The sequence below is a fragment of the Physella acuta genome, unplaced genomic scaffold, assembly GCF_028476545.2.
Source record: "Physella acuta isolate Inbredline_101_S28 unplaced genomic scaffold, ASM2847654v3 ptg000392l, whole genome shotgun sequence".
NCBI classification, from domain to species: domain Eukaryota; kingdom Metazoa; phylum Mollusca; class Gastropoda; family Physidae; genus Physella; species Physella acuta.
In genome coordinates, this window is record NW_026731911.1 from 87318 (window position 1) to 159406 (window position 72089).

Genomic DNA, 72089 nt, shown 5'->3' on the forward strand with positions numbered 1-72089 from the left:
TGTACAGGACCTGTGTCTTATAAAGTAAAAACAAATGATGGACTTATTGTCCGTAGACATGCAGACCAGTTAAAAATAACTTGTGCAGATAATAAGTGTGAATCTATCAATCCCACCAAATCTGAACAGTTCACACTAACTCAGTTTGTTCCACAACCAAGTTCTGTTGATATGAGTGAACCAAGTTGTCTGGAGTCAGAAAATGTAAATTCTGGAGTTAATGATTTAAATCCTAGACCTCCTGAGATAGAGAATCCAGATGGTCAGAATCTTGAGTCACCAAATCAGAAGCCACTGAGAAGGTCAAGCAGGACAATCAAAGTCCCAAATAAGTTAGACCTATGATTCTAAAGGTCAAAAGGACTTTGACATTATTGTTTTGTATTTTGATTATGTTGTGGCATATTGTGCATTGTTTGTAAGGATGTAATCTACCATAGTGTTCATGTTACAATATAATTGGTGATTTTAGGATACTATCAATTGTTCTATTGAGAGATGTGTTATTGTGTTCTAAGGGTAAAGGGATGTAATAGATTGAAATAATTGTGAGGTCAGGGGAACTCACTCTTCTGTATTAGTTATATTTATAATATTGTTATCTTGAGTGATGTCCCTTGTGTACTTCCTCTCTCTTTGCAACATGGCGTCTGTACATAATAAAGACTGTTATATACAACCACAGGCTTCTGTCGTCAATCTATTATATTAACGAAGAACTAACTTATAGCAAAAAGAAAAGAAGCACTTATTGGAAGCTTAATAACTCTCTACTGTTAGATGAAAGATACATTAGAACAATTAAAAATCTAATTCAGTTTTATACACAGTCTGCACCTAACGCTTACAAAATAGAGCATTGGAATAATCTAAAAGAGGATATTAAACAAACATCAATCCAAATTGCAAGCAGTATTAATAGCGCCAGGACACATATAGAATCTATCATCCAAAGAAAACTTAGCTTATTACGGGGAAATGACAACAATAAAGAACTAATAGACACATTAGAGCGGGAACTTACAGAAATACAAGAACACAAATTCAAAGGAGCACAAATTAGGAGTAGGATAGAAAAAATAGGCTCCGAAGATCCCACGCATCACACTCTAATTTTAGAACAAAGCGTTCAAAAGTCAAGACAAATCACACACCTTATAGACCACAACGACCTGGTAACGACTGACCCCGAAAAAATACAAGCAATGTTTACGGATTACTACACAAGACTTTACCAACTGGAAACGACAGACAACGACAAACAGGACAAATACTTAAAATTCACTAAACCTCTAAATGATGACGACAAAAATCGCATCAACACCCCCCTCCAGAAAGAGGATATTACTAAAGCCATTCTAAAATTAAATATAAATAAGTCGCCAGGACCGGACGGGCTAACTAGCGAATTTTTCAAAACCTTCTCATCCGACTTAACTCCCCTTCTCCTAGACACCTACAGAGAAATGTTTTTGTTAGAACAATGCCATGAAAATTTTAACAGATCTTACATAACGCTAATACGCAAACCTAAAACCGACCCCAAACAAACCCAAAACTATAGGCCGATCTCTCTTTTAAACACAGACTACAAAATCCTAACAAAAATTTTAGTATCTAAATTAGAACCACATCTCCACAAGCTCATTCATCTAGATCAACAGTGTAACATTGCCGGTAGGAACATTCAAAACCACAATCACCTAATTAGAGATATCATTCAATACACACAGGAAAAAAATATACAAGCAGCCATACTTAGCCTTGACCAAGAAAAGGCTTTCGACAGAGTAGCACATACATACCTTTTCAAAATTCTAGAAGCAAACAATTTAGGAACCAATTTTTATAAATGGATCAAAATAATCTATCATAACGCTCAAAGTCAACTTTTAATTAATAACAACATCACCAAACCTTTTCCTATCAATAGATCTGTCAGACAAGGGTGTCCTTTATCTCCTATCTTATACATATTAACGCTAGAACCGCTTCTAGAATGCATCCGGCTCACAAGAGAAATCCGAGGCATAGACTTACCAAACCTGACAAATAAAAAAATCTTAGCATATGCTGACGACACAGCTTTCACCATACAATCGGAAAAATCCATTACACAAATAATCGACCTTTTCCTCGATTTCGGACCTGCTAGTGGGACAAAAATTAACATTGCGAAAACTAAAATTTTGGGGTTAGGACGCTGGACGAACAAAGGAAACTACCCACAAAACCTGACGGGGACTAACAAATTGAAACTTTACGGAATAACCCACCATAATAACCCGCAAGACACAAATGAAGAAGAATGGAAAGAAATGACCAAAAAAATCAAAAACACCTTAGCACTTTACAAATTTAGTACAACAACAATATTTGCTAGGTCAGCTATTATCAACCGGTACATCATCCCCAAAATTATTTATATAGCCACAGCAAAAACAATCTCCAAAAAAATAATCAAAACCATTAACATACTCATTAGAGAGTACATATTCCAAGGCACTATTAGAAACATTAGTCATAATACGCTGGTTCAAAACAAACATAAAGGGGGAATCAACCTACACGACATTCAAACAAAAATTAACACATTTAGAATAACACATATCGGAAGAATAATTGCACAACCACACTTTCACCCACTAGCACACTACTACATAGGCATTCAGCTCAATAAACTCACAAAAAAAAAACTCGTGAGGTGGGGGACCTTCACTGCTAATCTGAACGTTGTCAGGTGGTCCTAAAAAGGACCTTGGTTGAGGACAGGGGGTGGTGGTTTGGGCTTAAATGAAACCTCTTAAGCACGCTCACCACGGATACGTCTGGCTAGCTGGATGTCCTTGGGCATGATGGTGACACGCTTGGCGTGGATGGCGCACAGGTTGGTGTCTTCAAACAGACTTTAGGGCCGTCTCCACCTATTGTCAAAGCTTGCTGTCCAAATACATATTACTTGGTCCAGCTCACTTTTGGTATGTCGAAGTGTTCAGTCAAGTTATCCAACTGCTGGTTGAACTCCATAATTCTCTCTTTGTGGAATGCCCGCTGAAGGATTTTTTTCTTTTTAGCCCTCTCAAAAGCTAATTCTGCTTTTGTCTTGGATGGTCTTGATGCATTGTGTTCTTCCAATTTCTTTTTTTCCTTGTCCTTCTTCTTTTTCTTTTTTCCTCCTTGTTCTTTAACTTTCAGTTTTAGACCTCCTTTCTGGACGGCTGCGTATTCGTCGTCCATTTTACAACCGGAAGAGAAGAGTATAGCGACACAACGATTGCGGCTGCAGGCTATGAATGAAGACTTAAGGGCGAGATCGGCCCTTTTATACGAAACGGCGAGGAAATCCGTTCGTCACCAAGCGAGCGTTCTGATTGGCTGCGCAGCGGCTTGGCGTTCGTACTCGTACTCGTACTCTCCAAATTTCCTCGCTGTTTCATAAAAAAAAAAAAAAAAAAAAGTCTGCGATATAAACGTATGTTTGAAAGCGGACTTTAAACCACAAAACAACAACAACAACGGTTCGCCTCATTTCTGTTCAAGCCATTGAAAAGAAAACAACATGCCACCTAAAGTTTCTTCCAAGGGAGCCAAGAAGGCCGGTAAGGCTAAAGCCGTACGCACCGGTGACAAGAAAAAGAAGAGGAGGAGAAAGGAAAGCTACAGCATCTACATTTACAAAGTCTTGAAGCAGGTGCACCCTGACACTGGCATTTCCTCCAAGGCCATGTCCATCATGAACTCCTTCGTCAACGACATCTTTGAGCGCATTTCAGCTGAAGCCAGCCGTCTTGCCCACTACAACAAGCGCAGCACCATCACCTCCAGGGAGATCCAGACCGCTGTCCGTCTCCTCCTGCCCGGTGAGCTGGCCAAACACGCCGTCAGTGAAGGCACCAAGGCTGTCACCAAGTACACCACCAGCAAATAAACACAACAGCAAACAACCACCTGGCTTGCTTGTTGTGGCTCTACTACTCGGCCCTTTTCAGGGCCTCCACCCATTCCCAATTAGCTCGGTTTGGTTTACATTGAACGAGTTTTCCCTCCCTCATCCACCCACCCACCCACTCTGTGTAGCTGCCATGTTACAGTTGTTTTTTTGTTTAGTCATTCTTTTTCTTTAATAAGTAGAGATAGATATACATACATACATAGGCCTACATAGTAATATGCCTATCCCAACAACTGCACACACTATTCTCTTAACACATTTCATGCTAATTCTATCCTTTAAACTAGACATAAAAAGGCCACATACTTATTACTGGGTGGCTCCTTTTTTTTAAAAACACTATTTCATTCTGCATCTCACACAGGGCATCAGCACACCTCTATGCATATCATTTATTGTGTGTTGTTTGGCATAGATCCAAGGGATGAATGGGATTTAATAGTTTTAATTCAGATTATAAGGCTGGCTGTTGTAATAGGAATTATTAGCCAACACTTTGATTCTTATCACCAGTGCTAACTGCCATTTTCATTACAATACATCCATTCTGGTGGGTTGGTTTTTTTCTGTCTTCATTATATATGTTGAACATAACTGTGTGAGTGTGGCTTTTGGTGTTTTTATTATTTTTGTTTTTCTTTCATTAAAGCTACCATGTCAGATTGCTAAGGCATGCATCTGCCACCATTTGTTCACTGATATACTTTTTTCCTACTACCATCATATCATATGATTCTTTTGGTTTTGTCTTTTGCTAGTCCTGGCTTGAAAATGAGTTGGTTACACTTCTGCACAACATACATTCTCTTTAACAAGACAAAACAACAATTAAATACTCTGAACTTTTTTTTTTTATTATCATATATATACTTTTTTTTTTTCAAAATACAGAAAATAAAAAATAACATGAGCTCAAGTACACAGCTTTCAAGAAGTTCATGGTTTTCTTTGCCAGCCTGCACAATGATTTCAGCACAGATTAAATTTAAACAATCAAAAGGAGGTTGATCTCTTACCGGCTGACGAGAAAGTTTGCGCAGAAGCATCATTTCTTAAGCCCCTGGTCAGTTGGAGTTGTAAAATGATGAGGTTTTCTTAACATTTGCCCTGGGGCATACATTTATGGTCCTGGTACTAGTTCTATACTGACAAGGATTCTTTCAAAGCAACTTGAGCCCAAAGGGAAGTATTTATATGCCTGCAACATAGCTGTGATTAATAAAGAATGAATTTCAATGCAAAAAATAATAATTTGAATCCCTGCAAGCTCCTTTCACATAAACCAGAGAGAAAAAAATGTATGCCAGTCTATAACATATACAATATAAATAAATTAGATTGAATATAAAGATTTTTTTTATTCCTCTCATTAGTTCAACCCTTCTCTTTTTATATAAACACCCAAGGCAGACGCTTGAGTAAATTAATATCCTTCCATATATTATAGAAGCATAAATAAATATGTGTAAAAAGTATTTCATATATGTATATATTTTTTTAAATATATATATATATATATATATATATATATATATATATATATATATATATATATATATATATATATATATATATATATATATATATATATTTATTTATATATATTTATATATATTTATATATAATGTAAAAATATTGAATATATATACATAGACGAATATTGTATATATGTCTATATATACGTATGTATATATATGCATGTTTTGTATATATATATATATATATATATATATATATATATATATATTTACATGTGTGTCTAAATGTATATTCATTGAATATATATTTGAATGTATATTCAAATATATATATTTGAGTGTAGACGAAAGACGCTCAAGTAAAATAATATCCTTCAGAATATTATAATTATAAGTTTTTTTCTTCTACCCCAGCAAACAGAAGGATATATATATACACACATATATATAATTTATATTTACAAATATATATTATATAAGAATTAATATATATATTCATAATATATAAGGATATAATACATATATATATATATATATATATATATATATATATATATATATGTATAAATAAATAAATTATATATATAGATATATTCATATATAATGTATTTATTATGTAAATATATGTATATGTATATATCAGTGTGCGTATATAAAGGTATGTATATATGTTCAAATATATTTATTTGTTTGTTCGGATACATATATATCTGTTGTGTGTATTAAATTGCGCTCTTCTGTCAGTTTTTTCATTTGACGACAGTCGGTTAAGGTACTGGCCCCAGCCTAAAGATATTAGTAGAGTCTTCATAATGTGATGCCATGGGCTAGCAAAAAATAAATGAAGAAAAATCACATAGCAGGACAAATTGACATTTTACATGCTTTCAAACTTAAACTGAAATCAGAAAATGATGTGAAATTCATCTTGTGTATATAGAAAAATAAGCATTGTGCCAAAATCCTAATCATTGGTATTAAAAATGACATCAGCTTAATTTAAAAACTGGAAATTGTTTTGCCCTGCCGGATGAGATACCGGTAGCAGACACAGGGTTCCAGGCTGATGAAAGAAAGCGGTATACTTAAAGACAAAAGAATACCCTGTGTTAAAGCGGAACCAGCTAAGATTAAAGCTTAAAGTAAAGGCCTGCCCTGTCGCAGAATGTTAAAGTGGCCGGTGAAAGATCCCCGCGCCAGGCTAAAAGCAAGCTGTACACTTATTACTTAACGAGGGCTTCTTCAGGTCTTGTCTGTAGGACAATTCAGTCACAATAACAGGCAGACCAGGCCAGCCCTGGATATAAGCTAATTCATTTTATGCGCTGCTTCGACAGTCAATGAATATGGAGCTGCGGTCAGACTTTCAAACAAACCGCCTGAGTATTTAAAATGGGAAACAATATTTATTAATATTATCACCAACTAGATCTAGATTATATAGGCTACAAGGAAACCCAGAACCAGACTGGAAAGAAGTAAATTTACTCCCACTAATGATGACTTATCACTAATACTAATAATTAAAAAAATGTTTAAAAAAATTAATTGCTCAAACCTAATAATCATTACAATCAAGCATCAAGTCTGACAGCCAACATTGGACCTAAAATCTAGATCTATTAGTTTTTACTGAACTAAATCTTATGTTAGCTACTAATAATTACTAATGCATTAATACCTAGGCTACTCATTCCTACAGAATCTAGAAATTCTAGATCTAGACTCTAGAGAAATACTGGCGTCCCAGGCCAACCTAACCTTTTAAGCAACATCCTTAAATTAGCATTTAATTAACCATGGATCGCCTGCCTTTTTTTTTTCACCGTGAAATTATTATTGTAATTTTTGAAACAGTATTTTGAATAGATCTACCCTCCTGTTTATATTATTTTAGTTAAGCTAGAGCGTTTTAAAATGAAGCCAGAATATTATGGCAGACATGGGCAGGGGGTGTAGTGGGTGGGTGGGTGGGTGGAAACTCGTGAGGTGGGGGACCTTCACTGCTAATCTGAACGTTGTCAGGTGGTCCTAAAAAGGACCTTGGTTGAGGACAGGGGGTGGTGGTTTGGGCTTAAATGAAACCTCTAAAGCACGCTCACCACGGATACGTCTGGCTAGCTGGATGTCCTTGAGCATGATGGTGACACGCTTGGCGTGGATGGCGCACAGGTTGGTGTCTTCAAACAGACTTTAGGGCCGTCTCCACCTATTGTCAAAGCTTGCTGTCCAAATACATATTACTTGGTCCAGCTCACTTTTGGTATGTCGAAGTGTTCAGTCAAGTTATCCAACTGCTGGTTGAACTCCATAATTCTCTCTTTGTGGAATGCCCGCTGAAGGATTTTTTTCTTTTTAGCCCTCTCAAAAGCTAATTCTGCTTTTGTCTTGGATGGTCTTGATGCATTGTGTTCTTCCAATTTCTTTTTTTCCTTGTCCTTCTTCTTTTTCTTTTTTCCTCCTTGTTCTTTAACTTTCAGTTTTAGACCTCCTTTCTGGACGGCTGCGTATTCGTCGTCCATTTTACAACCGGAAGAGAAGAGTATAGCGACACAACGATTGCGGCTGCAGGCTATGAATGAAGACTTAAGGGCGAGATCGGCCCTTTTATACGAAACGGCGAGGAAATCCGTTCGTCACCAAGCGAGCGTTCTGATTGGCTGCGCAGCGGCTTGGCGTTCGTACTCGTACTCGTACTCTCCAAATTTCCTCGCTGTTTCATAAAAAAAAAAAAAAAAAAAGTCTGCGATATAAACGTATGTTTGAAAGCGGACTTTAAACCACAAAACAACAACAACAACGGTTCGCCTCATTTCTGTTCAAGCCATTGAAAAGAAAACAACATGCCACCTAAAGTTTCTTCCAAGGGAGCCAAGAAGGCCGGTAAGGCTAAAGCCGTACGCACCGGTGACAAGAAAAAGAAGAGGAGGAGAAAGGAAAGCTACAGCATCTACATTTACAAAGTCTTGAAGCAGGTGCACCCTGACACTGGCATTTCCTCCAAGGCCATGTCCATCATGAACTCCTTCGTCAACGACATCTTTGAGCGCATTTCAGCTGAAGCCAGCCGTCTTGCCCACTACAACAAGCGCAGCACCATCACCTCCAGGGAGATCCAGACCGCTGTCCGTCTCCTCCTGCCCGGTGAGCTGGCCAAACACGCCGTCAGTGAAGGCACCAAGGCTGTCACCAAGTACACCACCAGCAAATAAACACAACAGCAAACAACCACCTGGCTTGCTTGTTGTGGCTCTACTACTCGGCCCTTTTCAGGGCCTCCACCCATTCCCAATTAGCTCGGTTTGGTTTACATTGAACGAGTTTTCCCTCCCTCATCCACCCACCCACCCACTCTGTGTAGCTGCCATGTTACAGTTGTTTTTTTGTTTAGTCATTCTTTTTCTTTAATAAGTAGAGATAGATATACATACATACATAGGCCTACATAGTAATATGCCTATCCCAACAACTGCACACACTATTCTCTTAACACATTTCATGCTAATTCTATCCTTTAAACTAGACATAAAAAGGCCACATACTTATTACTGGGTGGCTCCTTTTTTTTAAAAACACTATTTCATTCTGCATCTCACACAGGGCATCAGCACACCTCTATGCATATCATTTATTGTGTGTTGTTTGGCATAGATCCAAGGGATGAATGGGATTTAATAGTTTTAATTCAGATTATAAGGCTGGCTGTTGTAATAGGAATTATTAGCCAACACTTTGATTCTTATCACCAGTGCTAACTGCCATTTTCATTACAATACATCCATTCTGGTGGGTTGGTTTTTTTCTGTCTTCATTATATATGTTGAACATAACTGTGTGAGTGTGGCTTTTGGTGTTTTTATTATTTTTGTTTTTCTTTCATTAAAGCTACCATGTCAGATTGCTAAGGCATGCATCTGCCACCATTTGTTCACTGATATACTTTTTTCCTACTACCATCATATCATATGATTCTTTTGGTTTTGTCTTTTGCTAGTCCTGGCTTGAAAATGAGTTGGTTACACTTCTGCACAACATACATTCTCTTTAACAAGACAAAACAACAATTAAATACTCTGAACTTTTTTTTTTTATTATCATATATATACTTTTTTTTTTTTCAAAATACAGAAAATAAAAAATAACATGAGCTCAAGTACACAGCTTTCAAGAAGTTCATGGTTTTCTTTGCCAGCCTGCACAATGATTTCAGCACAGATTAAATTTAAACAATCAAAAGGAGGTTGATCTCTTACCGGCTGACGAGAAAGTTTGCGCAGAAGCATCATTTCTTAAGCCCCTGGTCAGTTGGAGTTGTAAAATGATGAGGTTTTCTTAACATTTGCCCTGGGGCATACATTTATGGTCCTGGTACTAGTTCTATACTGACAAGGATTCTTTCAAAGCAACTTGAGCCCAAAGGGAAGTATTTATATGCCTGCAACATAGCTGTGATTAATAAAGAATGAATTTCAATGCAAAAAATAATAATTTGAATCCCTGCAAGCTCCTTTCACATAAACCAGAGAGAAAAAAATGTATGCCAGTCTATAACATATACAATATAAATAAATTAGATTGAATATAAAGATTTTTTTTATTCCTCTCATTAGTTCAACCCTTCTCTTTTTATATAAACACCCAAGGCAGATGCTTGAGTAAATTAATATCCTTCCATATATTATAGAAGCATAAATAAATATGTGTAAAAAGTATTTCATATATGTATATATTTTTTTAAATATATATATATATATATATATATATATATATATATATATATATATATATATATTTATTTATATATATTTATATATATTTATATATAATGTAAAAATATTGAATATATATACATAGACGAATATTGTATATATGTCTATATATACGTATGTATATATATGCATGTTTTGTATATATATATATATATATATATATATATATATATATATTTACATGTGTGTCTAAATGTATATTCATTGAATATATATTTGAATGTATATTCAAATATATATATTTGAGTGTAGACGAAAGACGCTCAAGTAAAATAATATCCTTCAGAATATTATAATTATAAGTTTTTTTCTTCTACCCCAGCAAACAGAAGGATATATATATACACACATATATATAATTTATATTTACAAATATATATTATATAAGAATTAATATATATATTCATAATATATAAGGATATAATACATATATATATATATATATATATATATATATATATATATATATATATATATGTATAAATAAATAAATTATATATATAGATATATTCATATATAATGTATTTATTATGTAAATATATGTATATGTATATATCAGTGTGCGTATATAAAGGTATGTATATATGTTCAAATATATTTATTTGTTTGTTCGGATACATATATATCTGTTGTGTGTATTAAATTGCGCTCTTCTGTCAGTTTTTTCATTTGACGACAGTCGGTTAAGGTACTGGCCCCAGCCTAAAGATATTAGTAGAGTCTTCATAATGTGATGCCATGGGCTAGCAAAAAATAAATGAAGAAAAATCACATAGCAGGACAAATTGACATTTTACATGCTTTCAAACTTAAACTGAAATCAGAAAATGATGTGAAATTCATCTTGTGTATATAGAAAAATAAGCATTGTGCCAAAATCCTAATCATTGGTATTAAAAATGACATCAGCTTAATTTAAAAACTGGAAATTGTTTTGCCCTGCCGGATGAGATACCGGTAGCAGACACAGGGTTCCAGGCTGATGAAAGAAAACGGTATACTTAAAGACAAAAGAATACCCTGTGTTAAAGCGGAACCAGCTAAGATTAAAGCTTAAAGTAAAGGCCTGCCCTGTCGCAGAATGTTAAAGTGGCCGGTGAAAGATCCCCGCGCCAGGCTAAAAGCAAGCTGTACACTTATTACTTAACGAGGGCTTCTTCAGGTCTTGTCTGTAGGACAATTCAGTCACAATAACAGGCAGACCAGGCCAGCCCTGGATATAAGCTAATTCATTTTATGCGCTGCTTCGACAGTCAATGAATATGGAGCTGCGGTCAGACTTTCAAACAAACCGCCTGAGTATTTAAAATGGGAAACAATATTTATTAATATTATCACCAACTAGATCTAGATTATATAGGCTACAAGGAAACCCAGAACCAGACTGGAAAGAAGTAAATTTACTCCCACTAATGATGACTTATCACTAATACTAATAATTAAAAAAATGTTTAAAAAAATTAATTGCTCAAACCTAATAATCATTACAATCAAGCATCAAGTCTGACAGCCAACATTGGACCTAAAATCTAGATCTATTAGTTTTTACTGAACTAAATCTTATGTTAGCTACTAATAATTACTAATGCATTTAATTATTAATACCTAGGCTACTCATTCCTACAGAATCTAGAAATTCTAGATCTAGACTCTAGAGAAATACTGGCGTCCCAGGCCAACCTAACCTTTTAAGCAACATCCTTAAATTAGCATTTAATTAACCATGGATCGCCTGCCTTTTTTTTTTCACCGTGAAATTATTATTGTAATTTTTGAAACAGTATTTTGAATAGATCTACCCTCCTGTTTATATTATTTTAGTTAAGCTAGAGCGTTTTAAAATGAAGCCAGAATATTATGGCAGACATGGGCAGGGGGTGTAGTGGGTGGGTGGGTGGGTGGAAACTCGTGAGGTGGGGGACCTTCACTGCTAATCTGAACGTTGTCAGGTGGTCCTAAAAAGGACCTTGGTTGAGGACAGGGGGTGGTGGTTTGGGCTTAAAAGAAACCTCTTAAGCACGCTCACCACGGATACGTCTGGCTAGCTGGATGTCCTTGGGCATGATGGTGACACGCTTGGCGTGGATGGCGCACAGGTTGGTGTCTTCAAACAGACTTTAGGGCCGTCTCCACCTATTGTCAAAGCTTGCTGTCCAAATACATATTACTTGGTCCAGCTCACTTTTGGTATGTCGAAGTGTTCAGTCAAGTTATCCAACTGCTGGTTGAACTCCATAATTCTCTCTTTGTGGAATGCCCGCTGAAGGATTTTTTTCTTTTTAGCCCTCTCAAAAGCTAATTCTGCTTTTGTCTTGGATGGTCTGGATGCATTGTGTTCTTCCAATTTCTTTTTTTCCTTGTCCTTCTTCTTTTTCTTTTTTCCTCCTTGTTCTTTAACTTTCAGTTTTAGACCTCCTTTCTGGACGGCTGCGTATTCGTCGTCCATTTTACAACCGGAAGAGAAGAGTATAGCGACACAACGATTGCGGCTGCAGGCTATGAATGAAGACTTAAGGGCGAGATCGGCCCTTTTATACGAAACGGCGAGGAAATCCGTTCGTCACCAAGCGAGCGTTCTGATTGGCTGCGCAGCGGCTTGGCGTTCGTACTCGTACTCGTACTCTCCAAATTTCCTCGCTGTTTCATAAAAAAAAAAAAAAAAAAAAGTCTGCGATATAAACGTATGTTTGAAAGCGGACTTTAAACCACAAAACAACAACAACAACGGTTCGCCTCATTTCTGTTCAAGCCATTGAAAAGAAAACAACATGCCACCTAAAGTTTCTTCCAAGGGAGCCAAGAAGGCCGGTAAGGCTAAAGCCGTACGCACCGGTGACAAGAAAAAGAAGAGGAGGAGAAAGGAAAGCTACAGCATCTACATTTACAAAGTCTTGAAGCAGGTGCACCCTGACACTGGCATTTCCTCCAAGGCCATGTCCATCATGAACTCCTTCGTCAACGACATCTTTGAGCGCATTTCAGCTGAAGCCAGCCGTCTTGCCCACTACAACAAGCGCAGCACCATCACCTCCAGGGAGATCCAGACCGCTGTCCGTCTCCTCCTGCCCGGTGAGCTGGCCAAACACGCCGTCAGTGAAGGCACCAAGGCTGTCACCAAGTACACCACCAGCAAATAAACACAACAGCAAACAACCACCTGGCTTGCTTGTTGTGGCTCTACTACTCGGCCCTTTTCAGGGCCTCCACCCATTCCCAATTAGCTCGGTTTGGTTTACATTGAACGAGTTTTCCCTCCCTCATCCACCCACCCACCCACTCTGTGTAGCTGCCATGTTACAGTTGTTTTTTTGTTTAGTCATTCTTTTTCTTTAATAAGTAGAGATAGATATACATACATACATAGGCCTACATAGTAATATGCCTATCCCAACAACTGCACACACTATTCTCTTAACACATTTCATGCTAATTCTATCCTTTAAACTAGACATAAAAAGGCCACATACTTATTACTGGGTGGCTCCTTTTTTTTAAAAACACTATTTCATTCTGCATCTCACACAGGGCATCAGCACACCTCTATGCATATCATTTATTGTGTGTTGTTTGGCATAGATCCAAGGGATGAATGGGATTTAATAGTTTTAATTCAGATTATAAGGCTGGCTGTTGTAATAGGAATTATTAGCCAACACTTTGATTCTTATCACCAGTGCTAACTGCCATTTTCATTACAATACATCCATTCTGGTGGGTTGGTTTTTTTCTGTCTTCATTATATATGTTGAACATAACTGTGTGAGTGTGGCTTTTGGTGTTTTTATTATTTTTGTTTTTCTTTCATTAAAGCTACCATGTCAGATTGCTAAGGCATGCATCTGCCACCATTTGTTCACTGATATACTTTTTTCCTACTACCATCATATCATATGATTCTTTTGGTTTTGTCTTTTGCTAGTCCTGGCTTGAAAATGAGTTGGTTACACTTCTGCACAACATACATTCTCTTTAACAAGACAAAACAACAATTAAATACTCTGAACTTTTTTTTTTTATTATCATATATATACTTTTTTTTTTTTCAAAATACAGAAAATAAAAAATAACATGAGCTCAAGTACACAGCTTTCAAGAAGTTCATGGTTTTCTTTGCCAGCCTGCACAATGATTTCAGCACAGATTAAATTTAAACAATCAAAAGGAGGTTGATCTCTTACCGGCTGACGAGAAAGTTTGCGCAGAAGCATCATTTCTTAAGCCCCTGGTCAGTTGGAGTTGTAAAATGATGAGGTTTTCTTAACATTTGCCCTGGGGCATACATTTATGGTCCTGGTACTAGTTCTATACTGACAAGGATTCTTTCAAAGCAACTTGAGCCCAAAGGGAAGTATTTATATGCCTGCAACATAGCTGTGATTAATAAAGAATGAATTTCAATGCAAAAAATAATAATTTGAATCCCTGCAAGCTCCTTTCACATAAACCAGAGAGAAAAAAATGTATGCCAGTCTATAACATATACAATATAAATAAATTAGATTGAATATAAAGATTTTTTTTATTCCTCTCATTAGTTCAACCCTTCTCTTTTTATATAAACACCCAAGGCAGATGCTTGAGTAAATTAATATCCTTCCATATATTATAGAAGCATAAATAAATATGTGTAAAAAGTATTTCATATATGTATATATTTTTTTAAATATATATATATATATATATATATATATATATATATATATATATATATATTTATTTATATATATTTATATATATTTATATATAATGTAAAAATATTGAATATATATACATAGACGAATATTGTATATATGTCTATATATACGTATGTATATATATGCATGTTTTGTATATATATATATATATATATATATATATATATATATTTACATGTGTGTCTAAATGTATATTCATTGAATATATATTTGAATGTATATTCAAATATATATATTTGAGTGTAGACGAAAGACGCTCAAGTAAAATAATATCCTTCAGAATATTATAATTATAAGTTTTTTTCTTCTACCCCAGCAAACAGAAGGATATATATATACACACATATATATAATTTATATTTACAAATATATATTATATAAGAATTAATATATATATTCATAATATATAAGGATATAATACATATATATATATATATATATATATATATATATATATATATATATATATATATATATATATGTATAAATAAATAAATTATATATATAGATATATTCATATATAATGTATTTATTATGTAAATATATGTATATGTATATATCAGTGTGCGTATATAAAGGTATGTATATATGTTCAAATATATTTATTTGTTTGTTCGGATACATATATATCTGTTGTGTGTATTAAATTGCGCTCTTCTGTCAGTTTTTTCATTTGACGACAGTCGGTTAAGGTACTGGCCCCAGCCTAAAGATATTAGTAGAGTCTTCATAATGTGATGCCATGGGCTAGCAAAAAATAAATGAAGAAAAATCACATAGCAGGACAAATTGACATTTTACATGCTTTCAAACTTAAACTGAAATCAGAAAATGATGTGAAATTCATCTTGTGTATATAGAAAAATAAGCATTGTGCCAAAATCCTAATCATTGGTATTAAAAATGACATCAGCTTAATTTAAAAACTGGAAATTGTTTTGCCCTGCCGGATGAGATACCGGTAGCAGACACAGGGTTCCAGGCTGATGAAAGAAAACGGTATACTTAAAGACAAAAGAATACCCTGTGTTAAAGCGGAACCAGCTAAGATTAAAGCTTAAAGTAAAGGCCTGCCCTGTCGCAGAATGTTAAAGTGGCCGGTGAAAGATCCCCGCGCCAGGCTAAAAGCAAGCTGTACACTTATTACTTAACGAGGGCTTCTTCAGGTCTTGTCTGTAGGACAATTCAGTCACAATAACAGGCAGACCAGGCCAGCCCTGGATATAAGCTAATTCATTTTATGCGCTGCTTCGACAGTCAATGAATATGGAGCTGCGGTCAGACTTTCAAACAAACCGCCTGAGTATTTAAAATGGGAAACAATATTTATTAATATTATCACCAACTAGATCTAGATTATATAGGCTACAAGGAAACCCAGAACCAGACTGGAAAGAAGTAAATTTACTCCCACTAATGATGACTTATCACTAATACTAATAATTAAAAAAATGTTTAAAAAAATTAATTGCTCAAACCTAATAATCATTACAATCAAGCATCAAGTCTGACAGCCAACATTGGACCTAAAATCTAGATCTATTAGTTTTTACTGAACTAAATCTTATGTTAGCTACTAATAATTACTAATGCATTTAATTATTAATACCTAGGCTACTCATTCCTACAGAATCTAGAAATTCTAGATCTAGACTCTAGAGAAATACTGGCGTCCCAGGCCAACCTAACCTTTTAAGCAACATCCTTAAATTAGCATTTAATTAACCATGGATCGCCTGCCTTTTGTTTTTCACCGTGAAATTATTATTGTAATTTTTGAAACAGTATTTTGAATAGATCTACCCTCCTGTTTATATTATTTTAGTTAAGCTAGAGCGTTTTAAAATGAAGCCAGAATATTATGGCAGACATGGGCAGGGGGTGTAGTGGGTGGGTGGGTGGGTGGAAACTCGTGAGGTGGGGGACCTTCACTGCTAATCTGAACGTTGTCAGGTGGTCCTAAAAAGGACCTTGGTTGAGGACAGGGGGTGGTGGTTTGGGCTTAAAAGAAACCTCTTAAGCACGCTCACCACGGATACGTCTGGCTAGCTGGATGTCCTTGGGCATGATGGTGACACGCTTGGCGTGGATGGCGCACAGGTTGGTGTCTTCAAACAGACTTTAGGGCCGTCTCCACCTATTGTCAAAGCTTGCTGTCCAAATACATATTACTTGGTCCAGCTCACTTTTGGTATGTCGAAGTGTTCAGTCAAGTTATCCAACTGCTGGTTGAACTCCATAATTCTCTCTTTGTGGAATGCCCGCTGAAGGATTTTTTTCTTTTTAGCCCTCTCAAAAGCTAATTCTGCTTTTGTCTTGGATGGTCTGGATGCATTGTGTTCTTCCAATTTCTTTTTTTCCTTGTCCTTCTTCTTTTTCTTTTTTCCTCCTTGTTCTTTAACTTTCAGTTTTAGACCTCCTTTCTGGACGGCTGCGTATTCGTCGTCCATTTTACAACCGGAAGAGAAGAGTATAGCGACACAACGATTGCGGCTGCAGGCTATGAATGAAGACTTAAGGGCGAGATCGGCCCTTTTATACGAAACGGCGAGGAAATCCGTTCGTCACCAAGCGAGCGTTCTGATTGGCTGCGCAGCGGCTTGGCGTTCGTACTCGTACTCGTACTCTCCAAATTTCCTCGCTGTTTCATAAAAAAAAAAAAAAAAAAAGTCTGCGATATAAACGTATGTTTGAAAGCGGACTTTAAACCACAAAACAACAACAACAACGGTTCGCCTCATTTCTGTTCAAGCCATTGAAAAGAAAACAACATGCCACCTAAAGTTTCTTCCAAGGGAGCCAAGAAGGCCGGTAAGGCTAAAGCCGTACGCACCGGTGACAAGAAAAAGAAGAGGAGGAGAAAGGAAAGCTACAGCATCTACATTTACAAAGTCTTGAAGCAGGTGCACCCTGACACTGGCATTTCCTCCAAGGCCATGTCCATCATAAACTCCTTCGTCAACGACATCTTTGAGCGCATTTCAGCTGAAGCCAGCCGTCTTGCCCACTACAACAAGCGCAGCACCATCACCTCCAGGGAGATCCAGACCGCTGTCCGTCTCCTCCTGCCCGGTGAGCTGGCCAAACACGCCGTCAGTGAAGGCACCAAGGCTGTCACCAAGTACACCACCAGCAAATAAACACAACAGCAAACAACCACCTGGCTTGCTTGTTGTGGCTCTACTACTCGGCCCTTTTCAGGGCCTCCACCCATTCCCAATTAGCTCGGTTTGGTTTACATTGAACGAGTTTTCCCTCCCTCATCCACCCACCCACCCACTCTGTGTAGCTGCCATGTTACAGTTGTTTTTTTGTTTAGTCATTCTTTTTCTTTAATAAGTAGAGATAGATATACATACATACATAGGCCTACATAGTAATATGCCTATCCCAACAACTGCACACACTATTCTCTTAACACATTTCATGCTAATTCTATCCTTTAAACTAGACATAAAAAGGCCACATACTTATTACTGGGTGGCTCCTTTTTTTTAAAAACACTATTTCATTCTGCATCTCACACAGGGCATCAGCACACCTCTATGCATATCATTTATTGTGTGTTGTTTGGCATAGATCCAAGGGATGAATGGGATTTAATAGTTTTAATTCAGATTATAAGGCTGGCTGTTGTAATAGGAATTATTAGCCAACACTTTGATTCTTATCACCAGTGCTAACTGCCATTTTCATTACAATACATCCATTCTGGTGGGTTGGTTTTTTTCTGTCTTCATTATATATGTTGAACATAACTGTGTGAGTGTGGCTTTTGGTGTTTTTATTATTTTTGTTTTTCTTTCATTAAAGCTACCATGTCAGATTGCTAAGGCATGCATCTGCCACCATTTGTTCACTGATATACTTTTTTCCTACTACCATCATATCATATGATTCTTTTGGTTTTGTCTTTTGCTAGTCCTGGCTTGAAAATGAGTTGGTTACACTTCTGCACAACATACATTCTCTTTAACAAGACAAAACAACAATTAAATACTCTGAACTTTTTTTTTTTATTATCATATATATACTTTTTTTTTTTTCAAAATACAGAAAATAAAAAATAACATGAGCTCAAGTACACAGCTTTCAAGAAGTTCATGGTTTTCTTTGCCAGCCTGCACAATGATTTCAGCACAGATTAAATTTAAACAATCAAAAGGAGGTTGATCTCTTACCGGCTGACGAGAAAGTTTGCGCAGAAGCATCATTTCTTAAGCCCCTGGTCAGTTGGAGTTGTAAAATGATGAGGTTTTCTTAACATTTGCCCTGGGGCATACATTTATGGTCCTGGTACTAGTTCTATACTGACAAGGATTCTTTCAAAGCAACTTGAGCCCAAAGGGAAGTATTTATATGCCTGCAACATAGCTGTGATTAATAAAGAATGAATTTCAATGCAAAAAATAATAATTTGAATCCCTGCAAGCTCCTTTCACATAAACCAGAGAGAAAAAAATGTATGCCAGTCTATAACATATACAATATAAATAAATTAGATTGAATATAAAGATTTTTTTTATTCCTCTCATTAGTTCAACCCTTCTCTTTTTATATAAACACCCAAGGCAGACGCTTGAGTAAATTAATATCCTTCCATATATTATAGAAGCATAAATAAATATGTGTAAAAAGTATTTCATATATGTATATATTTTTTTAAATATATATATATATATATATATATATATATATATATATATATATATATATATATATATATATATATATATATATATATATATATATATATATATATATATATATATTTATATATATTTATATATATTTATATATAATGTAAAAATATTGAATATATATACATAGACGAATATTGTATATATGTCTATATATACGTATGTATATATATGCATGTTTTGTAAATATATATATATATATATATATATATATATATTTACATGTGTGTCTAAATGTATATTCATTGAATATATATTTGAATGTATATTCAAATATATATATTTGAGTGTAGACGAAAGACGCTCAAGTAAAATAATATCCTTCAGAATATTATAATTATAAGTTTTTTTCTTCTACCCCAGCAAACAGAAGGATATATATATACACACATATATATAATTTATATTTACAAATATATATTATATAAGAATTAATATATATATTCATAATATATAAGGATATAATACATATATATATATATATATATATATATATATATATATATATATATATATATATATATATATATATATATATATATATATGTATAAATAAATAAATTATATATATAGATATATTCATATATAATGTATTTATTATGTAAATATATGTATATGTATATATCAGTGTGCGTATATAAAGGTATGTATATATGTTCAAATATATTTATTTGTTTGTTCGGATACATATATATCTGTTGTGTGTATTAAATTGCGCTCTTCTGTCAGTTTTTTCATTTGACGACAGTCGGTTAAGGTACTGGCCCCAGCCTAAAGATATTAGTAGAGTCTTCATAATGTGATGCCATGGGCTAGCAAAAAATAAATGAAGAAAAATCACATAGCAGGACAAATTGACATTTTACATGCTTTCAAACTTAAACTGAAATCAGAAAATGATGTGAAATTCATCTTGTGTATATAGAAAAATAAGCATTGTGCCAAAATCCTAATCATTGGTATTAAAAATGACATCAGCTTAATTTAAAAACTGGAAATTGTTTTGCCCTGCCGGATGAGATACCGGTAGCAGACACAGGGTTCCAGGCTGATGAAAGAAAACGGTATACTTAAAGACAAAAGAATACCCTGTGTTAAAGCGGAACCAGCTAAGATTAAAGCTTAAAGTAAAGGCCTGCCCTGTCGCAGAATGTTAAAGTGGCCGGTGAAAGATCCCCGCGCCAGGCTAAAAGCAAGCTGTACACTTATTACTTAACGAGGGCTTCTTCAGGTCTTGTCTGTAGGACAATTCAGTCACAATAACAGGCAGACCAGGCCAGCCCTGGATATAAGCTAATTCATTTCATGCGCTGCTTCGACAGTCAATGAATATGGAGCTGCGGTCAGACTTTCAAACAAACCGCCTGAGTATTTAAAATGGGAAACAATATTTATTAATATTATCACCAACTAGATCTAGATTATATAGGCTACAAGGAAACCCAGAACCAGACTGGAAAGAAGTAAATTTACTCCCACTAATGATGACTTATCACTAATACTAATAATTAAAAAAATGTTTAAAAAAATTAATTGCTCAAACCTAATAATCATTACAATCAAGCATCAAGTCTGACAGCCAACATTGGACCTAAAATCTAGATCTATTAGTTTTTACTGAACTAAATCTTATGTTAGCTACTAATAATTACTAATGCATTAATACCTAGGCTACTCATTCCTACAGAATCTAGAAATTCTAGATCTAGACTCTAGAGAAATACTTTCGTCCCAGGCCAACCTAACCTTTTAAGCAACATCCTTAAATTAGCATTTAATTAACCATGGATCGCCTGCCTTTTTTTTTTCACCGTGAAATTATTATTGTAATTTTTGAAACAGTATTTTGAATAGATCTACCCTCCTGTTTATATTATTTTAGTTAAGCTAGAGCGTTTTAAAATGAAGCCAGAATATTATGGCAGACATGGGCAGGGGGTGTAGTGGGTGGGTGGGTGGGTGGGTGGAAACTCGTGAGGTGGGGGACCTTCACTGCTAATCTGAACGTTGTCAGGTGGTCCTAAAAAGGACCTTGGTTGAGGACAGGGGGTGGTGGTTTGGGCTTAAATGAAACCTCTTAAGCACGCTCACCACGGATACGTCTGGCTAGCTGGATGTCCTTGGGCATGATGGTGACACGCTTGGCGTGTATAATAGATTGACGACAGAAGCCTGTGGTTGTATATAACAGTCTTTATTATGTACAGACGCCATGTTGCAAGGGAGAGGAAGTACACAAGGGACATCACTCAAGATAACAATATTATAAATATAACTAATACAGAAGAGTGAGTTCCCCTGACCTCACAATTATTTCAATCTATTACATCCCTTTACCCTTAGAACACAATAACACATCTCTCAATAGAACAATTGATAGTATCCTAAAATCACCAATTATATTGTAACATGAACACTATGGTAGATTACATCCTTACAAACAATGCACAATATGCCACAACATAATCAAAATACAAAACAATAATGTCAAAGTCCTTTTGACCTTTAGAATCATAGGTCTAACTTATTTGGGACTTTGATTGTCCTGCTTGACCTTCTCAGTGGCTTCTGATTTGGTGACTCAAGATTCTGACCATCTGGATTCTCTATCTCAGGAGGTCTAGGATTTAAATCATTAACTCCAGAATTTACATTTTCTGACTCCAGACAACTTGGTTCACTCATATCAACAGAACTTGGTTGTGGAACAACTGAGTTGGTGTGAACTGTTCAGATTTGGTGGGATTGATAGATTCACACTTATTATCTGCACAAGTTATTTTTAACTTTATAAGACACAGGTCCTGTACATTGAACAATTTGACCTGGTATCCATTTTTCCTTTCTCCCATAATTTCTTAGATACACATTCTCATTAACACCAAATTCTCTTTCAATGAATGTTTGTCATGATTTAATGGAACTATTTTTGAATTGGCATCTGAAAGTATTATGCTATTATTCAGATCCTTAATTGACATAGATTTCTTTGATTGATCAATTTCCTCAGGTAATCTGATAGTGCTTTTTGGTAACCAAAAATACTGTTTACAAGTAATATCCTGGACCATATCAATTTGCAACTGTGATCCAGTATTTGAAGTGGGTGTATTAATGGCAAAAATCTTTTTTCTTTTCTTTTGATGTTACCCTTTTAGTTTCTGTAAGTGCTAATGATGTTAGCAAAGTTGTTTGATGATCACATTCCTTCTTACTAATGTATTCTCTTTAAAACATTTGAAATTGCCATATCACCATAATCATTTATTAAGTTACAAATATTTTGTTTAGGCAACTCTAACTGATAATGGACTGCATCTTCTCCATCTTTTATATTATCTTCACAAAGGTTTTTATTTCTTATTTTATATGGCTTTAAGTCATCATTCACAGACTCTTCAGGCCAACCATTCTTACAGTACTCATATACTTTTATTAAGCACTCATCTTTTTGTGTTTCTCTTTTAATATCATCCACATTTATATTGGAGTTATCCATGATAGTGAAGAGAATAAATACATCTTCTGGTACATAGCTCAGGCTTTGGTTTTTTAAAGGTAATCTACTAAGATTATCTGCACTATTCTCAGATCCAGGTTTGTATTTCAATTCATAATTGTATGCAGTTAGTGTGATAGCCCATCTTTGAATTCTTGGTGAGGCATGCTCAGGTAGGGTTTTGTTTTCTCCAAATAAACCTAGCAATGGTTTATGATCTGTAAAGATGGTGAATTTCCTACCAAACAGAAACTTATGAAATTTCTTAACACCAAAAATGATGCCTAAGCCTTGCCTATCTAACTGAGAATAATTTTTCTCAGCCTGGTTCAAAGATCTACTGGCAAAAGCAATGGGTCTGTCACCCTTCTCATCCATGTGGGACAAGACTGCTCCTACACCATCTGGTGAAGCATCACATGTCAATACAAGTCTTTTCCCTGGGTCATAGTGAGTTAGTAAGGTGTCAGCAGACAAAGCCTCTTTTGCTGTATTAAAAGCAGTATCTTGTTGTTTACCCCAGTGCCAAGTTGCATTTTTCTGTAGCAGCTTGTACAGTGGTGATAGTTTACCAGACAGATTTCCTATGAACTTTGCATAGTAATTTATTAAGCCCAAAAAAGCTCTTAGTTGTTGGGTATTTTCAGGTTTGGGTGCTTCTTTAATGGCTTTTGTTTTCTCAGGTTGAGGTCTGATGCCTTGTTTGCTCAATATATAACCAAGAAAACTAATTTCTGTCAACATGAATTGACATTTATCTTTGTTTATCTTTAAACCTTTTTCACCAACAATTTTCAATACTTTATCAAGTGTTTTAAGATGTTCAGTGTCATTCTTACCAGTTATGTACACATTGTCAAAGTACACACAAACATTTGGAATGTCCTTAAAAATACTGTCCATGACAGCTTGGAAAATTCCAGGGCTAGATGATATGCCAAAACATAGTCTTTCATATTGGTAGAGTCCTTTATGTGTGTTTATTGTCGTATAGACTTTTGAATCTGGATGCAGTTCTAGTTGAGTGTAAGCATGACTAAAGTCTAATTCAGTGAATTTGTCTCCTCCTGCCAAATTCAAAGAAATTTCCTCAATGTTAGGTATAGGGTACCTATTTAGCTCTATTTGCTTATTCAGTGTAGTTTTATAATCTCCACAAATTCTTATAGAACCATCCTTCTTTAACACTGGCACAATGGGTGTCGCCCAATCGGAATAGTCTACCTTCTTTATAATGCCATTAGATTCCAATCTACTTAGCTCATTTTCAATTTTATTCCTCATTGCATAAGGTGGAACTCTAGCTTTGCAGTATCTTGGATTTGTATCTTTAATGCTTAACTTCACTGTTCTATCATTTAGCAAACCTGAATTGCCAAAAACACATTTATTTTCAGATATTACTTTATCTAGTGAAGTAAGACTAGATTCTTTTCCATTCTTCAATGAACAAATACTCTCCCAATTTAACTTAAGATCACTTAACCAGTTCCTACCTAGTAATGGCGGTCCATTTCCTTCAACCACAAGAAGAGGAAGTTTAACACTTTGACCATTATAACTTACATGAACCATACACTCTCCTATTACCGGAACATTGTCACCAGTGTATGTTGTTAGACACTTGTGACATGGCTGTAGAGGCACTGATCCTCCAGTGACAGCGTCAAAATCTTTCTTTGTTATGACTGTTAGAGATGCTCCAGTGTCAAGTTGGAAGCTTATGCTCTTACCGTTGATATTAACTTGTACATTGATGGGAGCATGACTTATTGATTTCACAGAGAACAGGTTGAAATCCGGCTGCGAATCAGTTTGAGCGTTTTCACAGGTAGAGTGGTTCATTGGTTGGGTTAGGTAGTCTTGGTGAGAGTTAACATAGTGCTGCCTTTGGTTGCGGTACTGTCTTGACTGGCTAGATTTAGCAACAGACGAAGACTTTGCAAAGCAGGCCTTGGCAATGTGACCTTGCTTACCGCACTTATAACAAGTTGCTAACTTGAACTTGCATCGATGAGATGCATGGGGACCTTTGCATCGATGACATTTTTGATAATTATTACTAGATTTAGATCTAGGATTTGAACGAGCAGGCTGTTTAGCATAAGTTGGAATGCTCTGATGGGGTTGATGTTTATTGACTAACCTGCTGTTTACTGCATGGATCTCTGAAGGTGCTAAAGATCTCGCCGCATCTGATGACTGCTGGATTGAAGTTGCGAGTTGTATTGCTTTTTCCAATTTTAGATCTGACTCGAGCAGCAACTTTCTTTGAATATCAGGGCTGTTTACACCTGTCACAAACTTTTCACATAATCTGTTAGACAGCGTTTCGCCGAATTCACAAAATCTACTTAAATGACGTAAAGCAGCAACATATTCTGATATTGACTCGTTTGGTTGACGAGTCCTACTGTCAAATCTAGCTCGACATAGAAACTTTGATGGGGTGGGCGCATGGTGGTCTGTTAGCAATTTGCTCAGCTCGTTAAAGCTCTTGGTAGTTAGACTAGCCGGTACGCATAAGTCTTTTAGTAGCCTAAATTGTTGAGGCCCTATGACTGTTAACAAAATAGCTCTCTTTTTGGCTTCTATCGTCACGTCGTTAGCTTCTAGGTAAAAGCTTAACCTCTCTAGGTAATCTTGAATGATTTCATCATTCGCATCAAATTCTTTTATTTGGCCATACAGCGCCATAATTCTAGAAATAATTAGCTAATAAGCTCTAGCAAACCTCTTTTTTGCGTAAGTAGGTGCTCTTTCTAGTAGATGTTTATCCTTCGTCGCCAATTATAATAGATTGACGACAGAAGCCTGTGGTTGTATATAACAGTCTTTATTATGTACAGACGCCATGTTGCAAGGGAGAGGAAGTACACAAGGGACATCACTCAAGATAACAATATTATAAATATAACTAATACAGAAGAGTGAGTTCCCCTGACCTCACAATTATTTCAATCTATTACAGCGTGGATGGCGCACAGGTTGGTGTCTTCAAACAGACTTTAGGGCCGTCTCCACCTATTGTCAAAGCTTGCTGTCCAAATACATATTACTTGGTCCAGCTCACTTTTGGTATGTCGAAGTGTTCAGTCAAGTTATCCAACTGCTGGTTGAACTCCATAATTCTCTCTTTGTGGAATGCCCGCTGAAGGATTTTTTTCTTTTTAGCCCTCTCAAAAGCTAATTCTGCTTTTGTCTTGGATGGTCTTGATGCATTGTGTTCTTCCAATTTCTTTTTTTCCTTGTCCTTCTTCTTTTTCTTTTTTCCTCCTTGTTCTTTAACTTTGAGTTTTAGACCTCCTTTCTGGACGGCTGCGTATTCGTCGTCCATTTTACAACCGGAAGAGAAGAGTATAGCGACACAACGATTGCGGCTGCAGGCTATGAATGAAGACTTAAGGGCGAGATCGGCCCTTTTATACGAAACGGCGAGGAAATCCGTTCGTCACCAAGCGAGCGTTCTGATTGGCTGCGCAGCGGCTTGGCGTTCGTACTCGTACTCGTACTCTCCAAATTTCCTCGCCGTTTCATAAAAAAAAAAAAAAAAAAAAAGTCTGCGATATAAACGTATGTTTGAAAGCGGACTTTAAACCACAAAACAACAACAACAACGGTTCGCCTCATTTCTGTTCAAGCCATTGAAAAGAAAACAACATGCCACCTAAAGTTTCTTCCAAGGGAGCCAAGAAGGCCGGTAAGGCTAAAGCCGTACGCACCGGTGACAAGAAAAAGAAGAGGAGGAGAAAGGAAAGCTACAGCATCTACATTTACAAAGTCTTGAAGCAGGTGCACCCTGACACTGGCATTTCCTCCAAGGCCATGTCCATCATGAACTCCTTCGTCAACGACATCTTTGAGCGCATTTCAGCTGAAGCCAGCCGTCTTGCCCACTACAACAAGCGCAGCACCATCACCTCCAGGGAGATCCAGACCGCTGTCCGTCTCCTCCTGCCCGGTGAGCTGGCCAAACACGCCGTCAGTGAAGGCACCAAGGCTGTCACCAAGTACACCACCAGCAAATAAACACAACAGCAAACAACCACCTGGCTTGCTTGTTGTGGCTCTACTACTCGGCCCTTTTCAGGGCCTCCACCCATTCCCAATTAGCTCGGTTTGGTTTACATTGAACGAGTTTTCCCTCCCTCATCCACCCACCCACCCACTCTGTGTAGCTGCCATGTTACAGTTGTTTTTTTGTTTAGTCATTCTTTTTCTTTAATAAGTAGAGATAGATATACATACATACATAGGCCTACATAGTAATATGCCTATCCCAACAACTGCACACACTATTCTCTTAACACATTTCATGCTAATTCTATCCTTTAAACTAGACATAAAAAGGCCACATACTTATTACTGGGTGGCTCCTTTTTTTTAAAAACACTATTTCATTCTGCATCTCACACAGGGCATCAGCACACCTCTATGCATATCATTTATTGTGTGTTGTTTGGCATAGATCCAAGGGATGAATGGGATTTAATAGTTTTAATTCAGATTATAAGGCTGGCTGTTGTAATAGGAATTATTAGCCAACACTTTGATTCTTATCACCAGTGCTAACTGCCATTTTCATTACAATACATCCATTCTGGTGGGTTGGTTTTTTTCTGTCTTCATTATATATGTTGAACATAACTGTGTGAGTGTGGCTTTTGGTGTTTTTATTATTTTTGTTTTTCTTTCATTAAAGCTACCATGTCAGATTGCTAAGGCATGCATCTGCCACCATTTGTTCACTGATATACTTTTTTCCTACTACCATCATATCATATGATTCTTTTGGTTTTGTCTTTTGCTAGTCCTGGCTTGAAAATGAGTTGGTTACACTTCTGCACAACATACATTCTCTTTAACAAGACAAAACAACAATTAAATACTCTGAACTTTTTTTTTTTATTATCATATATATACTTTTTTTTTTTCAAAATACAGAAAATAAAAAATAACATGAGCTCAAGTACACAGCTTTCAAGAAGTTCATGGTTTTCTTTGCCAGCCTGCACAATGATTTCAGCACAGATTAAATTTAAACAATCAAAAGGAGGTTGATCTCTTACCGGCTGACGAGAAAGTTTGCGCAGAAGCATCATTTCTTAAGCCCCTGGTCAGTTGGAGTTGTAAAATGATGAGGTTTTCTTAACATTTGCCCTGGGGCATACATTTATGGTCCTGGTACTAGTTCTATACTGACAAGGATTCTTTCAAAGCAACTTGAGCCCAAAGGGAAGTATTTATATGCCTGCAACATAGCTGTGATTAATAAAGAATGAATTTCAATGCAAAAAATAATAATTTGAATCCCTGCAAGCTCCTTTCACATAAACCAGAGAGAAAAAAATGTATGCCAGTCTATAACATATACAATATAAATAAATTAGATTGAATATAAAGATTTTTTTTATTCCTCTCATTAGTTCAACCCTTCTCTTTTTATATAAACACCCAAGGCAGATGCTTGAGTAAATTAATATCCTTCCATATATTATAGAAGCATAAATAAATATGTGTAAAAAGTATTTCATATATGTATATATTTTTTAAAATATATATATATATATATATATATATATATATATATATATATATATATATATATATATATATATATATATATATATATATATATTTATTTATATATATTTATATATATTTATATATAATGTAAAAATATTGAATATATATACATAGACGAATATTGTATATATGTCTATATATACGTATGTATATATATGCATGTTTTGTATATATATATATATATATATATATATATATATATTTACATGTGTGTCTAAATGTATATTCATTGAATATATATTTGAATGTATATTCAAATATATATATTTGAGTGTAGACGAAAGACGCTCAAGTAAAATAATATCCTTCAGAATATTATAATTATAAGTTTTTTTCTTCTACCCCAGCAAACAGAAGGATATATATATACACACATATATATAATTTATATTTACAAATATATATTATATAAGAATTAATATATATATTCATAATATATAAGGATATAATACATATATATATATATATATATATATATATATATATATATATATATATATATATATATATATATATATATATATATATATGTATAAATAAATAAATTATATATATAGATATATTCATATATAATGTATTTATTATGTAAATATATGTATATGTATATATCAGTGTGCGTATATAAAGGTATGTATATATGTTCAAATATATTTATTTGTTTGTTCGGATACATATATATCTGTTGTGTGTATTAAATTGCGCTCTTCTGTCAGTTTTTTCATTTGACGACAGTCGGTTAAGGTACTGGCCCCAGCCTAAAGATATTAGTAGAGTCTTCATAATGTGATGCCATGGGCTAGCAAAAAATAAATGAAGAAAAATCACATAGCAGGACAAATTGACATTTTACATGCTTTCAAACTTAAACTGAAATCAGAAAATGATGTGAAATTCATCTTGTTATATAGAAAAATAAGCATTGTGCCAAAATCCTAATCATTGGTATTAAAAATGACATCAGCTTAATTTAAAAACTGGAAATTGTTTTGCCCTGCCGGATGAGATACCGGTAGCAGACACAGGGTTCCAGGCTGATGAAAGAAAACGGTATACTTAAAGACAAAAGAATACCCTGTGTTAAAGCGGAACCAGCTAAGATTAAAGCTTAAAGTAAAGGCCTGCCCTGTCGCAGAATGTTAAAGTGGCCGGTGAAAGATCCCCGCGCCAGGCTAAAAGCAAGCTGTACACTTATTACTTAACGAGGGCTTCTTCAGGTCTTGTCTGTAGGACAATTCAGTCACAATAACAGGCAGACCAGGCCAGCCCTGGATATAAGCTAATTCATTTTATGCGCTGCTTTGACAGTCAATGAATATGGAGCTGCGGTCAGACTTTCAAACAAACCGCCTGAGTATTTAAAATGGGAAACAATATTTATTAATATTATCACCAACTAGATCTAGATTATATAGGCTACAAGGAAACCCAGAACCAGACTGGAAAGAAGTAAATTTACTCCCACTAATGATGACTTATCACTAATACTAATAATTAAAAAAATGTTTAAAAAAATTAATTGCTCAAACCTAATAATCATTACAATCAAGCATCAAGTCTGACAGCCAACATTGGACCTAAAATCTAGATCTATTAGTTTTTACTGAACTAAATCTTATGTTAGCTACTAATAATTACTAATGCATTTAATTATTAATACCTAGGCTACTCATTCCTACAGAATCTAGAAATTCTAGATCTAGACTCTAGAGAAATACTGGCGTCCCAGGCCAACCTAACCTTTTAAGCAACATCCTTAAATTAGCATTTAATTAACCATGGATCGCCTGCCTTTTTTTTTTCACCGTGAAATTATTATTGTAATTTTTGAAACAGTATTTTGAATAGATCTACCCTCCTGTTTATATTATTTTAGTTAAGCTAGAGCGTTTTAAAATGAAGCCAGAATATTATGGCAGACATGGGCAGGGGGTGTAGTGGGTGGGTGGGTGGGTGGAAACTCGTGAGGTGGGGGACCTTCACTGCTAATCTGAACGTTGTCAGGTGGTCCTAAAAAGGACCTTGGTTGAGGACAGGGGGTGGTGGTTTGGGCTTAAAAGAAACCTCTTAAGCACGCTCACCACGGATACGTCTGGCTAGCTGGATGTCCTTGGGCATGATGGTGACACGCTTGGCGTGGATGGCGCACAGGTTGGTGTCTTCAAACAGACTTTAGGGCCGTCTCCACCTATTGTCAAAGCTTGCTGTCCAAATACATATTACTTGGTCCAGCTCACTTTTGGTATGTCGAAGTGTTCAGTCAAGTTATCCAACTGCTGGTTGAACTCCATAATTCTCTCTTTGTGGAATGCCCGCTGAAGGATTTTTTTCTTTTTAGCCCTCTCAAAAGCTAATTCTGCTTTTGTCTTGGATGGTCTTGATGCATTGTGTTCTTCCAATTTCTTTTTTTCCTTGTCCTTCTTCTTTTTCTTTTTTCCTCCTTGTTCTTTAACTTTCAGTTTTAGACCTCCTTTCTGGACGGCTGCGTATTCGTCGTCCATTTTACAACCGGAAGAGAAGAGTATAGCGACACAACGATTGCGGCTGCAGGCTATGAATGAAGACTTAAGGGCGAGATCGGCCCTTTTATACGAAACGGCGAGGAAATCCGTTCGTCACCAAGCGAGCGTTCTGATTGGCTGCGCAGCGGCTTGGCGTTCGTACTCGTACTCGTACTCTCCAAATTTCCTCGCTGTTTCATAAAAAAAAAAAAAAAAAAAAAAGTCTGCGATATAAACGTATGTTTGAAAGCGGACTTTAAACCACAAAACAACAACAACAACGGTTCGCCTCATTTCTGTTCAAGCCATTGAAAAGAAAACAACATGCCACCTAAAGTTTCTTCCAAGGGAGCCAAGAAGGCCGGTAAGGCTAAAGCCGTACGCACCGGTGACAAGAAAAAGAAGAGGAGGAGAAAGGAAAGCTACAGCATCTACATTTACAAAGTCTTGAAGCAGGTGCACCCTGACACTGGCATTTCCTCCAAGGCCATGTCCATCATGAACTCCTTCGTCAACGACATCTTTGAGCGCATTTCAGCTGAAGCCAGCCGTCTTGCCCACTACAACAAGCGCAGCACCATCACCTCCAGGGAGATCCAGACCGCTGTCCGTCTCCTCCTGCCCGGTGAGCTGGCCAAACACGCCGTCAGTGAAGGCACCAAGGCTGTCACCAAGTACACCACCAGCAAATAAACACAACAGCAAACAACCACCTGGCTTGCTTGTTGTGGCTCTACTACTCGGCCCTTTTCAGGGCCTCCACCCATTCCCAATTAGCTCGGTTTGGTTTACATTGAACGAGTTTTCCCTCCCTCATCCACCCACCCACCCACTCTGTGTAGCTGCCATGTTACAGTTGTTTTTTTGTTTAGTCATTCTTTTTCTTTAATAAGTAGAGATAGATATACATACATACATAGGCCTACATAGTAATATGCCTATCCCAACAACTGCACACACTATTCTCTTAACACATTTCATGCTAATTCTATCCTTTAAACTAGACATAAAAAGGCCACATACTTATTACTGGGTGGCTCCTTTTTTTTAAAAACACTATTTCATTCTGCATCTCACACAGGGCATCAGCACACCTCTATGCATATCATTTATTGTGTGTTGTTTGGCATAGATCCAAGGGATGAATGGGATTTAATAGTTTTAATTCAGATTATAAGGCTGGCTGTTGTAATAGGAATTATTAGCCAACACTTTGATTCTTATCACCAGTGCTAACTGCCATTTTCATTACAATACATCCATTCTGGTGGGTTGGTTTTTTTCTGTCTTCATTATATATGTTGAACATAACTGTGTGAGTGTGGCTTTTGGTGTTTTTATTATTTTTGTTTTTCTTTCATTAAAGCTACCATGTCAGATTGCTAAGGCATGCATCTGCCACCATTTGTTCACTGATATACTTTTTTCCTACTACCATCATATCATATGATTCTTTTGGTTTTGTCTTTTGCTAGTCCTGGCTTGAAAATGAGTTGGTTACACTTCTGCACAACATACATTCTCTTTAACAAGACAAAACAACAATTAAATACTCTGAACTTTTTTTTTTTATTATCATATATATACTTTTTTTTTTTTCAAAATACAGAAAATAAAAAATAACATGAGCTCAAGTACACAGCTTTCAAGAAGTTCATGGTTTTCTTTGCCAGCCTGCACAATGATTTCAGCACAGATTAAATTTAAACAATCAAAAGGAGGTTGATCTCTTACCGGCTGACGAGAAAGTTTGCGCAGAAGCATCATTTCTTAAGCCCCTGGTCAGTTGGAGTTGTAAAATGATGAGGTTTTCTTAACATTTGCCCTGGGGCATACATTTATGGTCCTGGTACTAGTTCTATACTGACAAGGATTCTTTCAAAGCAACTTGAGCCCAAAGGGAAGTATTTATATGCCTGCAACATAGCTGTGATTAATAAAGAATGAATTTCAATGCAAAAAATAATAATTTGAATCCCTGCAAGCTCCTTTCACATAAACCAGAGAGAAAAAAATGTATGCCAGTCTATAACATATACAATATAAATAAATTAGATTGAATATAAAGATTTTTTTTATTCCTCTCATTAGTTCAACCCTTCTCTTTTTATATAAACACCCAAGGCAGACGCTTGAGTAAATTAATATCCTTCCATATATTATAGAAGCATAAATAAATATGTGTAAAAAGTATTTCATATATGTATATATTTTTTTAAATATATATATATATATATATATATATATATATATATATATATATATATATATATATATATATATATATATATATATATATATATATATATATATATATATATATATATATTTATATATATTTATATATATTTATATATAATGTAAAAATATTGAATATATATACATAGACGAATATTGTATATATGTCTATATATACGTATGTATATATATGCATGTTTTGTATATATATATATATATATATATATATATATATATATATATATTTACATGTGTGTCTAAATGTATATTCATTGAATATATATTTGAATGTATATTCAAATATATATATTTGAGTGTAGACGAAAGACGCTCAAGTAAAATAATATCCTTCAGAATATTATAATTATAAGTTCCTTTCTTCTACCCCAGCAAACAGAAGGATATATATATACACACATATATATAATTTATATTTACAAATATATATTATATAAGAATTAATATATATATTCATAATATATAAGGATATAATACATATATATATATATATATATATATATATATATATATATATATATATATATATATATATATGTATAAATAAATAAATTATATATATAGATATATTCATATATAATGTATTTATTATGTAAATATATGTATATGTATATATCAGTGTGCGTATATAAAGGTATGTATATATGTTCAAATATATTTATTTGTTTGTTCGGATACATATATATCTATTGTGTGTATTAAATTGCGCTCTTCTGTCAGTTTTTTCATTTGACGACAGTCGGTTAAGGTACTGGCCCCAGCCTAAAGATATTAGTAGAGTCTTCATAATGTGATGCCATGGGCTAGCAAAAAATAAATGAAGAAAAATCACATAGCAGGACAAATTGACATTTTACATGCTTTCAAACTTAAACTGAAATCAGAAAATGATGTGAAATTCATCTTGTGTATATAGAAAAATAAGCATTGTGCCAAAATCCTAATCATTGGTATTAAAAATGACATCAGCTTAATTTAAAAACTGGAAATTGTTTTGCCCTGCCGGATGAGATACCGGTAGCAGACACAGGGTTCCAGGCTGATGAAAGAAAGCGGTATACTTAAAGACAAAAGAATACCCTGTGTTAAAGCAGAACCAGCTAAGATTAAAGCTTAAAGTAAAGGCCTGCCCTGTCGCAGAATGTTAAAGTGGCCGGTGAAAGATCCCCGCGCCGGGCTAAAAGCAAGCTGTACACTTATTACTTAACGAGGGCTTCTTCAGGTCTTGTCTGTAGGACAATTCAGTCACAATAACAGGCAGACCAGGCCAGCCCTGGATATAAGCTAATTCATTTTATGCGCTGCTTCGACAGTCAATGAATATGGAGCTGCGGTCAGACTTTCAAACAAACCGCCTGAGTATTTAAAATGGGAAACAATATTTATTAATATTATCACCAACTAGATCTAGATTATATAGGCTACAAGGAAACCCAGAACCAGACTGGAAAGAAGTAAATTTACTCCCACTAATGATGACTTATCACTAATACTAATAATTAAAAAAATGTTTAAAAAAATTAATTGCTCAAACCTAATAATCATTACAATCAAGCATCAAGTCTGACAGCCAACATTGGACCTAAAATCTAGATCTATTAGTTTTTACTGAACTAAATCTTATGTTAGCTACTAATAATTACTAATGCATTTAATTATTAATACCTAGGCTACTCATTCCTACAGAATCTAGAAATTCTAGATCTAGACTCTAGAGAAATACTGGCGTCCCAGGCCAACCTAACCTTTTAAGCAACATCCTTAAATTAGCATTTAATTAACCATGGATCGCCTGCCTTTTTTTTTTCACCGTGAAATTATTATTGTAATTTTTGAAACAGTATTTTGAATAGATCTACCCTCCTGTTTATATTATTTTAGTTAAGCTAGAGCGTTTTAAAATGAAGCCAGAATATTATGGCAGACATGGGCAGGGGGTGTAGTGGGTGGGTGGGTGGGTGGAAACTCGTGAGGTGGGGGACCTTCACTGCTAATCTGAACGTTGTCAGGTGGTCCTAAAAAGGACCTTGGTTGAGGACAGGGGGTGGTGGTTTGGGCTTAAAAGAAACCTCTTAAGCACGCTCACCACGGATACGTCTGGCTAGCTGGATGTCCTTGGGCATGATGGTGACACGCTTGGCGTGGATGGCGCACAGGTTGGTGTCTTCAAACAGACTTTAGGGCCGTCTCCACCTATTGTCAAAGCTTGCTGTCCAAATACATATTACTTGGTCCAGCTCACTTTTGGTATGTCGAAGTGTTCAGTCAAGTTATCCAACTGCTGGTTGAACTCCATAATTCTCTCTTTGTGGAATGCCCGCTGAAGGATTTTTTTCTTTTTAGCCCTCTCAAAAGCTAATTCTGCTTTTGTCTTGGATGGTCTTGATGCATTGTGTTCTTCCAATTTCTTTTTTTCCTTGTCCTTCTTCTTTTTCTTTTTTCCTCCTTGTTCTTTAACTTTGAGTTTTAGACCTCCTTTCTGGACGGCTGCGTATTCGTCGTCCATTTTACAACCGGAAGAGAAGAGTATTTTTTTTTTTTTTTTTAAATATAATACTTTTATTTTCCAATTTAAAACAAATACAAATACAATAACATTCCACGCCGTTTGAGTGAATATTTACAATATAGCTACATTTGTGAAAAAGTACAGGTAATAAATAGCAAATTATGTAGAAGAAATACAAAAGGTAATTTGAATTGAAAGGCAATGGCTTAAACAATGAAAAAAACAATGAAAAAAAGGCTGGTTTGTTGCCTGTTTACCAACAGAAAGATAGATCCGTGGTGGGAACATAAAAAAATAATGCAATTTAAATTGCTAGCTGCTGTTCTCAATGTAGGGTTTGCCGTGAAGGGCCATTTGAATACATATTACAATTACAAAACTTTCGGAAAAATGGGAAACCAAGGTGTCAAAATATTCATAAGAGTTACATGGATAAACAGAAATTTAAAAAAAAACATTCCAAAAACATTCCACACCGTTTGGGTGGATATTTACAATATAGCTGCATTGGTGAAAGAGTACAGTAAATAAATAGCAAAATATGTAAATGGAATACCAAAGGTGCATTGAATTGAAAGACAATTGCTTCAACAATGAAAAAAAAGGTTGGTTTGTAACTTATTTGCCAACAAAGTGATAGATCCGTGGTGGTAACATCAATAAATAAAGCAATTTAATTACTAGCTGCTGTTCGTAATATAGGGCTTGCCGTGAAGGGCAATGTAAATACATAATACAATAACATGGCAACAACAACTCCAAGCTGTCAACATGTGCCTAGAGGTTACATTGATATGCAAATTTAAAGGGAAGGAAACATCGTGGGACGGGGAGGTGTATGTGAGGGGTGAGGGTTGGTTGAGAAAGGCTGACCAGGCAGCGGGATCATTGATGCGTTACATACCTAATGAGGGTGAGGGGCGGATCTCAATGACAGTATATAAATAATAAACTAGATTTAAGGGGAGAACGTTGATGGGGCGGGGAGGTAGAGGCGAAGGTAAAGGTTGGTTGGGTGAAATAGGCCAGGCAGCAAGATCATTGTTGCGTGACATGAATGCTGAGGGTAAGGGGCGGGTCGCGATGGTTGACGGGGCACTGAGTGTGTGAGTTTAAGGCGAGCCAGGCGTAAGAGACTGTGTTGTGTGTGAACTGACTGCTGGGGTGTTACTATTTATAGTTTGTGTGTTGATGTGCTATATTTGTCCAGTCGTCTGCTAAAAATTAAATCTAAAATCTGTCCCGTAAACTGTGAATTTTCGAATTTAGCTCTGTTTCTACTAGTCCATATGGTTTGTCTATAAATAGCTACAGTCCTTGCTTTTTCTTCTAAGTCTGTCCTGTCTTTTGGCTTAGGTAGTTTGTTTAGCGTTATAGCTATGTCAACATTGAATGAGTCTTTTTTACTAGTTAATTTGGCCCTAAGGTTGTTTTTCATTGTCTGTATGGTGGGGCATTCTAAAAAGATGTGTGTTTCTGTTTCTATTGTGTTTTGTCTGCATAGTGGGCAGTGGGCGGTTTGATTTTGGCCTATCGGTGTTGTATTGTAGATTAGTCTGTATGTTATTTCCCTAGCTTTAGGTGTAATGTTTTTCAGGTGTAGGTTCCGAAAAGTGTCTGTTGTATCTGTAAGGGCAAATTTTGAACACCATTTGATTCGATTAAAAAGGGGGGTTGAAAGTTTTTGTACTAATTTTTGGTAGATATTTTGGGATTTGTTGTGTATGAGTTTTTCATTGTTTTTAAGTGATTGTAAACATTCTTTGTAAAAGTCGCTAACTTCTTGACCAAAAAAGTGGGGTGATTTGTTGTTTAGTTTTGAGAGTTTATTGAGCTGAATGCCTATGTAGTAGTGTGCTAGTGGGTGAAAGTGTGGTTGTGCAATTATTCTTCCGATATGTGTTATTCTAAATGTGTTAATTTTTGTTTGAATGTCGTGTAGGTTGATTCCCCCTTTATGTTTGTTTTGAACCAGCGTATTATGACTAATGTTTCTAATAGTGCCTTGGAATATGTACTCTCTAATGAGTATGTTAATGGTTTTGATTATTTTTTTGGAGATTGTTTTTGCTGTGGCTATATAAATAATTTTGGGGATGATGTACCGGTTGATAATAGCTGACCTAGCAAATATTGTTGTTGTACTAAATTTGTAAAGTGCTAAGGTGTTTTTGATTTTTTTGGTCATTTCTTTCCATTCTTCTTCATTTGTGTCTTGTGGGTTATTATGGTGGGTTATTCCGTAAAGTTTCAATTTGTTAGTCCCCGTCAGGTTTTGTGGGTAGTTTTCTTTGTTCGTCCAGCGTCCTAACCCCAAAATTTTAGTTTTCGTAAGGTTAATTTTTGTCCCACTAGCAGGTCCGAAATCGAGGAAAAGGTCGATTATTTGTGTAATGGATTTTTCCGATTGTATGGTGAAAGCTGTGTCGTCAGCATATGCTAAGATTTTTTTATTTGTCAGGTTTGGTAAGTCTATGCCTCGGATTTCTCTTGTGAGCCGGATGCATTCTAAAAGCGGTTCTAGCGTTAATATGTATAAGATAGGAGATAAAGGACACCCTTGTCTGACAGATCTATTGATAGGAAAAGGTTTGGTGATGTTGTTATTAATTAAAAGTTGACTTTGAGCGTTATGATAGATTATTTTGATCCATTTATAAAAATTGGTTCCTAAATTGTTTGCTTCTAGAATTTTGAAAAGGTATGTATGTGCTACTCTGTCGAAAGCCTTTTCTTGGTCAAGGCTAAGTATGGCTGCTTGTATATTTTTTTTCTAATTAGGTGATTGTGGTTTTGAATGTTCCTACCGGCAATGTTACACTGTTGATCTAGATGAATGAGCTTGTGGAGATGTGGTTCTAATTTAAATACTAAAATTTTTGTTAGGATTTTGTAGTCTGTGTTTAAAAGAGAGATCGGCCTATAGTTTTGGGTTTGTTTGGGGTCGGTTTTAGGTTTGCGTATTAGCGTTATGTAAGATCTGTTAAAATTTTCATGGCATTGTTCTAGCAAAAACATTTCTCTGTAGGTGTCTAGGAGAAGGGGAGTTAAGTCGGATGAGAAGGTTTTGAAAAATTCGCTAGTTAGCCCGTCCGGTCCTGGCGACTTATTTATATTTAATTTTAGAATGGCTTTAGTAATATCCTCTTTCTGGAGGGGGGTGTTGATGCGATTTTTGTCGTCATCATTTAGAGGTTTAGTGAATTTTAAGTATTTGTCCTGTTTGTCGTTGTCTGTCGTTTCCAGTTGGTAAAGTCTTGTGTAGTAATCCGTAAACATTGCTTGTATTTTTTCGGGGTCAGTCGTTACCAGGTCGTTGTGGTCTATAAGGTGTGTGATTTGTCTTGACTTTTGAACGCTTTGTTCTAAAATTAGAGTGTGATGCGTGGGATCTTCGGAGCCTATTTTTTCTATCCTACTCCTAATTTGTGCTCCTTTGAATTTGTGTTCTTGTATTTCTGTAAGTTCCCGCTCTAATGTGTCTATTAGTTCTTTATTGTTGTCATTTCCCCGTAATAAGCTAAGTTTTCTTTGGATGATAGATTCTATATGTGTCCTGGCGCTATTAATACTGCTTGCAATTTGGATTGATGTTTGTTTAATATCCTCTTTTAGATTATTCCAATGCTCTATTTTGTAAGCGTTAGGTGCAGACTGTGTATAAAACTGAATTAGATTTTTAATTGTTCTAATGTATCTTTCATCTAACAGTAGAGAGTTATTAAGCTTCCAATAAGTGCTTCTTTTCTTTTTGCTATAAGTTAGTTCTTCGTTAAGGGTTGTCAAGACTGCTGTGTGGTCGCTGAAATGTAGGGTTTGTGGCAGGTGTTCTACTCTGTTGATTTTTGTATCTGTCTGGACGTAGATTCGGTCGAGTCTGTATTTGTTTGCTGGAGCTTTGGATGCATGTGTTATTTGAATGTCGTGTGGGTGAAGCGTTCGGAACGTGTCGACTAATTTAAAGAGTGCTTTAATCTCGGTGAATATGTCTATGTAGAGTTTGTCACCAGCCAAACGTTTTCGTATGCTGTCGTCTGGACCTATTATGTCGAGTTTATCCTCAACAAAATTGAAATCTCCGGCTAGGATAATTTTATGATCTTTGTATTTATTTATCAATAGTTTATGTAGTTTATGATAAAAATGTCTGTCGTTTTGTCTATGCGGTCCGTGTACATTTACAATACTAGTTTTTTTTCCATGTCCGTCAAAGGTTGCTACCGCTAATTTGCCGTCCGCGTCAGAGTAAGTGTCTATTATGTTGTGCCTATTGGATGTGTTGAGTATAGACGCTCCACTGCCAATGGAGCGTGAACTGTAGCTGTGGTGTGCTTGTGTTAGGCCTAAGCTGTGTGTGAATTTGTTTGCTGTGTATGCGTTTTTAAAGTTTGTCTCTTGTAATAAGAGAAAATCGGGTTTATGTTTGTGAATTAGGTGTCTGATGTGTTTGTCTTTGTGATGTGTGCTTTGTATGTTAAGGGTTATTAGTGTGATTTGGGTACTTACGTTATTTGTTGTATTATTTGTTTCTCTTAAGTCTGGCTCGACCTAGTTTGCTTGGGGATGCGCTGAGGAGGTGTGTTTTTCTTTCTTTTACTTGATAATTTTACTCTGCCTTTGTAGAGAGGGTCATCTAGGGGTGGTACCGAGGGACTCCGGATTGGTTGGGTTTCTTTGGTGTGCTCTGAGGTTTCTTTTTGTTTGTATTTTTTCTTCCTTTCTGTCAGTTCTTTTTTTGAAACAATAGTTGTCCATGTTTGGTCTGTTACGATGTTTTCTCTGGGATCACTGGGGTCTGGCTCGCTGTCTGGGTTGCTGTCTGAGTCGTCGTCGTCGTCGTCTGAAGTTCTTGTAGATTCAATGACAAGGTGATGGTTGCCATCTTCGTCCACTTGTATGCTGTCACGATTTCGTACAAATGGGCTTTTGCAAGCCAAGGGTCCGTGTAGAGTAGTGTTGCACAGTCTGCAAACTGTTTTCCTTCCGTTCAATTGTAGAAGTAATTGGTGGGTTTCCCCACCAATTTCCACATCCAGGTAGTGGGGGAGATCTTCTAGTGGAGCGTTGGGGAGGAAATCTATGGCCCACTTGTCACCTTTCCCCATCCGGAGTGTTGTGACATTTGTTTCCGCTTCGGCCAATGTTTTCACTATCTGATTGATTGTGCTTTCATTGATTGTGGGGGGCACCCATTTAATATGGCCCCTTTGCCCGTTCTTTTAGGCGTGGAGTAAGATTAGGCTTTTGCAGTAGTCAGAGTGTTCGAGGAGCTCGTACATGTGCAAAGAATTGTAGAGCTCCTCGGACTTGAGGGTTATATACCACTCCGTAGGCTTCCCTAAGTTATAAACGTTTACAAACATGCTTCTGCTGATGTTTAACTCATATGAAATCAAATCTTCCAGTATTATTTCATCAATTTTGCGTTCAGTCTTCCCTCTTAAAATTGCCTTGAGGGTATTTTTGGGGTGCCGGCCAGGGGCGACCCCAGGAATTGATATTTTCTTTATGAGGTTGTTTCTAATCAATTGTGGATTACTCACGTTTTCGCTCTGGTTTGATTGTACATCGGATTGTCTTTCTTTTGTTTTGTCGGCCATCTGCCATGCAGATTGAATGATTTTTACCACTTCTGGAGAATCCATAGCGAGAAGAAATATTTTTTTTTTTTTTTTTTTTTTTTTTTTTTTTTTTTTTTTTTTTTTTTTTTTTTTTTTTTTTTTTTTTTTTTTTTATATATAATACTTTTATTTTCCAATTTAAAACAAATACAAATACAATAACATTCCACACCATTTGGTTGGATATTTACAATATAGTTACATTTGTGAAAAAGTACAGGTAATAAATAGCAGATTATGTAGATGGAATACAAAAGGTAATTTGAATTGAAAGGCAATTGCAGATTATGTAGATGGAATACAAAAGGTAATTTGAATTGAAAGGCAATTGCTTAAACAATGAAAAAAAAAAAGCTGGTTTGTTGCCTGTTTACCAACAGAAAGATAGATCCGTGGTGGGAACATAAAAAAAAAAATGCAATTTAAATTGCTAGCTGCTGTTCTCAATGTAGGGCTTGCCGTGAAGGGCCATTTGAATACATATTACAATTACAAAACTTTCGGAAAGTGGGAAACCAAGGTGTCAAAATGTTCATAAGAGTTACATGGATAAACAGAAATTTAAAAAAAAAAAACATTCCAAAAACATTCCACACCGTTTGGGTGGATATTTACAATATAGCTGCATTGGTGAAAGAGTACAGTAAATAAATAGCAAAATATGTAAATGGAATACAAAAGGTACATTGAATTGAAAGACCATTGCTTCAACAATGAAAAATGGTTGGTTTGTAACTTATTTGCCAACAAAATGATAGGTCCGTGGTGGTAACATCAATAAATAAAGCAATTTAATTACTAGCTGCTGTTCGCAGTATAGGGCTTGCCGTGAAGGGCAATGTAAATACATAATACAATAACATGGCAACAACAACTCCAAGCTGTCAGCATGTGCCTAAAGGTTACATTGATATGCAAATTTAAAGGGAAGGAAACATCGTGGGGCGGGGAGGTGTATGTGAGGGGTGAGGGTTGGTTGGGAAAGGCTGACCAGGCAGCGGGATCATTGATGCGTTACATCAAAATGTTCATAAGAGTTACATGGATAAACAGAATTAAAAAAAACATTTCCAAAAACATTCCACACCATTTGGGTGGATATTTACAATATAGCTGCATTGGTGAAAGAGTACAGTAAATAAATAGCAAAATATGTAAATGGAATACAAAAGGTATATTGAATTGAAAGACCATTGCTTCAACAATGAAAAATGGTTGGTTTGTAACTTATTTGCCGACAAAATGATATGTCCGTGGTGGTAACATCAATAAATAAAGCAATTTAATTACTAGCTGCTGTTCACAGTATAGGGCTTGCCGTGAAGGGCAATGTAAATACATAATACAATAACATGGCAACAACAAATCCAAGCTGTCAACATGTGCCTAGAGGTTACATTGATATGCAAATTTAAAGGGAAGGAAACATCGTGGGGCGGGGAGGTGTATGTGAGGGGTGAGGGTTGGTTGAGAAGGCTGACCAGGCAGCGGGATCATTGATGCGTTACATAGCTAGTGAGGGTGAGGGACGGATCTCAATGACAGTATATAAAAAAAAAAAAAAAAAAAAAAAAAAAAAAAAAAAAAAAAAAAAAAAAAAAAAAAATTCAATTTAAAGTTCCCTAACAAACACAGTATGCCTAAGAGTTACATGAATAAACTAGATTTAAGGGGAGAAAGTTGATGGGGCGGGGAGGTAGAGGCGAAGGTAAAGGTTGGTTGGGTAAAATAGGCCAGGCAACAAGATCATTGTTGCGTGACATGAACGCTGAAGGTAAGGGGCGGGTCGCGGTGGTTGACGGGGCATTGAGTGTGTGAGTTTAAGGCGAGCCAGGCGTAAGAGACTGTGTTGTGTGTGAACTGACTACTGGGGTGTTACTATTTATAGTTTGTGTGTTGATGTGCTATATTTATCCAGTCGTCTGCTAAAAATTAAATCTAAAATCTGTCCCGTAAACTGTGAATTTTCGAATTTAGCTCTGTTTCTACTAGTCCAGATGGTTTGTCTATAAATGGCTACAGTCCTTGCTTTGTCTTCTAAGTCTGTCCTGTCTTTTGTCTTAGGTAGTTTGTTTAGCGTTATAGCTATATCAACATTGAATGGGTCTTTTTTACTAGTTATTTTGGCCCTAAGGTTGTTTTTCATTGTCTGTATAGTGGGGCATTCTAAAAAGATGTGTGTTTCTGTTTCTATTGTGTTTTGTCTGCATAGTGGGCAGTGGGCGGTTTGATTTTGGCCTATCGGTGTTGTATTGTAGATTAATCTGTATGTTATTTCCCTAGCTTTAGGTGTAATGTTTTTTAGGTGTAGGTTCCGAAAAGTGTCTGTTGTATCTGTAAGGGCAAATTTTGAACACCATTTGATTCGATTAAAAAGGGGGGTTGAAAGTTTATGTACTAATTTTTGGTAGATATTTTGGGATTTGTTTTGTATGAGTTTTTCATTGTTTTTAAGTGATTGTAAACATTCTTTGTAAAAGGCGCTAACTTCTTGACCAAAAAAGTGGGGTGATTTGTTGTTTAGTTTTGTGAGTTTATTGAGCTGAATGCCTATGTAGTAGTGTGCTAGTGGGTGAAAGTGTGGTTGTGCAATTATTCTTCCGATATGTGTTATTCTAAATGTGTTAATTTTTGTTTGAATGTCGTGTAGATTGATTCCCCCTTTATGTTTGTTTTGAACCAGCGTATTATGACTAATGTTTCTAATAGTGCCTTGGAATATGTACTCTCTAATGAGTATGTTAATGGTTTTGATTATTTTTTTGGAGATTGTTTTTGCTGTGGCTATATAAATAATTTTGGGGATGATGTACCGGTTGATAATAGCTGACCTGGCAAATATTGTGGTTGTACTAAATTTGTAAAGTGCTAAGGTGTTTTTGATTTTTTTGGTCATTTCTTTCCATTCTTCTTCATTTGTGTCATGTGGGTTATTATGATGGGTTATTCCGTAAAGTTTCAATTTGTTAGTCCCCGTCAGATTTTGTGGGTAGTTCTCTTTGTTCGTCCAGCGTCCTAACCCCAAAATTTTAGTTTTCGTAAGGTTAATTTTTGTCCCACTAGCAGGTCCGAAATCAAGGAAAAGGTCAATTATTTGTGTAATGGATTTTTCCGATTGTATGGTGAAAGCTGTGTCGTCAGCATATGCTAAGATTTTTTTATTTGTCATGTTTGGTAAGTCTAAGCCTCGGATTTCTCTGGTGAGCCTGATGCATTCTAGGAGCGGTTCTAGTGTTAATATGTATAAGATAGGAGATAAAGGACACCCTTGTCTGACTGATCTATTGATAGGGAAGGGTTTGGTGATGTTGTTATTTATTAAAAGTTGACTTTGAGCGTTATGATAGATTATTTTGATCCATTTATAAAAATATGTTCCTAAATTGTTAGCTTCTATAATTTTGAAAAGGTATGAATGTGCTACTCTGTCGAAAGCCTTTTCTTGGTCAAGGCTTAGTATAGCTGCTTGTATATTTTTTTCCTGTGTGTATTGAATGATATCTCTAATTAGGTGATTGTGGTTTTGAATGTTCCTACCGGCAATGTTACACTGTTGATCTAGATGAATGAGCTTGTGGAGATGTGGTTCTAATTTAGATACTAAAATTTTTGTTAGGATTTTGTAGTCTGTGTTTAAAAGAGAGATCGGCCTATAGTTTTGGGTTTGTTTGGGGTCGGTTTTAGGTTTGCGTATTAGCGTTATGTAAGATCTGTTAAAATTTTCATGGCATTGTTCTAGCAAAAACATTTCTCTGTAGGTGTCTAGGAGAAGGGGGGTTAAGTCGGATGAAAAGGTTTTGAAAAATTCGCTGGTTAGCCCGTCGGGTCCTGGCGACTTATTTATATTTAATTTTAGAATGGCTTTAGTGATATCATCTTTCTGGAGGGGGGTGTTGATGTGATTTTTGTCGTCGTCATTTAGAGGTTTAGTGAATTTTAAGTATTTGTCCTGTTTGTCGTTGTCTGTCGTTTCCAGTTGGTAAAGTCTTGTGTAGTAATCAGTAAACATTGCTTGTATTTTTTCAGGGTCAGTCGTCAACTGGTCGTTGTGGTCTATGAGGTGTGTGATTTGTCTTGACTTTTGAATGCTTTGTTCTAAAATTAGAGTGTGATGTGTGGGATCTTCGGAGCCTATTTTTTCTATCCTACTCCTAATTAGTGCTCCTTTGAATTTGTGTTCTTGTATTTCTGTAAGTTCCCGCTCTAATGAGTCTATTTGTTCTTTATTGTTGTCATTTCCCCGTAGTAAACTAAGTTTTCTTTGGATTATCGATTCTATTTGTGTCCTAGCGCTATTAATGCTGCTTGCTACTTGGATTGATGTTTTTTTAATATCCTCTTTTAGATTGTTCCAATGCTCTATCTTGTAAGTGTTTGGTGCAGACTGTATGTAAAACTGAATTAGGTTTTTAATTGTTCTGATGTATCTTTCATCTAAAAGAAGGGAGTTGTTAAGCTTCCAATAAGTACTTCTTTTCTTTTTGCTATACGTTAGTTCGTCGTTAAGGGTTGCCAAGACTGCTGTGTGGTCGCTGAATTGTAGGGTCAGTGGCAGGTGTTCTACTCTGTTAATTTTTGTGTCTGTTTGGACGTAGATTCTGTCGAGTCTGTATTTGTTTGCTGGTGCTTTGGATGCATGTGTTGTTTGAATGTCGTGTGGGTGAAGCGTTCGGAACATGTCGACTAATTTAAAGAGTGTTTTAATCTCGGTGAATATATCTATGTAGAGTTTATCGCCAGCCAAACGTTTTCGTGTGCTGTCGTCTGGACCTATTATGTCGAGTTTATCTTCAACGAAATTAAAATCACCGGCTAGGATAATTTTATGATCTTTGTATTTATTTATCAATAGTTTATGTAGTTTATGATAAAAATGTCTGTCGTTTTGTCTATGCGGTCCGTGTACATTTACAATACTAGTTTTTTTTCTATGTCCGTCAAAGGTTGCTATCGCTAGTTTGCCGTCCGCGTCAGAGTAAGTGTCTATTATGTTATGCCTATTGGATGTGTTGAGTATAGACGCTCCACTGCCAATGGAGCGTGAACTGTAGCTGTGGTGTGCTTGTGTTAGGCCTAAGCTGTGTGTGAATTTGTTAGCTATGTATGCGTTTTTAAAGTTTGTCTCTTGTAATAAGAGAAAATCGGGTTTATGTTTGTGAATTAGGTGTCTGATGTGTTTGTCTTTGTGATGTGTACTTTGTATGTTAAGGGTTATTAGTGTGATTTGGGTACTTACGTTATTTGTTGTATTATTTGTTTCTCTTAAGTCTGGCTCGACCTAGTTTGCTTGGGGATGCGCTGAGGAGGTGTGTTTTTCTTTCTTTTACTTGATAATTTAACTCTGCCTTTGTAGAGAGGGTCATCTTGGGGTGGTACTGAGGGACTCCTGATTGGTTGGGTTTCTTTGGTGTGCTCTGAGGTTTCTTTTTGTTTGTATTTTTTCTTCCTTTCTGTCAGTTCTTTTTTTGAAATAATTGTTGTCCATGTTTGGTCTGTTTCGATGTTTTCTCTTGGATCGCTGGGGTCTGGCTCGCTGTCTGGGTTGCTGTCTGAGTCGTCGTCGTCGTCGTCTGAAGTTCTTGTAGATTCAATGACAAGGTGATGATTGCCATCTTCATCCACTTGTATGCTGTCACGATTTCGTACAAAAGGGCTTTTGCAGGCCAAGGGTCCGTGTAGAGTAGTGTTGCACAGTCTGCAGACTGTTTTCCTACCGTTCAATTGTAGAAGTAATTGGTGGGTTTCCCCACCAATTTCCACATCCAGGTAGTGGGGGAGATCTTCTAGTGGAGCGTTGGGGAGGAAATCTATGGCCCACTTATCACCTTTCCCCATTCGGAGTGTTGTGACATTTGTTTCCGCTTCGGCCAATGTTTTCACTATCTGATTTATTGTGCTTTCAGTGATAGTGGGGGGCACCCATTTAATATGGCCCCTTTGCCCATTCTTTTCGGCGTGAAGTAAGATTAGACTTTTACAGTAGTCAGAGTGTTCGAGGAGCTCGTACATATGCAAAGAATTGTAGAGCTCCTCGGACTTGAGGGTTATATACCACTCCGTAGGCTTCCCTAAGTTATAAACGTTTACAAACATGCTTCTGCTGATGTTTAACTCATATGAAATCAAATCTTCCAGTATTATTTCATCAATTTTGCGTTCAGTCTTTCCTCTTAAAATTGCCTTGAGGGTATTTTTTGGGTGCCGGCCAGGGGCGACCCCAGGAATTGATATTTTCTTTATGAGGTTGTTTCTAATCAATTGTGGATTACTCACGTTTTCGCTCTGGTTTGATTGTACATCGGATTGTCTTTCTTTTGTTTTGTCGGCCATCTGCCATGCAGATTGAATGATTTTTACCGCTTCTGGAGAATCCATAGCGAGAAGAAATACAGCGACTAACAGCGATACGGCTGCAGGCGATGAATGAAGACTTAAGGGCGAGATCGGCCCTTTTATACGAAACGGCGAGGAAATCCGTTCGTCACCAAGCGAGCGTTCTGATTGGCTGCGCAGCGGCTTGGCGTTCGTACTCGTACTCGTACTCTCCAAATTTCCTCGCCGTTTCATAAAAAAAAAAAAAAAAAAGTCTGCGATATAAACGTATGTTTGAAAGCGGACTTTAAACCACAAAACAACAACAACAACGGTTCGCCTCATTTCTGTTCAAGCCATTGAAAAGAAAACAACATGCCACCTAAAGTTTCTTCCAAGGGAGCCAAGAAGGCCGGTAAGGCTAAAGCCGTACGCACCGGTGACAAGAAAAAGAAGAGGAGGAGAAAGGAAAGCTACAGCATCTACATTTACAAAGTCTTGAAGCAGGTGCACCCTGACACTGGCATTTCCTCCAAGGCCATGTCCATCATGAACTCCTTCGTCAACGACATCTTTGAGCGCATTTCAGCTGAAGCCAGCCGTCTTGCCCACTACAACAAGCGCAGCACCATCACCTCCAGGGAGATCCAGACCGCTGTCCGTCTCCTCCTGCCCGGTGAGCTGGCCAAACACGCCGTCAGTGAAGGCACCAAGGCTGTCACCAAGTACACCACCAGCAAATAAACACAACAGCAAACAACCACCTGGCTTGCTTGTTGTGGCTCTACTACTCGGCCCTTTTCAGGGCCTCCACCCATTCCCAATTAGCTCGGTTTGGTTTACATTGAACGAGTTTTCCCTCCCTCATCCACCCACCCACCCACTCTGTGTAGCTGCCATGTTACAGTTGTTTTTTTGTTTAGTCATTCTTTTTCTTTAATAAGTAGAGATAGATATACATACATACATAGGCCTACATAGTAATATGCCTATCCCAACAACTGCACACACTATTCTCTTAACACATTTCATGCTAATTCTATCCTTTAAACTAGACATAAAAAGGCCACATACTTATTACTGGGTGGCTCCTTTTTTTTAAAAACACTATTTCATTCTGCATCTCACACAGGGCATCAGCACACCTCTATGCATATCATTTATTGTGTGTTGTTTGGCATAGATCCAAGGGATGAATGGGATTTAATAGTTTTAATTCAGATTATAAGGCTGGCTGTTGTAATAGGAATTATTAGCCAACACTTTGATTCTTATCACCAGTGCTAACTGCCATTTTCATTACAATACATCCATTCTGGTGGGTTGGTTTTTTTCTGTCTTCATTATATATGTTGAACATAACTGTGTGAGTGTGGCTTTTGGTGTTTTTATTATTTTTGTTTTTCTTTCATTAAAGCTACCATGTCAGATTGCTAAGGCATGCATCTGCCACCATTTGTTCACTGATATACTTTTTTCCTACTACCATCATATCATATGATTCTTTTGGTTTTGTCTTTTGCTAGTCCTGGCTTGAAAATGAGTTGGTTACACTTCTGCACAACATACATTCTCTTTAACAAGACAAAACAACAATTAAATACTCTGAACTTTTTTTTTTTATTATCATATATATACTTTTTTTTTTTTCAAAATACAGAAAATAAAAAATAACATGAGCTCAAGTACACAGCTTTCAAGAAGTTCATGGTTTTCTTTGCCAGCCTGCACAATGATTTCAGCACAGATTAAATTTAAACAATCAAAAGGAGGTTGATCTCTTACCGGCTGACGAGAAAGTTTGCGCAGAAGCATCATTTCTTAAGCCCCTGGTCAGTTGGAGTTGTAAAATGATGAGGTTTTCTTAACATTTGCCCTGGGGCATACATTTATGGTCCTGGTACTAGTTCTATACTGACAAGGATTCTTTCAAAGCAACTTGAGCCCAAAGGGAAGTATTTATATGCCTGCAACATAGCTGTGATTAATAAAGAATGAATTTCAATGCAAAAAATAATAATTTGAATCCCTGCAAGCTCCTTTCACATAAACCAGAGAGAAAAAAATGTATGCCAGTCTATAACATATACAATATAAATAAATTAGATTGAATATAAAGATTTTTTTTATTCCTCTCATTAGTTCAACCCTTCTCTTTTTATATAAACACCCAAGGCAGACGCTTGAGTAAATTAATATCCTTCCATATATTATAGAAGCATAAATAAATATGTGTAAAAAGTATTTCATATATGTATATATTTTTTTAAATATATATATATATATATATATATATATATATATATATATATATATATATATATATATTTATATATATTTATATATATTTATATATATTTATATATAATGTAAAAATATTGAATATATATACATAGACGAATATTGTATATATGTCTATATATACGTATGTATATATATGCATGTTTTGTATATATATATATATATATATATATATATATATATATATATATATTTACATGTGTGTCTAAATGTATATTCATTGAATATATATTTGAATGTATATTCAAATATATATATTTGAGTGTAGACGAAAGACGCTCAAGTAAAATAATATCCTTCAGAATATTATAATTATAAGTTTTTTTCTTCTACCCCAGCAAACAGAAGGATATATATATACACACATATATATAATTTATATTTACAAATATATATTATATAAGAATTAATATATATATTCATAATATATAAGGATATAATACATATATATATATATATATATATATATATATATATATATATATATATATATATATATATATATATATATATATATATATATATGTATAAATAAATAAATTATATATATAGATATATTCATATATAATGTATTTATTATGTAAATATATGTATATGTATATATCAGTGTGCGTATATAAAGGTATGTATATATGTTCAAATATATTTATTTGTTTGTTCGGATACATATATATCTGTTGTGTGTATTAAATTGCGCTCTTCTGTCAGTTTTTTCATTTGACGACAGTCGGTTAAGGTACTGGCCCCAGCCTAAAGATATTAGTAGAGTCTTCATAATGTGATGCCATGGGCTAGCAAAAAATAAATGAAGAAAAATCACATAGCAGGACAAATTGACATTTTACATGCTTTCAAACTTAAACTGAAATCAGAAAATGATGTGAAATTCATCTTGTGTATATAGAAAAATAAGCATTGTGCCAAAATCCTAATCATTGGTATTAAAAATGACATCAGCTTAATTTAAAAACTGGAAATTGTTTTGCCCTGCCGGATGAGATACCGGTAGCAGACACAGGGTTCCAGGCTGATGAAAGAAAGCGGTATACTTAAAGACAAAAGAATACCCTGTGTTAAAGCAGAACCAGCTAAGATTAAAGCTTAAAGTAAAGGCCTGCCCTGTCGCAGAATGTTAAAGTGGCCGGTGAAAGATCCCCGCGCCGGGCTAAAAGCAAGCTGTACACTTATTACTTAACGAGGGCTTCTTCAGGTCTTGTCTGTAGGACAATTCAGTCACAATAACAGGCAGACCAGGCCAGCCCTGGATATAAGCTAATTCATTTTATGCGCTGCTTCGACAGTCAATGAATATGGAGCTGCGGTCAGACTTTCAAACAAACCGCCTGAGTATTTAAAATGGGAAACAATATTTATTAATATTATCACCAACTAGATCTAGATTATATAGGCTACAAGGAAACCCAGAACCAGACTGGAAAGAAGTAAATTTACTCCCACTAATGATGACTTATCACTAATACTAATAATTAAAAAAATGTTTAAAAAAATTAATTGCTCAAACCTAATAATCATTACAATCAAGCATCAAGTCTGACAGCCAACATTGGACCTAAAATCTAGATCTATTAGTTTTTACTGAACTAAATCTTATGTTAGCTACTAATAATTACTAATGCATTTAATTATTAATACCTAGGCTACTCATTCCTACAGAATCTAGAAATTCTAGATCTAGACTCTAGAGAAATACTGGCGTCCCAGGCCAACCTAACCTTTTAAGCAACATCCTTAAATTAGCATTTAATTAACCATGGATCGCCTGCCTTTTTTTTTTCACCGTGAAATTATTATTGTAATTTTTGAAACAGTATTTTGAATAGATCTACCCTCCTGTTTATATTATTTTAGTTAAGCTAGAGCGTTTTAAAATGAAGCCAGAATATTATGGCAGACATGGGCAGGGGGTGTAGTGGGTGGGTGGGTGGGTGGAAACTCGTGAGGTGGGGGACCTTCACTGCTAATCTGAACGTTGTCAGGTGGTCCTAAAAAGGACCTTGGTTGAGGACAGGGGGTGGTGGTTTGGGCTTAAAAGAAACCTCTTAAGCACGCTCACCACGGATACGTCTGGCTAGCTGGATGTCCTTGGGCATGATGGTGACACGCTTGGCGTGGATGGCGCACAGGTTGGTGTCTTCAAACAGACTTTAGGGCCGTCTCCACCTATTGTCAAAGCTTGCTGTCCAAATACATATTACTTGGTCCAGCTCACTTTTGGTATGTCGAAGTGTTCAGTCAAGTTATCCAACTGCTGGTTGAACTCCATAATTCTCTCTTTGTGGAATGCCCGCTGAAGGATTTTTTTCTTTTTAGCCCTCTCAAAAGCTAATTCTGCTTTTGTCTTGGATGGTCTTGATGCATTGTGTTCTTCCAATTTCTTTTTTTCCTTGTCCTTCTTCTTTTTCTTTTTTCCTCCTTGTTCTTTAACTTTGAGTTTTAGACCTCCTTTCTGGACGGCTGCGTATTCGTCGTCCATTTTACAACCGGAAGAGAAGAGTATTTTTTTTTTTTTTTTTAAATATAATACTTTTATTTTCCAATTTAAAACAAATACAAATACAATAACATTCCACGCCGTTTGAGTGAATATTTACAATATAGCTACATTTGTGAAAAAGTACAGGTAATAAATAGCAAATTATGTAGAAGAAATACAAAAGGTAATTTGAATTGAAAGGCAATGGCTTAAACAATGAAAAAAACAATGAAAAAAAGGCTGGTTTGTTGCCTGTTTACCAACAGAAAGATAGATCCGTGGTGGGAACATAAAAAAATAATGCAATTTAAATTGCTAGCTGCTGTTCTCAATGTAGGGTTTGCCGTGAAGGGCCATTTGAATACATATTACAATTACAAAACTTTCGGAAAAATGGGAAACCAAGGTGTCAAAATATTCATAAGAGTTACATGGATAAACAGAAATTTAAAAAAAAACATTCCAAAAACATTCCACACCGTTTGGGTGGATATTTACAATATAGCTGCATTGGTGAAAGAGTACAGTAAATAAATAGCAAAATATGTAAATGGAATACCAAAGGTGCATTGAATTGAAAGACAATTGCTTCAACAATGAAAAAAAAGGTTGGTTTGTAACTTATTTGCCAACAAAGTGATAGATCCGTGGTGGTAACATCAATAAATAAAGCAATTTAATTACTAGCTGCTGTTCGTAATATAGGGCTTGCCGTGAAGGGCAATGTAAATACATAATACAATAACATGGCAACAACAACTCCAAGCTGTCAACATGTGCCTAGAGGTTACATTGATATGCAAATTTAAAGGGAAGGAAACATCGTGGGACGGGGAGGTGTATGTGAGGGGTGAGGGTTGGTTGAGAAAGGCTGACCAGGCAGCGGGATCATTGATGCGTTACATACCTAATGAGGGTGAGGGGCGGATCTCAATGACAGTATATAAATAATAAACTAGATTTAAGGGGAGAACGTTGATGGGGCGGGGAGGTAGAGGCGAAGGTAAAGGTTGGTTGGGTGAAATAGGCCAGGCAGCAAGATCATTGTTGCGTGACATGAATGCTGAGGGTAAGGGGCGGGTCGCGATGGTTGACGGGGCACTGAGTGTGTGAGTTTAAGGCGAGCCAGGCGTAAGAGACTGTGTTGTGTGTGAACTGACTGCTGGGGTGTTACTATTTATAGTTTGTGTGTTGATGTGCTATATTTGTCCAGTCGTCTGCTAAAAATTAAATCTAAAATCTGTCCCGTAAACTGTGAATTTTCGAATTTAGCTCTGTTTCTACTAGTCCATATGGTTTGTCTATAAATAGCTACAGTCCTTGCTTTTTCTTCTAAGTCTGTCCTGTCTTTTGGCTTAGGTAGTTTGTTTAGCGTTATAGCTATGTCAACATTGAATGAGTCTTTTTTACTAGTTAATTTGGCCCTAAGGTTGTTTTTCATTGTCTGTATGGTGGGGCATTCTAAAAAGATGTGTGTTTCTGTTTCTATTGTGTTTTGTCTGCATAGTGGGCAGTGGGCGGTTTGATTTTGGCCTATCGGTGTTGTATTGTAGATTAGTCTGTATGTTATTTCCCTAGCTTTAGGTGTAATGTTTTTTAGGTGTAGGTTCCGAAAAGTGTCTGTTGTATCTGTAAGGGCAAATTTTGAACACCATTTGATTCGATTAAAAAGGGGGGTTGAAAGTTTTTGTACTAATTTTTGGTAGATATTTTGGGATTTGTTGTGTATGAGTTTTTCATTGTTTTTAAGTGATTGTAAACATTCTTTGTAAAAGTCGCTAACTTCTTGACCAAAAAAGTGGGGTGATTTGTTGTTTAGTTTTGTGAGTTTATTGAGCTGAATGCCTATGTAGTAGTGTGCTAGTGGGTGAAAGTGTGGTTGTGCAATTATTCTTCCGATATGTGTTATTCTAAATGTGTTAATTTTTGTTTGAATGTCGTGTAGGTTGATTCCCCCTTTATGTTTGTTTTGAACCAGCGTATTATGACTAATGTTTCTAATAGTGCCTTGGAATATGTACTCTCTAATGAGTATGTTAATGGTTTTGATTATTTTTTTGGAGATTGTTTTTGCTGTGGCTATATAAATAATTTTGGGGATGATGTACCGGTTGATAATAGCTGACCTAGCAAATATTGTTGTTGTACTAAATTTGTAAAGTGCTAAGGTGTTTTTGATTTTTTTGGTCATTTCTTTCCATTCTTCTTCATTTGTGTCTTGTGGGTTATTATGGTGGGTTATTCCGTAAAGTTTCAATTTGTTAGTCCCCGTCAGGTTTTGTGGGTAGTTTTCTTTGTTCGTCCAGCGTCCTAACCCCAAAATTTTAGTTTTCGTAAGGTTAATTTTTGTCCCACTAGCAGGTCCGAAATCGAGGAAAAGGTCGATTATTTGTGTAATGGATTTTTCCGATTGTATGGTGAAAGCTGTGTCGTCAGCATATGCTAAGATTTTTTTATTTGTCAGGTTTGGTAAGTCTATGCCTCGGATTTCTCTTGTGAGCCGGATGCATTCTAAAAGCGGTTCTAGCGTTAATATGTATAAGATAGGAGATAAAGGACACCCTTGTCTGACAGATCTATTGATAGGAAAAGGTTTGGTGATGTTGTTATTAATTAAAAGTTGACTTTGAGCGTTATGATAGATTATTTTGATCCATTTATAAAAATTGGTTCCTAAATTGTTTGCTTCTAGAATTTTGAAAAGGTATGTATGTGCTACTCTGTCGAAAGCCTTTTCTTGGTCAAGGCTAAGTATGGCTGCTTGTATATTTTTTTTCTAATTAGGTGATTGTGGTTTTGAATGTTCCTACCGGCAATGTTACACTGTTGATCTAGATGAATGAGCTTGTGGAGATGTGGTTCTAATTTAAATACTAAAATTTTTGTTAGGATTTTGTAGTCTGTGTTTAAAAGAGAGATCGGCCTATAGTTTTGGGTTTGTTTGGGGTCGGTTTTAGGTTTGCGTATTAGCGTTATGTAAGATCTGTTAAAATTTTCATGGCATTGTTCTAGCAAAAACATTTCTCTGTAGGTGTCTAGGAGAAGGGGAGTTAAGTCGGATGAGAAGGTTTTGAAAAATTCGCTAGTTAGCCCGTCCGGTCCTGGCGACTTATTTATATTTAATTTTAGAATGGCTTTAGTAATATCCTCTTTCTGGAGGGGGGTGTTGATGCGATTTTTGTCGTCATCATTTAGAGGTTTAGTGAATTTTAAGTATTTGTCCTGTTTGTCGTTGTCTGTCGTTTCCAGTTGGTAAAGTCTTGTGTAGTAATCCGTAAACATTGCTTGTATTTTTTCGGGGTCAGTCGTTACCAGGTCGTTGTGGTCTATAAGGTGTGTGATTTGTCTTGACTTTTGAACGCTTTGTTCTAAAATTAGAGTGTGATGCGTGGGATCTTCGGAGCCTATTTTTTCTATCCTACTCCTAATTTGTGCTCCTTTGAATTTGTGTTCTTGTATTTCTGTAAGTTCCCGCTCTAATGTGTCTATTAGTTCTTTATTGTTGTCATTTCCCCGTAATAAGCTAAGTTTTCTTTGGATGATAGATTCTATATGTGTCCTGGCGCTATTAATACTGCTTGCAATTTGGATTGATGTTTGTTTAATATCCTCTTTTAGATTATTCCAATGCTCTATTTTGTAAGCGTTAGGTGCAGACTGTGTATAAAACTGAATTAGATTTTTAATTGTTCTAATGTATCTTTCATCTAACAGTAGAGAGTTATTAAGCTTCCAATAAGTGCTTCTTTTCTTTTTGCTATAAGTTAGTTCTTCGTTAAGGGTTGTCAAGACTGCTGTGTGGTCGCTGAAATGTAGGGTTTGTGGCAGGTGTTCTACTCTGTTGATTTTTGTATCTGTCTGGACGTAGATTCGGTCGAGTCTGTATTTGTTTGCTGGAGCTTTGGATGCATGTGTTATTTGAATGTCGTGTGGGTGAAGCGTTCGGAACGTGTCGACTAATTTAAAGAGTGCTTTAATCTCGGTGAATATGTCTATGTAGAGTTTGTCACCAGCCAAACGTTTTCGTATGCTGTCGTCTGGACCTATTATGTCGAGTTTATCCTCAACAAAATTGAAATCTCCGGCTAGGATAATTTTATGATCTTTGTATTTATTTATCAATAGTTTATGTAGTTTATGATAAAAATGTCTGTCGTTTTGTCTATGCGGTCCGTGTACATTTACAATACTAGTTTTTTTTCCATGTCCGTCAAAGGTTGCTACCGCTAATTTGCCGTCCGCGTCAGAGTAAGTGTCTATTATGTTGTGCCTATTGGATGTGTTGAGTATAGACGCTCCACTGCCAATGGAGCGTGAACTGTAGCTGTGGTGTGCTTGTGTTAGGCCTAAGCTGTGTGTGAATTTGTTTGCTGTGTATGCGTTTTTAAAGTTTGTCTCTTGTAATAAGAGAAAATCGGGTTTATGTTTGTGAATTAGGTGTCTGATGTGTTTGTCTTTGTGATGTGTGCTTTGTATGTTAAGGGTTATTAGTGTGATTTGGGTACTTACGTTATTTGTTGTATTATTTGTTTCTCTTAAGTCTGGCTCGACCTAGTTTGCTTGGGGATGCGCTGAGGAGGTGTGTTTTTCTTTCTTTTACTTGATAATTTTACTCTGCCTTTGTAGAGAGGGTCATCTAGGGGTGGTACCGAGGGACTCCGGATTGGTTGGGTTTCTTTGGTGTGCTCTGAGGTTTCTTTTTGTTTGTATTTTTTCTTCCTTTCTGTCAGTTCTTTTTTTGAAACAATAGTTGTCCATGTTTGGTCTGTTTCGATGTTTTCTCTTGGATCACTGGGGTCTGGCTCGCTGTCTGGGTTGCTGTCTGAGTCGTCGTCGTCGTCGTCTGAAGTTCTTGTAGATTCAATGACAAGGTGATGGTTGCCATCTTCGTCCACTTGTATGCTGTCACGATTTCGTACAAATGGGCTTTTGCAAGCCAAGGGTCCGTGTAGAGTAGTGTTGCACAGTCTGCAAACTGTTTTCCTTCCGTTCAATTGTAGAAGTAATTGGTGGGTTTCCCCACCAATTTCCACATCCAGGTAGTGGGGGAGATCTTCTAGTGGAGCGTTGGGGAGGAAATCTATGGCCCACTTGTCACCTTTCCCCATCCGGAGTGTTGTGACATTTGTTTCCGCTTCGGCCAATGTTTTCACTATCTGATTGATTGTGCTTTCATTGATTGTGGGGGGCACCCATTTAATATGGCCCCTTTGCCCGTTCTTTTAGGCGTGGAGTAAGATTAGGCTTTTGCAGTAGTCAGAGTGTTCGAGGAGCTCGTACATGTGCAAAGAATTGTAGAGCTCCTCGGACTTGAGGGTTATATACCACTCCGTAGGCTTCCCTAAGTTATAAACGTTTACAAACATGCTTCTGCTGATGTTTAACTCATATGAAATCAAATCTTCCAGTATTATTTCATCAATTTTGCGTTCAGTCTTCCCTCTTAAAATTGCCTTGAGGGTATTTTTGGGGTGCCGGCCAGGGGCGACCCCAGGAATTGATATTTTCTTTATGAGGTTGTTTCTAATCAATTGTGGATTACTCACGTTTTCGCTCTGGTTTGATTGTACATCGGATTGTCTTTCTTTTGTTTTGTCGGCCATCTGCCATGCAGATTGAATGATTTTTACCACTTCTGGAGAATCCATAGCGAGAAGAAATACAGCGACTAACAGCGATACGGCTGCAGGCGATGAATGAAGACTTAAGTTGTTGTTGTTGATTGGGGTTTAAAGTCCGCTTTCAAACTTACGTTTATATCGCAGACTATTTTTGGTGGTTAGTTCGTTGTTTTTGTGTATATACAGTTTGGTTTCATTTGTTTTCCTTTCATTTTTGGTTGTAGTTTTTTTATTGTGCGGGATTTGTATTTTGTTACTGGGTGAATATTATTTTATCTTTACAGCTTATTAGACTGATTCTTTGGTTTTGTGCACATATGTTTTTAACAGGCTATGCAGAGTGGATGGGGCGTCCATAGCCAGTAATGTTTCTGTTGTTAATAATGTGTTTTTGTTTGTCTGGAAGTAGTTGATGAGTTCTTTTCTTTGATTGTTGTATGCCTTACAGTGTATTAGGTAGTGGTCTATTGTGTTTATTTCATTGCAGGTGTGGCACCATTTCTTTGTGTGAATGAAGGAGGCTGAACCTAGACGCAGCCTTGTAATTTTTTTATTAATGGGTGGCCGTTGGTCTTCTGTAACTTGCAGTCTCCCGTCGGGTGGACGTAGTATGTTGTGGGCATGCCTACCCTTGTCGCTTGCGTTCCATTTTTGAATCCATTCTTCTTTTATTTGTTTCTTTATAGTAGCCTTCATTTCGGAATAGCCTATTCCCGTTTTCACAATAGCTCTTGATTCCACTCCCTTTTTAGCAGCTTTGTCGGCATACTCGTTACCTTGTATGCCGATATGGGAGGGAATCCAGATCATTTGCACCGAGCGACCCCTTTGTTTCCACTCGGAGCATTTATGAAGAATTTCTTCTGCAATGTCGTCCCTGCAGCATTCTCCCCCTTTAATGGCCTGTAATGCTGACAGGGAGTCTGATAATATGCTGATGCTGGTATGTGGGGTTGTTGGGGCGTACTCGAGGGCCATAAGGATGGCCGTTAGTTCGGCAGTGAAAATGGAGGCGCCGTCTGTCAACCTAAAGCTTTTGGAGTGGTTGAGGTGGGGGATGTGGAACCCTGCTCCCACTTTCTCGTTTATTTTCGATCCGTCTGTGTAGATGGTTAGGCTATTGGTTGTTATCCTTTCTATCTCATTTGAAGCCTCAATACGGGCCATTACTGGGTCCTCTTTTTTATTTATCTGATTGTGCAGGTCTGTGTGTAATGATGGGGATGTCAGTTCCCACGGGGGGACTATAGGTTTGCGGATGACTAAGTTTTGATCCGCGATTGAGGTTTGGTTGCAGGATTCCAGTTCCCCCGGTGTTTTCCAGCTGGCGGGGGGGCTGAATTTCCCAATGGGGATTCCCCATGCCCTGGGTAGCACTGGTAGGAAGGCCGCTGAGGTTGGGTGGTTTTGATGTTTTACTTTGGCCCAGTAGTTTAGCCTGAGTTCCTTCCTGCGGAGTGAGAGGGGGATTACTCCCAGGAGGACCTCTAGGGCTTCTTTGGAGGTACTACTATTGCAACCGGCAATTATGTTAAGGGCCTGGTTCTGTATTTTGTCGAGGGTTTTTTTTGTGTAGTTTGATGCCGAGTCATAGACTATGCTGGCATAGTCTATTTTGCCCCTTACAAATGATTTGTAGAAGGTTAACAGGCACTCAGTCCTGGCACCCCAGCTGTGACCTTTTAGGTATCTCATCATATTGAGCATACCCTTGCAGCTTTGTGCTATGCCTTCTATATGTGTGTTCCAGGTCAGCATGGGGTCAAGGGTGACTCCTAGGAACCTTGTGGCCTGGGCTATTTTTATGACTGTATTGTTGATTTTTAGTGAGACCTGTTTGGTGATGGTGCGTGATTTTTTGTGAGTGAAGACCATTCCCACTGTTTTGGCTGCGTTTATCTTGAAACCCCATTGGTTCATCCACTCCATCATTTTATCCAACTGAGCCTGTAACTCCCTGTTAATTTTAGTAATGGACTTGCCTGACCTCCATGTGGAGGAGTCGTCAGCATATTGGGACAGGGAGTTCTTTACGTCCATGAATTCCCTATCTAGGTCGTTCACCATGATGGAGAATAGTGTGGGGGCAATGACCGAGCCCTGGGGTATTCCATTTTCTAGCTTGTATGTGTTGGAATATTGGTCGTTTACCCTGACCTGCATCATTCTGTCTGATAGAAAGTCTGTTATATAACTAAGTAGGGGGCCTCCTATTCCTAATTTTTTAATTTTGTGGGTAATCGCCCATGTCCAGCAGGTGTCGTAGCCTTTGGCCACGTCTAGGAAGATGGCAACTGTGTGTTCCCTTTTTTTGGTGGCAGCCTTGACGTCGCTTTCCAGTCGAAGTATCTGGTCCACTGTACTTCGATTTTTTCTGAAGCCTGACTGGTTAAGACTCAGTAAATTATTTTTTTCTAGGAAGAAGTTTAGTCTTGTGTTGACAACTGTTTCCAGAACTTTTCCTAGATGAGACGTCAGGGATATGGGCCGATACGACTCTGCTTCGTGTGGGGATTTATCTGGTTTAAGGATGGGAATTATTGTGGCTAGTTTCCATTTTACTGGGATTTTTCCTGAGCTCCAGATAAGGTTAAAAAGGTCGGCTATGATAAGAATTGTTTCTAATGGCAGCTTTTTAATTAATTCATGGCTAAGTATGTCTGTGCCTGAAGCAGTGTTCTTTTTTTTGTTTATAGCGTTTTTAATTTCTTGTACTGTAATTGGAGCGTTGAGGTAATCGGCGTGGCCCGTGTGAGCGTTCCGGTCCTCCAGGTTATTTTTCATTCTTTCTCTTCTGTCTGTCTCGGCTTTACCGAGGCTTTCGTCTGAGCTAACCTGGTGGAAGTGTTTGGCTAGAACTTCGGCCTTCTCTTTATCTGTTGTCGCAAGCTCGGGCCGCTTTATGGCTGGCATTATTTTTTTTGTTGAGGACCCTTGTATAGCCTTCATCTTCCTCCAGATGTCTGTGATGTGGCTGGATGGGCCTATAGATTGGCAAAATTTTCTCCAATGGGTTTCTTTTTCCGCCCTGATGGTAGCATTGGCTACCTAAAGTTTCTTCCAAGGGAGCCAAGAAGGCCGGTAAGGCTAAAGCCGTACGCACCGGTGACAAGAAAAAGAAGAGGAGGAGAAAGGAAAGCTACAGCATCTACATTTACAAAGTCTTGAAGCAGGTGCACCCTGACACTGGCATTTCCTCCAAGGCCATGTCCATCATGAACTCCTTCGTCAACGACATCTTTGAGCGCATTTCAGCTGAAGCCAGCCGTCTTGCCCACTACAACAAGCGCAGCACCATCACCTCCAGGGAGATCCAGACCGCTGTCCGTCTCCTCCTGCCCGGTGAGCTGGCCAAACACGCCGTCAGTGAAGGCACCAAGGCTGTCACCAAGTACACCACCAGCAAATAAACACAACAGCAAACAACCACCTGGCTTGCTTGTTGTGGCTCTACTACTCGGCCCTTTTCAGGGCCTCCACCCATTCCCAATTAGCTCGGTTTGGTTTACATTGAACGAGTTTTCCCTCCCTCATCCACCCACCCACCCACTCTGTGTAGCTGCCATGTTACAGTTGTTTTTTTTGTTTAGTCATTCTTTTTCTTTAATAAGTAGAGATAGATATACATACATACATAGGCCTACATAGTAATATGCCTATCCCAACAACTGCACACACTATTCTCTTAACACATTTCATGCTAATTCTATCCTTTAAACTAGACATAAAAAGGCCACATACTTATTACTGGGTGGCTCCTTTTTTTTAAAAACACTATTTCATTCTGCATCTCACACAGGGCATCAGCACACCTCTATGCATATCATTTATTGTGTGTTGTTTGGCATAGATCCAAGGGATGAATGGGATTTAATAGTTTTAATTCAGATTATAAGGCTGGCTGTTGTAATAGGAATTATTAGCCAACACTTTGATTCTTATCACCAGTGCTAACTGCCATTTTCATTACAATACATCCATTCTGGTGGGTTGGTTTTTTTCTGTCTTCATTATATATGTTGAACATAACTGTGTGAGTGTGGCTTTTGGTGTTTTTATTATTTTTGTTTTTCTTTCATTAAAGCTACCATGTCAGATTGCTAAGGCATGCATCTGCCACCATTTGTTCACTGATATACTTTTTTCCTACTACCATCATATCATATGATTCTTTTGGTTTTGTCTTTTGCTAGTCCTGGCTTGAAAATGAGTTGGTTACACTTCTGCACAACATACATTCTCTTTAACAAGACAAAACAACAATTAAATACTCTGAACTTTTTTTTTTTATTATCATATATATACTTTTTTTTTTTCAAAATACAGAAAATAAAAAATAACATGAGCTCAAGTACACAGCTTTCAAGAAGTTCATGGTTTTCTTTGCCAGCCTGCACAATGATTTCAGCACAGATTAAATTTAAACAATCAAAAGGAGGTTGATCTCTTACCGGCTGACGAGAAAGTTTGCGCAGAAGCATCATTTCTTAAGCCCCTGGTCAGTTGGAGTTGTAAAATGATGAGGTTTTCTTAACATTTGCCCTGGGGCATACATTTATGGTCCTGGTACTAGTTCTATACTGACAAGGATTCTTTCAAAGCAACTTGAGCCCAAAGGGAAGTATTTATATGCCTGCAACATAGCTGTGATTAATAAAGAATGAATTTCAATGCAAAAAATAATAATTTGAATCCCTGCAAGCTCCTTTCACATAAACCAGAGAGAAAAAAATGTATGCCAGTCTATAACATATACAATATAAATAAATTAGATTGAATATAAAGATTTTTTTTATTCCTCTCATTAGTTCAACCCTTCTCTTTTTATATAAACACCCAAGGCAGACGCTTGAGTAAATTAATATCCTTCCATATATTATAGAAGCATAAATAAATATGTGTAAAAAGTATTTCATATATGTATATATTTTTTTAAATATATATATATATATATATATATATATATATATATATATATATATATATATATATATATATATATATATATATATATATATATTTATTTATATATATTTATATATATTTATATATAATGTAAAAATATTGAATATATATACATAGACGAATATTGTATATATGTCTATATATACGTATGTATATATATATGCATGTTTTGTATATATATATATATATATATATATATATATATATATTAACATGTGTGTCTAAATGTATATTCATTGAATATATATTTGAATGTATATTCAAATATATATATTTGAGTGTAGACGAAAGACGCTCAAGTAAAATGTCTGCCATAATATTCTGGCTTCATTTTAAAACGCTCTAGCTTAACTAAAATAATATAAACAGGAGGGTAGATCTATTCAAAATACTGTTTCAAAAATTACAATAATAATTTCACGGTGAAAAAAAAAAGGCAGGCGATCCATGGTTAATTAAATGCTAATTTAAGGATGTTGCTTAAAAGGTTAGGTTGGCCTGGGACGCCAGTATTTCTCTAGAGTCTAGATCTAGAATTTCTAGATTCTGTAGGAATGAGTAGCCTAGGTATTAATAATTAAATGCATTAGTAATTATTAGTAGCTAACATAAGATTTAGTTCAGTAAAAACTAATAGATCTAGATTTTAGGTCCAACGTTGGCTGTCAGACTTGATGCTTGATTGTAATGATTATTAGGTTTGAGCAATTAATTTTTTTAAACATTTTTTTAATTATTAGTATTAGTGATAAGTCATCATTAGTGGGAGTAAATTTACTTCTTTCCAGTCTGGTTCTGGGTTTCCTTGTAGCCTATATAATCTAGATCTAGTTGGTGATAATATTAATAAATATTGTTTCCCATTTTAAATACTCAGGCGGTTTGTTTGAAAGTCTGACCGCAGCTCCATATTCATTGACTGTCAAAGCAGCGCATAAAATGAATTAGCTTATATCCAGGGCTGGCCTGGTCTGCCTGTTATTGTGACTGAATTGTCCTACAGACAAGACCTGAAGAAGCCCTCGTTAAGTAATAAGTGTACAGCTTGCTTTTAGCCTGGCGCGGGGATCTTTCACCGGCCACTTTAACATTCTGCGACAGGGCAGGCCTTTACTTTAAGCTTTAATCTTAGCTGGTTCCGCTTTAACACAGGGTATTCTTTTGTCTTTAAGTATACCGTTTTCTTTCATCAGCCTGGAACCCTGTGTCTGCTACCGGTATCTCATCCGGCAGGGCAAAACAATTTCCAGTTTTTAAATTAAGCTGATGTCATTTTTAATACCAATGATTAGGATTTTGGCACAATGCTTATTTTTCTATATACACAAGATGAATTTCACATCATTTTCTGATTTCAGTTTAAGTTTGAAAGCATGTAAAATGTCAATTTGTCCTGCTATGTGATTTTTCTTCATTTATTTTTTGCTAGCCCATGGCATCACATTATGAAGACTCTACTAATATCTTTAGGCTGGGGCCAGTACCTTAACCGACTGTCGTCAAATGAAAAAACTGACAGAAGAGCGCAATTTAATACACACAACAGATATATATGTATCCGAACAAACAAATAAATATATTTGAACATATATACATACCTTTATATACGCACACTGATATATACATATACATATATTTACATAATAAATACATTATATATGAATATATCTATATATATAATTTATTTATTTATACATATATATATATATATATATATATATATATATATGTATTATATCCTTATATATTATGAATATATATATTAATTCTTATATAATATATATTTGTAAATATAAATTATATATATGTGTGTATATATATATCCTTCTGTTTGCTGGGGTAGAAGAAAAAAACTTATAATTATAATATTCTGAAGGATATTATTTTACTTGAGCGTCTTTCGTCTACACTCAAATATATATATTTGAATATACATTCAAATATATATTCAATGAATATACATTTAGACACACATGTAAATATATATATATATATATATATATATATATATACAAAACATGCATATATATACATACGTATATATAGACATATATACAATATTCGTCTATGTATATATATTCAATATTTTTACATTATATATAAATATATATAAATATATATAAATAAATATATATATATATATATATATATATATATATATATATATATATATATATATATATATATATATATATATATTTAAAAAAATATATACATATATGAAATACTTTTTACACATATTTATTTATGCTTCTATAATATATGGAAGGATATTAATTTACTCAAGCGTCTGCCTTGGGTGTTTATATAAAAAGAGAAGGGTTGAACTAATGAGAGGAATAAAAAAAATCTTTATATTCAATCTAATTTATTTATATTGTATATGTTATAGACTGGCATACATTTTTTTCTCTCTGGTTTATGTGAAAGGAGCTTGCAGGGATTCAAATTATTATTTTTTGCATTGAAATTCATTCTTTATTAATCACAGCTATGTTGCAGGCATATAAATACTTCCCTTTGGGCTCAAGTTGCTTTGAAAGAATCCTTGTCAGTATAGAACTAGTACCAGGACCATAAATGTATGCCCCAGGGCAAATGTTAAGAAAACCTCATCATTTTACAACTCCAACTGACCAGGGGCTTAAGAAATGATGCTTCTGCGCAAACTTTCTCGTCAGCCGGTAAGAGATCAACCTCCTTTTGATTGTTTAAATTTAATCTGTGCTGAAATCATTGTGCAGGCTGGCAAAGAAAACCATGAACTTCTTGAAAGCTGTGTACTTGAGCTCATGTTATTTTTTATTTTCTGTATTTTGAAAAAAAAAAAAGTATATATATGATAATAAAAAAAAAAAGTTCAGAGTATTTAATTGTTGTTTTGTCTTGTTAAAGAGAATGTATGTTGTGCAGAAGTGTAACCAACTCATTTTCAAGCCAGGACTAGCAAAAGACAAAACCAAAAGAATCATATGATATGATGGTAGTAGGAAAAAAGTATATCAGTGAACAAATGGTGGCAGATGCATGCCTTAGCAATCTGACATGGTAGCTTTAATGAAAGAAAAACAAAAATAATAAAAACACCAAAAGCCACACTCACACAGTTATGTTCAACATATATAATGAAGACAGAAAAAAACCAACCCACCAGAATGGATGTATTGTAATGAAAATGGCAGTTAGCACTGGTGATAAGAATCAAAGTGTTGGCTAATAATTCCTATTACAACAGCCAGCCTTATAATCTGAATTAAAACTATTAAATCCCATTCATCCCTTGGATCTATGCCAAACAACACACAATAAATGATATGCATAGAGGTGTGCTGATGCCCTGTGTGAGATGCAGAATGAAATAGTGTTTTTAAAAAAAAGGAGCCACCCAGTAATAAGTATGTGGCCTTTTTATGTCTAGTTTAAAGGATAGAATTAGCATGAAATGTGTTAAGAGAATAGTGTGTGCAGTTGTTGGGATAGGCATATTACTATGTAGGCCTATGTATGTATGTATATCTATCTCTACTTATTAAAGAAAAAGAATGACTAAACAAAAAAACAACTGTAACATGGCAGCTACACAGAGTGGGTGGGTGGGTGGATGAGGGAGGGAAAACTCGTTCAATGTAAACCAAACCGAGCTAATTGGGAATGGGTGGAGGCCCTGAAAAGGGCCGAGTAGTAGAGCCACAACAAGCAAGCCAGGTGGTTGTTTGCTGTTGTGTTTATTTGCTGGTGGTGTACTTGGTGACAGCCTTGGTGCCTTCACTGACGGCGTGTTTGGCCAGCTCACCGGGCAGGAGGAGACGGACAGCGGTCTGGATCTCCCTGGAGGTGATGGTGCTGCGCTTGTTGTAGTGGGCAAGACGGCTGGCTTCAGCTGAAATGCGCTCAAAGATGTCGTTGACGAAGGAGTTCATGATGGACATGGCCTTGGAGGAAATGCCAGTGTCAGGGTGCACCTGCTTCAAGACTTTGTAAATGTAGATGCTGTAGCTTTCCTTTCTCCTCCTCTTCTTTTTCTTGTCACCGGTGCTTATGGCTTTAGCCTTACCCGCCTTCTTGGCTCCCTTGGAAGAAACTTTTTTTTTTTTTTGCCTCAGTTTTGTAAAGTTTTATATACTGAACTATTATTTTACCTATATATAAAACTTACTTCTTCATCACTGGCCGTTAGGGAATGCCATAGTTTACATTACTTTTTATCTGTTAAACCATTTCTCTATTATTCATCTTTCATTTCAAAATGCAAAAGCAAATAAAAATAAATACATCTTATAGTAATGAGCTGAAAAGAAAAGGTTGTTTTAGGTAACATATGATTATTAAAATGTAATTGATAAGTATTCTGTAGCTTTTAAGTACCTGTCTGAAACAAGAATAAAATTAAAATCACAGTTGTTTAATAGCATAATAATCAGATAATAAAGATAAAATAAAATACTTATCAATAATGCAAAAAACAATGTAGTGCTATACAGTTTTGAGATGTAATGAATAAACATATACCTATATTTCATGAGAAAACCATTTTCATCAATATACATATTATCAATGCATTAAAATTATATACAGCCTTATTCTCCATGTATTCTTCTTTCTTTCTCCTATCTTTAAATACTATAGCATTCCCTATTTGTGTTATCCACCAAAAGGAAGTCATGCTTCTTTATTTAACTCAAGAAAATATTTCTTTTCAATGGAAAAAGAAAATGAAATGAAACAAAAGTCAAGTGAGTGATATTATATACAAGATAATCTGAATAAATGTGAAGTAAATTAACAAATAAAATCTACATTATAGACAAAAATAACTAATTGGGTAATATTATATACAAGATACATTCTGAATGAATGTGAAGTAAATTAGTGACTAAAGTCCATATTGTAGAAACAAAACCCATTCCAAAGTAATGGGAAAATCCATCTATTGACTCTATGGAAGAAATTATATTTATATTGTATACATATTTTTACTATTTATTATATTTGTCCAACCACCTTTGATATATTTTTCCCAAGGTATTTTCATTATATATTACATTTTCATATTTTGCTTTATTTCTAAATTTCCAAACAAGATGTCTAAATAAAGCCACTGCTGTTATTTTTGACTCTAAATCACTTCTGTTTGAATGCACAGGTATAGGATATTTATTTAAACAAATTGATAGATTAACATTCCAGGTTTGATTGTTACAGCTAACTATATTTTTTAAGATCTGTTTCATTATTAATATACAGGGGCATTCTAGGAAGAGATGCAATTCTGTTTCCAAATGTACCTTACATAAATGACATTTAGCTTTTTGAAACTTAATAATAGGTGTTGTGTTGAAAATTAGTCTATATGTTATTTCCCTGGCCTTGGAGTTATATTTTTCAAATGTAGGTTTCTAAATGTATCCTTTACATCAGGGGTCTCCAATCTTTTCAGTCCGAGGGCCGCATTAACTATCAAATTTCAGTTCGGGGGCCAGTTTCTTCCTGGCATGTCTTTGATTTTTCTGGGCAAAGTTCCTCAGCCATCACCAACAAACGATTTTTCGTTGGACAAAAAGATCTCCGCGGGCCGGATGAGAGGACTTCGCGGGCCGCATCCAGCCCGCGGGCCGTAGTTTGGAGACCCCTGCTTTACATCAATATCCAAAAACATTTTGCACCAAGATATTCTATTATTTAATGGAGTTTGTAATTTTTTAACTAGATTTTTATAGATTTGTTTACTTGTTTCTTTTAATAAGGCTTCATTCCCTTTAATAATGTTTATGCATTGTGTGTGAAAGGTATTTAGTTGTGTTCCTGCATAATGGGGTGAGTTATTATTGAATTTGGATAATTTATTTAATTGAATTCCTATATAGTAGTGAGCTAGTGGATGGTAATGTGGTTCATTTATAACATTTGCAATATATTTCAGTCTAAAAGTGTCTATTTTTGTTTGTATATCATGCATGCTTATACCTCCATGGAGTTTGTTCTGTATTAGAGTATTGTGACCAATATTGCTAATGGTATTTTTAAAAATAAACTTTCTAATGTATTGATTTATTGTTTTAATTAAAGATTTATGAATAGGTTTTGTGATGGCTGTGTATACTATTTTAGGAATGACATATCTATTTACAATAGGTTTTGTGATGGCTGTGTATACTATTTTAGGAATTACATATCTATTTACAATGGCCGCCCTGCCAAAAATTGTTGTTGAGCACACCATAAACTGATCTATTTTTTCTTTAACTTTACTCAGAACTGGTTCCCATATTTCATCAGCTCCTTACACAGAACTGGTTCCCATATTTCATCAGCTCCTTCTTGAGGATTGTTGAAAACTATTAAAATGTAGTATTCCATAAATTTTTAAACACTTTTCTCCCTTCAGATTCAAAAGAAATGTTTTTTTGTCTTTCCACTTTCCCAGACCCATCACTTTTGTCTTTTCTAAATTGACCTTTCCTCCGCTGGCCAGTCCGAAGTCTTGAAACGCTTTGAATATAGATGTTATTGAACTTTCATTTTGAAGGAGAAAAACTGTGTCATCAGCGTATGCCAAGCTTTTCTTATTTGACATATTTGGTATGTCAATGCCTTTTATATCATTGCTGCATCTAATATATTCTAAAATTGGTTCTAAAGCCAATATATATAATATTGGGGAGAGGGGGCACCCTTGTCTCACTGATTTCTCTATATTAAAAGCTGTAGTTATGTTATGATTAATAAGTAGGTGGCTATGGGCATTATAATAAATTATTCTAATCCAGGTATTGAAATGTTTTCCTAAATTACAAGTTTTCAAAACTTTATATAAATAATTATGGGATATTCTGTCAAAAGCCTTTTCCTGATCTATACTAAGTATACATGCCTGTGTGTCTTTTTCAAAAGTAAACTGAATGATGTCCCTAATTATATGATTATGATTTTGTATATTTCTACCTCTTACACTACATTGTTGATCTATATTTATTAGTTTATGTAAAAAGGGTTCTAATTTTATGACCAGGGCCTTTGTTAAAATTTTGTAATCAGTATTTAACAGGGATATGGGTCTATAATTCTTTGTGAAAGTGGGGTCTGTATTGGACTTATGAATCAAAGTTATAAATGACTTATTAAAATTTTCATGGCAATCTTCCAATGAATACATTTCTTTAAAAACTTCCAATAAAAGTGGACTTAGTTCAACTTTGAAGATTTTATAAAATTCACCAGTTATTCCATCTGGTCCTGGAGATTTGTTGTCGTTTAAAGTTTAAACTGTTAATGGCTTTTTTTTAGATCATCTACATTAAAAGGTGTATCCAACTGTTTCATGTCCTCATCATTTATATTTTTGGCATAATTGACATAAAAGTCCTGTTTTTCCACATGTGTTGGTTCATATGAATACAGATCGGTATAATAATTTGTAAATGAATGTTGAATTAGAATTTGCTCTTCTGTCTCCTCTCCATTTTCCATTTTAATTCTTTTGATGCTTCTACTTTTTTGTCGACCCTGCTCCAGTATAAGGGAATGATGAGTAGGGTCATCTGACCCAATGGTTTCAATTTTATTCCTAATCTGTGCTCCTTTATATTTGTATTCTAATAATTCTTCTAGTTCTTTTTCCACCTTCTCTATTGCATCCACATTTTATATATTGTTGTCATTTATCTTCAACTTTTTAAGTTCTTTTTCTAAATATATTTCTTTGCTTTTTCTGTTTCTATTGATTGCCTTTGAAATTTGTATAGATATTTGTTTAATATTAGCTTTGAATTCTTCCCAATGTTCTATCTTGTTAAGTTTTGGTAAAGATTGTTTATAAAATTCAATCAAGTCTTTTACAGTTTTAATATATTGCTGGTGTATTAATAGACTGTTATTTAGTTTCCAATAAGATGCTCTTTCTTTTCTTATTGTGTTAAAGTTCAATTGCGTCAAAGCTGCACTGTGATCACTGTATTTTAGCGTGTCTTTTAAATTTTCTGCCTTGTTAATTTTCATCGTTTTTGTCACATTAATTCTGTCTAGTCTGTTCTTATTGACCAGTGGTGATTTTGTGCCATGTGTTGCTTCTATTCTTGTGGGATGTAGTATTCTAAAAGTGTCTACTAGACTGAAATCCCTAAGAATGTCATTAAGCACTATAGTGTGCCGCTTGTCGTCAGCCATCCTTCTATTTACTCTGTCGCTTCTTCCTATCATATCTAATTTTTCTTGGACAGAGTTAAAGTCTCCAGCCAAAATGATTGTCTCATTCAAATATTTGTTTGCCAACATTTTCCCTAAATCTTTAAAGTATTGTGTTCTATATTTCCTATCTGATGGTGCGTGTATGTTGATTAAAATAATTTTTCCTTCCTGTCCTTCTACTGTTGCTACTACAAGTTTTCCTTCTATGTCTGTGTAGGTGTCTGTGATTTTGTATTTGTTTGATGTATTCAAAATCGTTGTGCCACTACCTAATCTTGTTCTGCATAAACTGTGATGAGCTTCTGTAATTCCTAGACTGTGTGTGTATCTATCTGCTGTGAACCTATTTTTGAAATTTGTTTCTTGTAATAATATGAAATCTGTTTTGTATTTGTCTATTAATAATCTAATATGTTTCTGTTTCCTATATGCTCCTTGTATATTTAGAGTTATTATTGTTAATTCTTCCATTGTTATTTTTGTGTGGCTGTGGTTGTGTGGGTGTTTTTATTTTGTTTATTATATGGAGGACTATTACTGTGTGTTGGTTTCCTTTTGTTGTTCTTTTTTATTTCGGGAGTGGCTGGGTTGGATTCTGTCATGTTATTTTTTGAGCTTCTTCTTTTCTTTTCTTCAACTAGAGTCCAGTC

The 72089-nt window shown here is 35.8% G+C and overlaps 8 protein-coding genes across 8 annotated transcripts; all 8 read right to left on the reverse strand.

Annotated features, from left to right (window-relative positions):
• Nucleotides 1-2955: 2955 nt before the first annotated feature.
• LOC131942168 (protein FAM32A-like) lies at nt 2956-3237 on the reverse strand. Its single transcript, XM_059301900.1, has one exon. It carries the CDS (start codon nt 3235-3237, stop codon nt 2956-2958), a length of 282 nt encoding a protein of 93 aa, XP_059157883.1.
• A 4433-nt stretch (nt 3238-7670) lies between these two features.
• LOC131942161 (protein FAM32A-like) lies at nt 7671-7952 on the reverse strand. The gene has a single exon (XM_059301895.1). It carries the CDS (start codon nt 7950-7952, stop codon nt 7671-7673), a length of 282 nt encoding a protein of 93 aa, XP_059157878.1.
• A 4411-nt stretch (nt 7953-12363) lies between these two features.
• LOC131942163 (protein FAM32A-like) lies at nt 12364-12645 on the reverse strand. The gene has a single exon (XM_059301896.1). It carries the CDS (start codon nt 12643-12645, stop codon nt 12364-12366), a length of 282 nt encoding a protein of 93 aa, XP_059157879.1.
• A 4416-nt stretch (nt 12646-17061) lies between these two features.
• LOC131942164 (protein FAM32A-like) lies at nt 17062-17343 on the reverse strand. Its single transcript, XM_059301897.1, has one exon. It carries the CDS (start codon nt 17341-17343, stop codon nt 17062-17064), a length of 282 nt encoding a protein of 93 aa, XP_059157880.1.
• An 8804-nt stretch (nt 17344-26147) lies between these two features.
• On the reverse strand, nt 26148-26436 carry LOC131942159 (protein FAM32A-like). Its single transcript, XM_059301892.1, has one exon. It carries the CDS (start codon nt 26427-26429, stop codon nt 26148-26150), a length of 282 nt encoding a protein of 93 aa, XP_059157875.1. The 5' UTR covers nt 26430-26436.
• Nucleotides 26437-30894: 4458 nt separating this feature from the next.
• Nucleotides 30895-31176, reverse strand: LOC131942160 (protein FAM32A-like). The gene has a single exon (XM_059301894.1). It carries the CDS (start codon nt 31174-31176, stop codon nt 30895-30897), a length of 282 nt encoding a protein of 93 aa, XP_059157877.1.
• Nucleotides 31177-35656: 4480 nt separating this feature from the next.
• Nucleotides 35657-35945, reverse strand: LOC131942158 (protein FAM32A-like). The gene has a single exon (XM_059301891.1). The coding sequence runs from the start codon at nt 35936-35938 to the stop codon at nt 35657-35659; it is 282 nt and encodes a 93-aa protein (XP_059157874.1). The 5' UTR covers nt 35939-35945.
• A 16442-nt stretch (nt 35946-52387) lies between these two features.
• LOC131942157 (protein FAM32A-like) lies at nt 52388-52676 on the reverse strand. Its single transcript, XM_059301890.1, has one exon. It carries the CDS (start codon nt 52667-52669, stop codon nt 52388-52390), a length of 282 nt encoding a protein of 93 aa, XP_059157873.1. The 5' UTR covers nt 52670-52676.
• Between the last annotated feature and the right edge of the window lie 19413 nt (nt 52677-72089).

Excerpts from the sequence above, each read along its gene's own strand:
- LOC131942161 (XM_059301895.1), bottom strand. The coding sequence starts at position 7,952 with ATGGACGACGAATACGCAGCCGTCCAGAAAGGAGGTCTAAAACTGAAA.
- LOC131942159 (XM_059301892.1), bottom strand. The coding sequence starts at position 26,429 with ATGGACGACGAATACGCAGCCGTCCAGAAAGGAGGTCTAAAACTCAAA.
- LOC131942168 (XM_059301900.1), bottom strand. The coding sequence starts at position 3,237 with ATGGACGACGAATACGCAGCCGTCCAGAAAGGAGGTCTAAAACTGAAA.
- LOC131942157 (XM_059301890.1), bottom strand. The coding sequence starts at position 52,669 with ATGGACGACGAATACGCAGCCGTCCAGAAAGGAGGTCTAAAACTCAAA.
- LOC131942158 (XM_059301891.1), bottom strand. The coding sequence starts at position 35,938 with ATGGACGACGAATACGCAGCCGTCCAGAAAGGAGGTCTAAAACTCAAA.
- LOC131942160 (XM_059301894.1), bottom strand. The coding sequence starts at position 31,176 with ATGGACGACGAATACGCAGCCGTCCAGAAAGGAGGTCTAAAACTGAAA.
- LOC131942163 (XM_059301896.1), bottom strand. The coding sequence starts at position 12,645 with ATGGACGACGAATACGCAGCCGTCCAGAAAGGAGGTCTAAAACTGAAA.
- LOC131942164 (XM_059301897.1), bottom strand. The coding sequence starts at position 17,343 with ATGGACGACGAATACGCAGCCGTCCAGAAAGGAGGTCTAAAACTGAAA.